Source organism: Argentina anserina, chromosome 2, assembly GCF_933775445.1.
Source record: "Argentina anserina chromosome 2, drPotAnse1.1, whole genome shotgun sequence".
Taxonomy (NCBI): domain Eukaryota; kingdom Viridiplantae; phylum Streptophyta; class Magnoliopsida; order Rosales; family Rosaceae; genus Argentina; species Argentina anserina.
Genome location: NC_065873.1, coordinates 14,459,259 through 14,526,751, shown reverse-complemented (window position 1 = coordinate 14,526,751; position 67,493 = coordinate 14,459,259). Strand labels below are relative to the sequence as shown.

The following is a 67,493-nucleotide window of genomic DNA, read 5'->3' as shown; positions in this document are numbered from 1 at the left end:
TTGTTATTTGGACGAATAAGCAAAATAAGGTGTAGAAATAGAAATATTCAATGGACTGTATAAACATAATGAGAATGCATGTGTCTTTTGTATAAGATGGTCTCAATCCTAATTTTCTTTAAGTGATAGGCTTTGAATTATTAGTTTTACATACATAATCACAATGGACATAAGAAGCTTAATATAGAGTTAGTGCATATACTTGTGCATCAAACATTTGACAGTTTAGCCTCAGGGGGCTATGAAATATGGGGTTGAAATCACATCTTCAAATCCTCCATAAAATTATGTTTTAAGGATTTTTATAGTTCTTTGTTTCTTTTGTTTTTGCTTCTATTTATCCAAAACATAAGTATTCGTATGTCATTCCTTAAGTATACATATACACATATCACGACTTAGGGTCTCAATGAATCGTAACAAAGCCAAAATATGACAAAATCTCGAACTGCACTTTCTTCTAACGTTGTAGGATTCAATATAGCAGTTGCATATATACTTGCTAACTGGACATATAAACTTCTCTGATACTCGATTACTTTCGTAGTCATTAGAGATACTGTAAAAGAATTCAACTGTAATCTCACTTATTCATTTCACATGAAAAAATCGTTGACATAAATATTTAAAACGTATAAGAGTTCGATTGTCTCTTGTGGGCTCTTGTTACATGAAGTGTCAATGAGGTATAAGACATAATTAAACATCATAAATAAACACAAATTCTTTAGAGTAATTTGATAGAATCGTAAAACGATATTTTCATCTCATAATGCATGTACATTGTGAATCCGAAAATATTATACATTAGCGATCGTTATTAATATTATTATTTATATCCACAGATATAATACTATTATTCTTCAGTAATATTGCCTTGAGGATCACATAATACATTTATTTTCATTTAGTTATACATGTCATACTAATCTTTATGAGCTACTTCAAAAAATCCATGTATACCTTGATTAATATTCGAATATTTTCATGCATTGAGAAAAATTCATAATCTTTGTTGTATGTCAACAATTGGATCAAGGTCTTGTCCAATCCAAACGTACATCAATACCGAAGTTTAATGAAATTTTAGGCGTAACAACTATTACAATAATAACTTGAAAAATTAAGGACAGACGACTATAATTAAAGTGTGGAACCTCATAGCTAGATTCTTATCGCTATTTTGAATTTGAATTATTTTTAAGTCGTGTTATTCGATATTAAATTTACTTTTTCAAATCTTCGTACTCTCATTATTCTATATTCCGTTTGTAATAAGACGCTTCATTGCTCATGTCATATCCTATATACCTTTTTTCACATGGTACATTGTTATCAATTATCATTGATCAGTTTGTATGAAACTACATGTTTGTAGTAATTGCCCTTTGCTTTGGGTTATTACTATCTTATTATGCAAAGTTCATTTTTGAGAAATTTTATTTATCCTCAAAGATCTTACATTGTCATTCAATATGTTGTAAGTATGCTTCCAAGCTACATGCAGGAAGCATGTTTTCATAATACAATCATGGTGGAGTCTTGGTTGGCTTGTAGGGGAGGTTGGTACTCAACTTCTTCGGAGTCCAATATTGTAATGGTTTAACCAACAGAAGATAGAGTACAAAACTTAATAATTTCGTAGTCTAAAATTCTAAATAGACATACACGAATTAAACATATATAACCAATATACATTATGATCACTTTGAGGTTTTGTGAAGTTACATCATCACAATAGAGATATACACATTAATTAATTTTCAAGAAATAAAAATTGGATTGCTGGAATGCGAATTGCAATAGTCATTGTTTTTCCATGCTTCGTGAAAATACTTTATCACATTAATACGTTTGTCCTTTTTCTACTTATAGAATGCTCATTTTCATACAACATGCTTAGTAAAATAATTATCTAAACATAACATAGGCATATCATGTATAACAAGTAAAGCATATTCTTTAGCGCGGGTAAATGGTTTTACAAGGTTAAGCAATATTCACAAAATAATTTGCTCACATAAAACGATATATAAATATAATGCCACAAGGTAGCATTACAAATCATTTATACGCCAAGCAACATATTTATTTAATTAAAACGGCATAACATATAGCATGTTCAAAAATTCAGATAATACTTTACCCACGTAACATGCATAATTTCATGTAATCTAAATGAAATTTGATGACAACGTCAACACTAATTTAGATTTTACTTGTAAGTTTGCCAAATAAACTGCATATTAAGCGATTCTTGATTTCACGATTCCATGTTGCTCGTCACGTTGATTATCACATACAAAAACACCGACACATATATGATTAGTAACTTTAATCATTATAAATTTAATTTAATTAACCATGAAAAAGTATATTATATTACTGTAAAATAGTAAATTATAAATATGTAAACTAAGATTAATTATCCGGTAATTTCGAGAATTACCTTTAATTTTCTTTTACCAGAATAGGTAAATTTCATTTTACCATGGGAGAAATCTATTTTCATGGGTCGGGTATAGCAGATCCGGGTTGGGGGTGGTGGGTCGAGGTCTGCCATTGTAGATCTATACAAGATGTCGTCGGCGCACCGGAAGATATGTCGGAAGAGAGCGATGACCAAGTCAGAACTGAAAATATGGATCGACAGTCAGTTGCTTTGTCAGGATCGTTCTCGAACGCCTGGGTTGCGGAGCGGGATCGATCACGATCTGGTCTCACGCCGGAACCAATTCGGTCGAAATGAAGCTGCACCGGTGATATACAGTGAATGAAGGCGACGACAAAGAAGGCTGGGGTCGCCAGATTTGTAGACGTCAACCGTGGTCGTCATCAAAAGGGAAAACATCAATTGGAGGATGTCGGATCGACGACGCTAGATCGGTGCAACATATCCTTGTCGGAGCATGAGGCTAGAGTAACCGCGTTGGGTTTTTTGATGCAGTCGGATTGGAAGAACGAGAGCTAGATTGGGAATTGTAACCCATTAGAGGCATGACAGACAACGATCAAGGCTGTGGTTGCGTCGATTGGGGTGGACAGCTACCAGAAAAGACAGCCCGATCAAGGCAAATCGGAGAACAATGCCCAGATCAATTATCTGGGTGTCCGGCAAGAAAATGATTTTCTGCTGCTTTTTTTTTTCTTCTGTGTTCTTCTGCAATTGTTTTCTATAGAATTTTCTAGGGTTTGCTCCTTTTTTTTTCTCTTTGCCTAAAAACATAAAGTTGAAGCATCGTGTTGATAACGTGTAAAGGTAAAATGAAATTGTCTACTCATTTCATTGATACTCCCTTTTATATAGGGGTCAAAATTAAAATAAATTGTAATTACAATGGTAATTAATGCTACATAATGGTGATAAGTTACGTCCGTTGACTATAAACGTCATTAACTCATTCCGTTATTTAATTTAACGAAAACAAACTAATAGTGTTTTTCCTTCAACAATATATATTATATTAATATTTAGTATATATATTAATTAAGCCAATAGTGCTTATGGAACTGCCAATCTTCTCTTACCGAAATTGCTCTTCTTAGATTAAATTGTTTTAACAGCAGAGCAAATAACAACATGGACGCTACAGTAAAACACACAAAAAAATTGTTGAAGAATGAAATAAAATAACCGAGAGCACAAAGAAAAAGGAAGTTGCCTGCAGTTGCTTCACTTTGAAACCGATCAACAACCGTCCACGCAGAGATGGATGAAGGTGGGTGATCATCAGGTTACACGTACATGTGGCTTTGTCAAGCTCTCTCAAATAGAAGTTTGAGAGAACAACAGAGAGCGAAGGCTTGGAACCAATATCATAGAATTATATTTGGGTATGTTCATAGGCTAAAAATGCTACTGTCTATTAATAATAATCCGATAAAAACAATGAACGGCGAATGTATAATATTGTGCCACCCCGTACTATTAAAACATTTGTTTTCATAGGCTAAACAAAAATTTAGTTTTGAATCGAGTACATGTACTAATAAAACTAAAGACTTTCATGAATTAAAAGAAATGTTTGATATATAACTTATTAACAGTAAAAAAACTGTAATTAATGGGTTGTTATTGTGATAAGGATGTAGTTAATGCCAACTACATACACTGAAAGATGCTCTTTTAGGATCTGAGAGAAGAAGACACCTTCCTCCTTCCCTTAATTAAAGGCTTATGTTCCATATATGTCATTATGAACTAAACCCTCTCTCTTTCTGGATGTGGATTTTTTTGCGTGGTGCCCCCAGGACCCTTAGGATGTGTTTGGGTAAGGGACTTGGAAGTTCCAAGGGATTTCAAAATGAAGGAATTCTAAAATGAATGGATGTTAAAGTGATGAGATATTGAAATGAAGGAACTTAGTGAGTGAATTATTAAAATGACTTGTTTGGGTAATTTTTTTATAAAAAAGATTTAATCATGGAATTTGTAAACATATTTATATTTTAACAAGTAATTATTTTCTTTTAACCAATTTATCATAGAGCATGAAAAATTTGTATCACCAAATAATTCCAAACATGCAATAATTGAAGTCTCAATCATAATTTAGATCGCATCGTACTTACATTCATAATACTAAAATGTCAAATAGTTCTAAGAAAGATTGATAATAAACCAAACACGGTAACAAAAACATATAAATTAAAAAAAATTATGGCATTGACTTCAATATAAATTCGCTTTTTTTCTCAATTGGAATCTTCTTCAATATCTGAAACTTTGTGGGATTATTGGCAAACACCTCTATTGCTCTCCATCGAAGGTATTCTTCTAAATTAGGTATTGTCATCAACTCTTCATAAACTTCATCAACCGTCACATTTGCATTCTTCTTCAATGTTGAAACCATACTAGATGTCATTTCTTTGATTGAAGAAGCCATTTCGGACACCGCCATAGCAATTGTTTCTTCCGCTTTCACTTTTTTCGGGTGTGGTGTAACTGTTGAAGTAGATGAGACAGTTTTTTTCTTCAAACTATCATCTTGGAAATTTCCTTCTATTCCATTGAGGCTAGCATTGTCCTCTTCAATGCTCATAGTCTCACTTGCATCCTCAGCATTTTCAGCCCCATAACCGGTTGATCCTTTGCACCCAACTCCACAATATCATCTCAATTGGCAATTGTCTTGAAGCGATATTTTAAAACCTCAGGATGTGTCTGTCATGAAAAACATGTGGCAACAAGATAACTCAAATTCAAAGTAAAAACATAAATTCTCAAAGTGATAATCAGTATAGTCACTACAAATAGTTGATTAAAGTAATTTGAAAAAAAAACAATAACACTATCATTTAAAATACAACACAGATCAAGCCACAAGATATATATTAGCAGGGATAAAACAACCCTCACTTTCCCACTGAGATCTGATACAAAAAGTAGTTAAGCACTCAAGTCAACAAAATAGGAAGTTGATGTTTGTCTACACTCAATTCCTCTCCCATCTTTTTGTTGACACAATGATTAAGGAACCAGCAACAAAGTCAGCCAACCTAAGTTACATGCTTTAACCATGTCAAACATATTAAGATCATGAAGATTAATACAAGAATATTCAAGCATGAAGCATAGTGATCGACGTTTAAATACAAAACCTTGTGCTGAAGCAACACAGTGACAAAGCTTATACATCGATGCTTGTCTTTTCTAAATCAATCCTATATATCAAATATACTTCATAATTTTCAGTACGTCACTGGGAAACATGTAAAAATTGCTCTCACAATCAGCCATGCTCCTCCCAATTCTAAATAGGATTCTAGTAGAAATTTGGAAGGATGAAACAACATTATTAGAGGTTCAAGAGGATATAAAAGCATAAATTTCATGTCCACTAAACAAAACCAAAGAAAGTTGAATTTTGATGACATTAGATAATGATCATGTTCACAAACATATATATATATATATATATGGCCATAGCGTGCATCAGATCATTTAAAATGGGAAAATAGTGCAAAGTGTGATTCTAGCCTCAATTGATTTTCTATTCCATCAAAGATTTCATTATTCTAGTAACAAAAAAAAAGATGCAGACATGAGATGAAAGACCTTTGAGACCCATAAACCCCATAGCTAAAGTCTACACACACTGTAAATAGTAACTCTATTTTAAAAACAGTCCTTCCTATTTGCAGATAAAAGTCTTTGTCTTCATCAATTTGTTCACTTACTTAAAGAGCTATCATAGGTAATGACTTCTGGAAACACATTCGTACAATACTACTTAAATTCTTAAAGAGCTAATATAAATCAATCATTAGACAAAGTTGTATTACGCTAATCCATTTCCAATAGGCTTTGTCTAAAATTACATTTGAAACTAGATCATGATAACTATCAATACTTGCATTCAAGTAAAAGAAGTTCCTAAAGACAACATGAATGGAAACTCATGAACAAATTAAAATGAAAGAGAATATAAAGAATATCAAAAATGCAGTACTAATCTTGAACTTAAACTATAAGACCAAGCTTATTATTCCAGAAATCCAGTAGCCAAACCCAAACAAAAATGGGGCAATTGTAGCTAACCCAGTAGCATAAATCACATAAACATAATTCAAATGAAAGAAACACAAACCAGAAACCAATGAAATCAAATTGGATAATCGAACTGTAAGCAAAGATGAAATAGATCAAATTGGAGATGCAAAAAATACCCAACTCAACAATTTAACCCAAGAATGCAGAGAGAAACGAAAGCCCAAGGTGGAGATCAAACCTGAAGACGAGCAATGCAAAGAATAGAGAGAGCGAGAAATCGGAGACTAGCTCTGGCGAAATGGGATTTGAAGATTCCTCCTATCGAGAAGGAACTCGGGGGAGGATGTTTTCTTCGGGAAAATCCCTTCTAATATTCCTTATTTAAATCCCCGGTATTCAAAGTCCCTCCCGGTTTTTTTTGCCAAACAAGTGATTTCTCCATGTAGGATTTGAAATCCCTTCAAGATGTCATCTCTCTCTTCCAAATCCCTTACCCAAACACTGCCTAAGTGACTGAGGCTGTTGCCTCTTAGGTCTCACCTCATGTCCGGGTCTGGGTATGTTGGTACAAAAATCGTAGAATGCGGATTCTATTATGTTCTTCAATTTTGATTTTTAATCATACTTGCTCTTTCTAAAATTTGGGTATATACTGAATTGAATTTAGTTAAACGATCTTAAATTCCTTTTGTATATTAAATTTGCTCATACTTTTCTTCTTTGTACAGAGCAGATAGGAGAAAGAAAAAGAAAGAATTTCGGTGCGCACGAGATATCTGGATGTTAGGAAAACTGCCGCAAGCCCATAACGCATTTTGATTTAAAGTTTTCAACTGCTGGTAGTTCACACTTCACACGGTATAATTAATACTGATAGGATACCATTTAGTCTCAGCTTGGATTAGTTACATCTTTTACTCTTTTAATTAAGGTCATAAGCAGAAGGTATCTAAACCTAAACTCTATGTTTTCATTTTGTTCCAAGATTTTGCTTTGTAGGTTCTATAACGTTTTTGGTATGGATGTAAGTTGTAACCTGATTCACTAACAGTTTCTAATATTAGTGTCTGAGGAAGTAAATTTCTTTCTCTGTATGTACATGAGCAATTGCATCCCTGGTATATTCATGTAATCTGATCAACCCCATACCTTCTTATTCTCTTGGCAGAGATTTAGCTTCTAGATGCGATGCTTCGTCTATTATAGTAAGAGGGACTTGACTAACAACATCCATGCTAAATATCTATACCTTTCCTGTTATTTTATGTGAGATGGATTACATTTACTAGCCATCATTGTTGTAATGGTTGTACTATTTAATTACCAACAATTTGATTGTAATTTGTTGGATCGTTGATGTCTACTTTAACATAAATATATAGTGATTACGAAATTGATACGTATTTTAGAAGAACATGAGACGCATAGGGCGTGCATAAATGCTAATATATAATTATGCACGTAAGTGTGTGTATATACATTTAGTAGTTATCATGCATGCATTTATCACTTTTTCGTAAACATGTTGTAATTATTAGTTACAACTAGTAGTGGAGCTAGCCCATGCAAATAGAAGAATCGAAGAGTGTGGGCGATAAAGCAGTTGCTATCGCCAAAAAAGCCACGAATTACACCTTTTTTTTTCCGTGATCGACTAATCGTTGATATAAATTAACATGTATAATTGGGTACGTGTAGGAACTAATGAATGTAGGATCCATAATCATTCGATTCATATATAATATGTGTACCATACATGCTAACCAATAACTTGTCCCAGGCGAGAATGCTAGGGCATTCTTGCTTCATGGATATACTTATATAAAGAATTTTAAATTGACATACAATGAAAAAGGGCGAACGTGGCCAGCAAAATAGAAACAGATGGTTAGAAGAAGAAACACATGCTCACGGTTGAAAGTTTAACACATTGACCAAAAAACAAAAGTTTAACACTTGGGACAAAAACTGTCAAAATTGTTCACATAACGTCACCGTAAAGCTAATCCATAGTGGAATAGAAATCCGGGGTATTTTTGACCAAAAAAAGAAGAAGAAATCCGGGAGATTCCGGCCTATTCCCATTTAGTTTGTTAGCAATAATCCTATTCCCTAACAAAGTAGGAGATTAATTCTACTATATAGGACCTTCAATTAAGCATCTTCTGAGATAGATGTTACAAATTACGAGTTACAACAATGCATTCAGATTGGGCAGGACTACAAAAGGATTTGCTCGGTCAAGTTTTGACGAGACTAGAATCACCGAAAGATTATTTGCGATTTAGCGTTGTTTGTAAGTCATGGTTTTGTTTGGCAAAGAAGAATCAAAGGGAACTCATGTCAAGACGCAGTCAACCTCCAATGCTCTTGATCACTGATGAAGAAAATTCATGGAGATTATACAACATCATAGATGATAAGGTTCTCGACATGCAATTAAGGGCGCCTAACCGACGATTTTGTGGCTCTTCAAAAGGATGGTTGATATTCGTCGATGAAACGTTTGCAATAACCCTACTAAATCCGTTCTCTGTGAAGCTCAGAGAGAAGAAAAAGAAAGCAAATGCAACCATCATTCGTCTTCCCCCTCTGCATGGTGAAAAATGGTGGATTAGAAAATGCGATTATTATGTCTGTAGAGCCTCATTGTCATCAGACCCAATATTGGATCCAGAGGATTCTGTTCTTACGGTAATATATGGTGAAAAGTATCAATTAGCTTTTATCAGATGCAGTAAGGATAAGCGTTGGACATATGCTGACAATAATTTCTGTCCAGTTGAAGATGTGGTTTATTCTCAAGGTGTAATTTATGCAGTTGATAATGACAGCCGACTTTTCTCTTACAATATCAGTACATTGTCCAAGTTGGAGCTTTCACAAGGTAATTCCTCATATGCTAATAAGATATATCTTGTATTCGATTCCGATGAGAAAGAGATTTGGATGGTTAAGAGGTATATTAAGTACAAAAACATTAAAAAATGGCTACGACGCGAAACCACAGAATTCAAAATCTTCAAGATGAATATTGATGATGAACATGAGTGGATTGAAAAAGAAACCCTAGGTAATGTTGCTTTCTTTGTCGGTGATAATTCCTCTGTGTCTGTGGTGGCTTCAGATTTTCCAGGTTGTCGATCTAATTGCATATACTTTAGCCATGATGATGATTTTATAAGTAGTAGTCTTGAACCATATGGACCTAATGATTGCGGAGTATATGACATAGCGAGTCGTCGTGTCTTAAATCCATATGCAGAGGATGCTGAAAAGTTGTTGAGGCAGACAAGCGGGCGACCTCCCATCTGGTTTGTGCCGCACTTTCAACTTTAACAATTTTCTCTGGTCATCCCGTGGCCAATCTCTTTGTGACATTTTTCTTCTTCTTTTTGTACAACAATTGGACTCTATATGAACTCTCTACTTTATATATTCATCCACAAGGAAAGGATAATATACACCTTCGGGCACGTCCATTAAAATATTCACATCAACCATTCGCATAACTCCAACGTGTCAGTCAAATATTTACAATGACGGTCAACGTTAACGCTATTAAAGATACTACTTCCGACAAACGAAACCAGAGCCTCTTGCCCCAAATCCTCATCCATATCATCCTATGAAGCACGGACACGCGGACAAGGGTCCGTATTGCGTGTCCGACACGTACACGGACACGGACACGCTCGGACACGAGAACTCAATTTGGACACTGCCCGGACACGCAAGTGTCGGAATCGGACACGCGAGTGTCCGAATTGGACACTCGAGTATCCAAATTGGACACGCGGACACGCACCAACTCATAATAAAAGTGAAAGTACTTATGGTGAGAATCGAACCTTGGTCATCCAAGGCACCCAACAACTCCTCAACCATTCCAACAGATTCAATTTTTGTTATATTTATGCACACTTTAATATATATAAGGAGATAAACTCATGATAAAAATAAAAATGCTTGTAGTGGGATTCGAACCTTGGTCATCCAAATGATCCAACAAATCCTCAACCATTCCAACAGATTCAGTTTTTGTTATATTTATGCACACTTTAATATATATACATCTAAATACTTTCAAATTTTTAAATTAATTTTTTAATAAATATATATATATATTAAAATAATTTTAATTTCCGTGTCCACCACGTGTCCATGTCCAAAAAAATTTATATATGCCGTGTCTACGTATCGAATCGTGTCCGTGTCCGTGCTACATAGATATCATCTCTCTTCATATATTGAGCGTTGAGAATCGAAAAAGTTTAGAGGGACGAGAGTTTGAAGACAAAGAAGATGAACATAACCAGAAAGAGAAATAAAGGGGTTGCATCACTTACATGCTTTTGGTAACTTGAGCTTGTTTCTGGGTAAACCTCCTCGTATCTGAATCCCAACAAAGAGACTAGAAATTTCTCTCAATTCCAGGATTCACCAACACAAAATCGTACCAATTTTAATAGTTCTTTATATTTTTAATGGGTTTTTTGTATTAATGATGGTTTGCCCCATTGGAAAGAAATTGGGTAAGTGAACGGGTGGGAGAGAAGCCCTCTTGTTCTATACCTTTGCGCCTTCAAGAGCTTATGAGCTGTGGATTTAAATTGGGGTTTTTAGGAATCAGAATATATAATAAAAATAGATAATAATAATCTCATAGAATAAATAATAGATTATGAATATGGATTGAGTAGGTGGAACCATGGAAGTATGATAATCAAATTGTTTGTTTGATGATGTGAGAAGAATATGAATTCAAAGGTTGTAATTTGTAAAGAAAGTTGGTGAACTTCTCTGGTTCTCCATGTCCAGATTTATAGAAGTTGCAGCTAACGTCTGTGTTTTAAACTAACAATGCACGTGACCACGTGCTGCTGGTGCTGGTGCTCGATGGTGTGCTGAATAGGCTCTCTTCATCCACATAGTTTACTTGGGTATATCAGCATTGAAAGTTAACTTATTAACCAGTTTTGGATCCATTTCAAAGTTTAATACAAAGTCTTAAATTATTTAATGTTGATCCCAAAAGATGAATCAAGTCGTGAATCAGTAGTTTACTCGCATGGTAAGCATCTCCAATGACATAGTCAAATCCTACATGAATCTTTAACAACTATAATTGATTATTAAAATGCAAATCCAACAATGAATTTATTTGACATGTGTATAACTCTTTCAAACTACGATATCAAATTTGACAAAAGGAAAAAATCTAACCATTCAATTTCTTATTGCTTTCTCTCTTCTTCTCTTTCATTCTCACTTACATTCACACCCACAATTTTCATATCAACTTATAATCTCTCTTATTGTTATTAATAAAATATATATTTATAAAAATAAAATATATATTTATTTTGACAGTTTTATTGAAGTGCAAATTTCTCAAAATAGTCATAATTCACCTCACATCTCAAATTCAATTGACAAAATTTATCTTTCATTGGAGATGGTCATCCCCTAGTTTCTACCATCTCTTTTCCCTCCATGCCAATCAAGTCGTGAACATTACCACCCCGCAACATCCAGCAACGTTACTCTTCCCATCGTTCAAGGCACATGGATACGTAATTTTATATGTTGAGTTACTGAAATTGTGTACAAGTGCTTCAGTGGCATTGTATCAGAGTTTTGTAATTTCATAAGGTAATATTGCATCAATCGTTTCCAGACATTGTATAGTGATGGGCACAAGGCAACACAAATAATGTCATTTCAACCCATAAGGCTATTTGTAACTCTTGAGCTACATCGTTACACACTAAACAATACTATTTATCGGTGTAACATTAACTATCTCTAAGCCAAATGTACTATAATGTAGTCCTTTAATATATTTTTAACGTGTTAGTATATTTTAATTTATATATTATCATTTAATTACAACTTTACTATTATAAATGATAAATTTAATAAATGTATTATGAAAAATATTAAAACTTAAAATTTTATTTCATAAAAATTAAATTACATGAAATTTAACTAACATAAATAATAGCTCCATAATATTAGTAATCATGATCATTTGGTGTATGAGTCGGCATTTCCGGATAATAGACAACATCATATATCAGATAGCGGGAATAACTCACGTTGCCTATATTTTTGCATAGTCAGAAACTAAATGTTTTATTTTAAATTATTGATATATTTTTCACTTTTATTTGTAATTTAATTAAAAATTATTAGTTTTAATAAGTAATTATTGTTTGTTCATTCATTAAAAATTATTAGTAATATATCGGTAGTACTGTTGTATATTTAAGGAGTTATTACACTATAGAAAATACAAATTTAATTCAAGTTTAATGTTGTAGTATATTATTTCAATAAACAAAAATACAATTTTATTTTTCACATAATGAAATATATATATATTCACTAAACAATGTTGTTATGTATTTATGAAATTATTCATCAAAATAACAATAAAAAATAATTTTTGAGACGAGACACACATGTGCTAATGTGTCGTAAAAGTGTGCTAAAAATAGCCTAAAATGACTATTTCTGGCCCTTTCGAGCTACTTCTAGGCTTCTAGCACACTTTTTTGGTACACTAACCCATCGGTTGGAGACGAGATGTGTTACAATTTGAGAAATTGTGGCACAATAACCCATGGGTTAAAGATGGCCTAAGAGTTACATATTAAATAAAGCGGTGATTTAAGGTGAGGGCATCCAATAAATAACACTCCCTCAGTTCCTCTTATGCTGTGATTCATATGAGTATCATTTCTCCCACAGTGAAACTCTATGGCAAAATGGAACAAAGCCTAAAGAAACTACTTTGAATGTTAAATGGTATCAATATTCAATACACGGTGAGCCAGTGACCTACACGACAGTAAAGTTGCTGTAGAAGAATGCCGCCTGCTACTGTCGACACAGCAACCTAAAACCACTGACTCAGTCCATTAATTAGAGAAAGCAAAATCAATCCATCTGCTCCGGGATTACCTATAAATGGACAAAGGATGAAATGAGCATTAGAAAACTGCCTTTCTTATTTGTTCAGTGGCAAATCCTACCATTTAGAACAAGGTTTGACGACAAGATCTTAAGCCATGGATTCTTCTTCTCTTCCTCCAACTGTTGCAGCTCAGCTAGTCTCTGAGCCCACACTTGCAAGACACAGCAGCCATTTTATTCTCGATTCTCTTGATGTTTTCTTTCTTCTGGCCAGAGCTTTCCTCTTCTTTTTCTCTGACTGCATCTCAAAACATAATCCACATCAGAGATAGATCCTACACAGATAGGACTAACAACAAGGTTTGTGCCCCATGTATATGGAGACGACTGAAATTCCATTGATACGTAAGAACCGTCTATGGACAAGTAGCAGAAAATTACTAACAGAGAGAAAAGTAAAAGAGGCTATTTAATTTAGTCTTTTCTTATTTTATTTTAAAAAAAAACAGCTGCAGAGAAAAGCTTAGCTCAGTTAACAACAGATCCCTACTGGCATAGTGTGTCAATGGTGCGGTACTGAATTCTAAAGCATCAATCTGCAAGTCCATTTTATTGAAAGAAAGCTACCTCACCCACCTAGTCCATCTAAAATCCCCCAAAGCCTATAAATGCTAAAAACACAATTATCCATGCAGAAATTAAACAGGAGCAAGTGCAAATGTTATCTAGAAAATGAAGTCCCTCGTTAGAGATCAGAAAGATTTAACCACTTTCCTGGTAAGACATCAAAATTTCAGCACACCATGAAGGTTCCTAGAACCAAGCACTAGTTACTATCATTAGATTTCAGGTATTGATCAAGGCATCAAGCTTTGATGAGTTTAAGAACCCAATCTGAAACCAAAATAACCCTATTGTAAAATAAAGATTGAAGCAAAAACAGGAGAACAGCCAAAATAAATCACATAATCAAACAAAAATATATATCATCAGCGCGCAGACTAGATGTAGAGACTGTGACCAACACATTGAAACAAATAATAAAATAAATAAATTTTAGTCCTGATTACAAACCCTGTATTTCATTTACCAAATACCATATTATGACCCATACAGGCACGACAATATTCTTGAATGAAGAAAAGGGAACTTTCATCTAATTAAGCGCAACTGTCAGGACTGAAATGACAATATTCCAACTTTAACAATCCACTTAGATTTCAAATTATGATATTTTGAATATCTAAAAACAGAAACCAAGCTACACTATGCTTTTGATAAGCTTCCTCAACGTCGGATATATATTATCTTTTAATCTTAACTACTATATTCATAGTACATACGCCAAATCAGTTATGCAGTTAGACTCGACTGCACATACAATCAACTGTAAGATATGAGTGTAGGGGGGTGGATGAAGCTCAACAAAACCAAACAGACAGATGGACGTTATCCTGCATTTATGCTATCAAAAAACAAATTCTGTAATTATCTCTGGACTATCATTTCAAACCACTGGTCCTGCTACACCAGTGCTAAAGTTCAGCTCAAGCATCACTTGACAATTTTTTTTTTCTGAATTTCAACTAACGGCCACCGTACTGTTACAGTAGCCTACTTGACTATGGACAGTGGATACAACTGTTTCATTGATCATATTTACCCATCCCATGGAAAACGAATTTGAATAGTACATATATTATTTCTCTAATATTGATCCAATGGCATTCTACTAACACATCACCAACAACTCTACCTACCATTTAACACTAGTAATTTTCTTTCAGTTATCTGATTTGGAGACCCAGGGCCACATGCAAGCCCTACAATCTCTACAGGGAAGGAAACTACAGCACAAAGCTAGCTCGGTAGTTCAAGGGGGTTTTATTATATATATTTTTAATATCTTTTATGGAAAAAATCAACATTAACTGCATTCATCAACCGTAAGAAAAATTTGTTCAATAGATTACAGTTCTCCAACTAAAGTGAAGTCTGAACGGAGATAAAACGGATCCATGAATATAAAATTAAAAAACTCAGTGTTTGGAACACTAAACCTGGCCTCAGGCCCTAGACATAAAGCAAAGAGTTCAAGACCATAATACATACCACTATCTAACAGTGATTAAACCCACTAGACATGTACTACAGCTTAGGGTCTCTTCCCTGCGCTGCAACCTGCAAGTTTTGCCTCTACTTATTCTTCGGATAACCTACCTATCCAAGGGGTTGCTAGAGTTTTTCCACGGACATCATCCAAAGTGACAATCGGGGGATTAACTTTCTCCAACAGAGGAGGTCGGGAGGAAGAGAGAGCCGCTCTCCTCCTGAAGGAAGGCCTAGACAGGAGTGGTGGAGGGGAGAGAAGGGGGAGGTGGAAGCTGCAGCAAGAAAAAATAGAAGAGACACGACCATTGGCCATTCGTTGTCTTCTACCTAAAGAACCCATAACCATTCAACAATTTGCAACCAACCCTCAACTAAATATTTCAACCATCCAAGATAAAATCCTCCAAACAAGGAAAATTAAAGAATTAGCACAAAAGCCCTGTAGTTCAAAATTGTATTATGAACAAACATAAGACTATAAGAGGTCGCACTTGGGTTTTCCACCAAAAGCAAACAAATTCCAAAATGTCATTAATGCTTGTGTTGCAAGACATTGTTTAGACAAGAGTATCTAATAGCTACATTGAAATTGACCCATTAGAGGCTTGACCAGATACAACTCAAGCCAAGCCAATTAGCTTTTTTGGTTCATTTTTCCCTATCTGATAAGTGATAACTTTCTCCAAGCAGTAAATGTTCGAGTCACACAACCTGCCCTTCCCCATTTAAATGTATAAAATTACTTATAAAAACATCACAAGAGGTAATAAGCACAATGTACAGCAAACATAGCCAGAAATCATATTCCTCTGGACCAAAAGCTTATAGTTCAGACCAAACCATGTATAGATTAACAAAAACTTTCAAAAATCAAAATTGGCAAAACAAATGATAGTTCTGAACAAGGCTAATATGACTATCTTAATCTATTGTTCGTTCCACCCTTCACCCACACACTCCGAATCTCCATCATCATCTTCCCCACCCAGACCCTCCCCTTGTGCAAGTTCAGCAAACTATAGCACTTTTACAGCCAACACTTGCCTTCCACCACCCTCTGCCTTCAATTCCACCGCGCCACCACATACTTCAACTGTTCAACACCCAAACCCATTCTTCTACGCCCCATTTCCTCCACCCCTCGAAACCCAACACCACATTTTCCACCCTCATCCATCACAACCCCAAAAACACCCAAACCCAGCACAGAAAATTCATTTTTTCACACACAACCAGAAAATTTCATTGCTTTAACAACATAACAAAACAGACATCGACCAAACAGACCTGGAAATACGTTTTGCCGATGCTGTTCGCCGGCTATAGATCCCCCGCCGATCCCAACGTACACTTGAGATGACCCTCACCCTAAATGACTGACTGACTGACTGACCGCTCCATTTTAGATTTCTTTTAAAGAGTAAAAACACCATAATAAGAAAGAACGTTTCACCGAGGTGGTGTACCAGTAACCACTCTAACCGCGTGGGTTTCACGCGTTTGGTGTCACTTGACGTTAATTAAGGTAATTACTATATATATATATAGAGAGAAAGAGAGAGAGAGAGAGAGAGAGAGAGAGAGAGAGAGAGAGACGATGCAATTCGCCTTTCCATCAAGAATTAAAATGAACTAATTACAGTCTCCAAGTATTAAATAATATTGAAATCCAAGTACAAATTATTACAAACCCTCATATCAATTCATCAAAAATATATCCAAACACAACACAACAAAAAGCACATTTCAAAAAAAAAATCACACAGCTTTTAATACTCCATCGTTCTTGGACTTCAATTGATCAGCATCTGTCCTCCAATTAACATAGAAAAATAGAAAATTAGTAATTAATTAAAGAACCCTAATCAAGATTGGGTTTAATTAATCAACTAATTAGCTAAGTACCTTACGTACATCATCTTTGAGACTCTCTGACTCTGACTTCAATGCATCTTTTCAGCATGTTGAAGAAGAATGGACTTGGTCACAAACTTTCTAGGGCAAGACCTAATTAACCATTAAAGATGAAGAATTAGCAAATCGAATTGAGACATAATTCAACCTTCTTGACATGTATGAATGATGGATTACAGTATTCACCAACCTGCATTGAAAGAAGCTTCCCTTGTGTGATTTCTGATGCGCCATCATGACCTTTTCACTTGAGAATAGTACTTCACAAACCCCACATCTTCTTGCATTCATCTTCTTCATGTGTTTTTCAAGAAGGTGCCCCATTATTTCACTCTCTTCAAACTCCTTCTTGCAATATTCGCATTGGGTCTTCTTTTCTTCTTCCATGGTTTTCTTGAAGAAACAAGATCAAGCTAGGGCTAGGCTATGGGTTAATTAGGAGCAAAGCTTAGCTAGCAGACTTTGGCTGGGTTATTAACAAATGAAACGATCGGTGGTCACTAATAGGGAAAAAAATGGGGATTTTATACATATCTTGTTATAGGGTTTTAAGTGTAGTACCGGAGATAACAAATGGAATATTGATGTGTATATACAATGCGCTACGTACTTCACTAATTAGGGGTATCATCTAAGAAATGAAAATTTTAATTATTTTTTTCTTTGCAAGATGAAATGTTAATGTTCTTAATTAGTCCCAATAGAGTTTAGGATGAGCTGAATAATGAAATGTTGATGTTTTTCTCTTCCTTTGAAAGATGGCATGTTAAATGGGCAAGGCGCGTGAGGCGCGTGTGACTCTCTGTTTGGCTGTTTCCACCCATTTACTTCACTTTTCCGTACATCTCTCTACCGTTAAGATGATTCAAAAATTGAGGTAGTACGTGAAGTCTAGAGTTTTCCAGTCCAGTGTGTGTATTATATATCGACTTCACCATCTTCATCGTAGAGCTAATCCTCTGTGCAATAGGAATCCTTTTCCGTTTTTGTTAGTTATTAGTTAATTGGCAATATTCCTATTCCCTTACAAAGTAGAAGATCGATTGAACTATATATTAAATAAGCCCAGCAGCAATATGATTAAAGTATTTTCTTGTCTGAGATCTTACAAATTGCGGGAGGATAATAATGCATTCAAACTGGGCAGGACTACAAAAGGACTTGCTGGGTCAAGTTTTGTTAAGACTAGTATCATCGGAGGATTATGTGCGATTTAGTGTTGTAAGCAAGTCATGGTTTTGTTTGGCAAAGGAGAATCAAAGGCAACACATATCAAGATGTAGTCAACCTCCAAAGCTCTTGATTACTGATGAAGAGAATTCATGGAAACTATATGACATCATGAATGATAAGGTCCTCAACATGCATCTAAGGGTGCCAAACCGACGATTTTGTGGTTCTTCAAAAGGATGGTTGATATTCATGGATGAAATGTTTGCATTAAACTTAGTAAATCCGTTCTCTGTGAAGCTTAGAAAGAATAAAAGGGCAGATGCAACCATTATTCGTCTTCCCTCAGTGACTGGTAAAAAGGAATGGATTACAAAATGCGATTATTATGTCTTTAAGGCTTCACTATCAGCTGACCCGATATCAGATCCAGAAAATTCTGTTCTTACGGTGATATATGGTGAGTATGATCGATTAGCTTTTATCAGACCCAGTAGTAAGGACAAGCGTTGGACATATGTTGATAAGAGGTGGGGAACAATTGAAGAAGTGGTTTATTCTCGAGGTATAATATATGCAGTTGATAACCGCAGCAAACTTTTTTCTTACAATATTAATAGCTTCTCCAAGTTGGAGCTTGCACCAGATCTTCCTTGGGATGGTTTTAGCAAGAGATATCTTGCATTGGATTCAAATAAGAAAGAGTTATGGATGGTTAAGAGGTACATTAAATACATAAAAGATAAACCCGATTTCAAACGACGCGAGACCATAAAATTCAAAATCTTCAAGATCAATCTTGACGAACATGAGTGGACTGAAAAAGAAACCCTAGGTGATGTTGCTCTCTTTGTCGGTGACAATTCCTCGGTTGCTGTGGTGGCTACAGATTTTCCGGGTTGTCGGTCTGATTGCATATACTTTACCCATGATTATGATGCTATAGAAAGCCGTCTTGAACCTTATGGACCTAATGATTGCGGAGTATATGACATAACGAGTCGTCGTGTATTAAAACCTTATGCAGAGGATGTTGAGAAGTTGTTGAAGCTGACAAGTGGGCGACCTCCCATCTGGTTTGTGCCACACTTTCAACTTTAACAATTTTATGCGGTCATCCTGCAGTGACAAGGGGCTTTGTTTTCTCACGAAGTATGTGTATATTATTACATTGTATTATTGATTCGATCATATAACGTGCATGTTTCTTTTCTGAGAAGACGCATGATCGGCTTGCTGTGTTTAAGAAAATTTCTGAATTCCAAGGACAGGGAAAGCAGTCTATGTGTTAGATCTCTTGTCAAACTGTACATCGTGCTTGTATTAATATATTGTCCATGAAAACACCTAGAGTTAAATTAAGTGAAATTAATAAACATATATTAGTCAAAACGCGTGCAAGGCATCAGCGCCATGCATATTGAGATTGTTGGCGGCGCTCAGGTATATTTGGGTGCAAATCCAATTTGAGGGTATATTTGCTTCCAAAGCTTGCTATAGCATCTATCCAAAAATAATATATATATATATATATATATATATATACATCTTGCAATAACAAGCTTGCAAGGGATTACATCAATCTCTCAGTCATCTCCTCTCGATCAATCGCATTTGCTATATAGTGTATTATATATGTACGTATATATAAAACTATATATGTATATATGTACGTGTACGTGTTTGTGTGAGTGTTTTTATTATTAATTTTTCATAATATGACAAATTACCCATAATTTATTGAAAATTAAACTAACATGGAGGGGACAAAAGACCTTACCTTTTATGTCTTACAAACTTAATTCATAGAAAATAAACAAAAGCTCAATCCGGCATGTTGTGTACACACACCCGTGCAAAACCATAGACATAAATTTTTCTAGTAAATAATAAACCCTCAGCCAAGAAACCCTTAAGAATTAAAGGAATGAATGAAGCTGGTAACATTTGCACATAGTTGTGAGATACCAAGAATAAAGAAAATAGAAATATCGTCAATTCGTCAATTCTTTTCGTAAGGATGAAAAGAATGCAGAGCAAGTTCTTTAAACAATTCCAAAAGATGACGTTGGGCCTCCAACACATTAATATATAATCGTACTTTCGAAACACATCAGATTTCTAGTGATATAAATAAACCAAATTAGAATACAGAAGACTAGAAGTCAAAATTGACGTTTAGGTTTGGGGAATGAATGAGAATGTTTGTGTGCGTATATATGCTTCATTAAATTGAATTATTGAATCGATCATCTAACGTTTTTTTTAGAAGACGCATGATCGATTGACTTGCTGTGTTTAAGAAAAAGTCTGAATTCCAAGGACAAGAGGCTAATCTGTGTTTAGAGTATAATCTTTAGATCACATATATAAAATTTTAGCCAAGATGGAGCTCTTTAAGACATTAAAAACTGTGATTTAAACATATAAGCATGAACGGTTCATGTTTGACAGATTTGATGTGTCAATTGCTTTCGCCAATTTTGATACCTTAGCGATCAACATTTTGGTTGAAATTTTATAGGAGTGATCTACACATTAGACCCTAAAAGTTGAACGATGAAGATGTTGAAATGTAGTCGAAAAGTTGGTTAATGAACTATCTCTTTAAAAGACAAAAAAATGGATCCCTTAGGAAGGGCCATACACACATATATATGGGGAGGGTGTTTAATTAATTTTCCGATGAAATCCAAAATGAGGGTTTATGTGCTTCGAAACCGCAATATACTTTCATGTCATATGTGTACCTAGTTAGTTTATATCTGGGCTGCAGCCCTAATAGACTGATACATGTATCCGCCTCTGCTCCTACCAGATTGATAAACGCGCGCCAAGTTTGTGAAGGCAGTGATTTTAACTTATAGCTAGCTGCTACTGTGAAAAGGCTATATATATATATATATATGAATAGATCTCTGATCGTTTTGTTGCGTCTCCCCACAATTTCGAGCAATATATATATATATATATATCACAAATCTTTCATTTCAATAAGGTTGAATCCTCTGCTAGTTACATATTAATGATTTAACAGGTATAAATTGAAAATTAAGAATATGATGCAGAGCCATCAACACAATTATGAATAAGGACTAGAAACAAGGTAAGTATTTTCCTTAATCACAATATGAATATATACAACATCAAACTAACCTATATATAAGCTAACTACAAGTGCTTCCTCCATGAATCACTCCCGTGATTTATGAAGTTAATGGAGTTAATCATGCTGCACTAACACGCACTCACTAACACGCACTAACACTCCCTCTCAAGTTGGCGCATATACATCAACCATGCCCAACTTGCTAAATGCGTCATAAAAAGTATTTTTAGACACTTCTTTTGTGAGCATATCGGCAAGTTGCTCTTCTGTAGGAACAAAAGGAAAACTAATGATCTTCGCGTCTAGCTTCTCCTTTATAAAGTGACGATCAACCTCCACATGTTTTGTACGATCATGTTGCACCGGATTCTGTGAAATATCAATGGCTGCCTTGTTATCACAGTACAGCTGCATAGCATATTCATGCTTAATACCCAAATCTTGTAGCAAATTTTTAAGCCATAATAATTCACACACTCCCTAAGCCATACCTCTGTATTCTGCTTCAGCACTAGATCGAGCTACCACTTTTTGTTTTTTACTCTTCCATGTAACAAGATTACTCCCAACAAAGGTAAAGTACCCTGATGTGGATCTCCGATCTGTAATATTTCCAGCCCAGTCTGCATATGTGAAGCCACAAACCTCAAGGGTATTACTGTGATTGGAGAACATTACTCCTCTTCCAGGTGCTGACTTCAAGTATCTCAAAATCCTCACAACAACATCCATGTGGTCTACACTGGGATTATGCATGAACTGACTACACTTACTGCATATGCAACATCTGGTCTCGTATGTGATAAATAAATCAAGCGTCCAACTAGCCTCTGATAACGAGGTTTTTCAGTAGGCACTTGATCCGGATATTCTGCTAACCGATGGTTCTGCTCAATAGGAGTATCAATGGGAGTGCAATCCAGCATACCGGTCTCTGTTAGTAGATCAAGGATGTACTTTCTCTGACACAGATAGATACCATCACTTCCTCTGGCAACCTCAATGCCTAAGAAGTACTTGAGTGTACCTAGGTCTTTCATCTCAAATTCTGTGGCTAGCTGTTTCTGTAATCTATCCACCTCAACAGTATCATTCCTAGTAACTACCATATCATCAACATATATAATTAGGGCTGTTACCTTTCCTTGTTGATGTCTGAGAAATAATGTGTGGTCTGAGTTACTCTGTCTATAGCCAATTTTCCTCATGAATTGTGAGAATCTTCCAAACCAAGCACGAGGTGACTGTTTAAGACCATACAAAGACTTTCTCAATCTGCATACAAATTTACTTGGAGAAGCGGACGCATATCCAGGTGGAAGATCCATGTACACTTCTTCTGTAAGTTCTCCATGGAGGAATGCATTCTTAATATCAAACTGTCTAAGTGGCCAGTTTAAGTTAGCAGCACAAGAAAGTAATACCCGAATAGTGTTTATCTTTGCAACAGGTGCAAATGTCTCATCATAGTCTATGTCATATGTCTGGGTGAACCCCTTTGCTACTAGGCGTGCTTTATACCGGCTCACTGACCCATATGGATTATGCTTCACTGTAAACACCCAACAACATCCTACAGTCTTCTTGCCATGTGGTGGAGATACAAGCTCCCAAGTATTGTTCTTTTGTAATGCTTCCATTTCTTCCTCCATTGCTTTCCTCCATTTTGGATCTCCCAATGCATCATGTACTATGTTAGGCACTGATACAGTAGATATTTTATTCACAAATGATTCATATGACTTAGACAATCTTTTGGTAGACATAAAATTTGCCACAAGATACTTAGCTTTAGCCTGAAGGGTAGGTTCATATTTTTTTGTTGGCTGACCCCGAGTAGACCTATTTGGTAAGACATATTCTCGACTATTAGCCTCACTAGTAGAATGACTAACCTCAGATGAGTGATCTTCCGTACCAGAAGAGCATTGGTCAGGTGTAATAGTAGTATCGGAGACATGAGGGGCAGTTGTGTTATCATCTTCTGGTTCCTGAATTTCTGGAGTAATGACACCAGAATTATCGGATGGTGCTTGTGTAGCTGATATTTTGATAATCTCAATTGAGCCTGAACCGGTCACCATACCTACTGGCGTATTTGTCTTCCCCTTCCCATGATACAACTCTTCAAAATACGAATTCGCCCCCTGAAGAGCAGTATCGGAAGAGGAAAAATAGCTCATGTCCTCAAAGAAAGTAACATCCATAGAGACATAGTACTTCCTAGTAGGTGGATGGTAGCACCGGTATCCTTTCTGATGTCCTCCATACCCAACAAAGACACATTTAATGGCCCGGGCATCCAACTTAGACCGCTGGTGTTTTGGAAGATGAACAAAAGCAATACAACCGAAAACACGAGCAGGAAGATTATGAAAAGAGGGTAAGGAGACATGAGATGCAAGCACCTCATATGGAACCTTTCCCTGAAGGACACGAGAGGGAAGACGATTAATGAGGTGGGCAGAAGTTATGACAGCATCACCCCAAAGGGACAGAGGCATATGGGCACTAAAAAGAAGACACCGAGCCATATCAAGTAAATGACGGTTTTTTCTTTCAGAAACTCCATTTTGCTCAGGTGTGTAAGGACACGTGGTTTGATGAACAATTCCATGTGTGGTAAAAAACTCCTGAAACACATGATTCACATATTCCCCCCCCCCATTATCAGAACGAAGAATTTTAACTGTGGTATTATATTGTGTTTGGACATTGTTATAGAAGGCCTGAAAAGTTGGAAAACCCTCATTTTTAGTTTTGAGGAGAACAATCCATGAAAGACGGGTGCAATTATCAATAAATGAGACATAATACCGCATCTCGGACACAGTAGACTCTTTGGAAGGACTCCAAACATCAGAATGAATTAATTCAAAAGGGTAAGTACTTTTATTAGAAGTACTAGGAGAATAAGTAGACCGATGACTCTTTCCCAAAACACATGTCTCACAACGTAAAGAAGACTCATCCACACTAAAAAACAAAGTAGGCATGAATTTTTTCATAATACTAAAAGATGGATGCCCTAAGCGACGATGTCATAACCAAACTTCACTTAGCTTGTCAGAAGTGGAGATTAAAGCGGTCTGAGACTGTGCCCCTGGTTTCTCCCCCGCATATGTCTGATCCAGATGAAACAACCTGCCCCTCAGATACTCCCGACCAATGAACTCCCCGGTGAGAAGATCCTGAAATATCACATACATAGGAAAAAATGTCACAGAACACTTAGCATCAGCGTTCAATTGTGGGACAGATATCAAATGATGAGATAAAGCAGGTACTTATAGCACATTGTGAAGCTCTATGGTGGGAGTAATACGAACTGACCCTTTCCCTAATACGGGGAATGCCTCACCATTAGCATTAGTAACATAGGGTACTGGTAGAGGAGACAATACGGTAAAATAAGATTTGTCATAAGTCATATGATCAGATGCACCCGAATCAATAATCCAAGTATCAAAACCAACAAAGGTAGAAATATTTAAAGCCATACCAATTTTGCCACAACCATCTATGGATGCGGTAGGTACTGCCCCTCCTGCGGTATGATGATCATGTCCAACCACACCATAGAGATCGGGATCCTGGACGATTTGAATAGCTGTTTTTGCTCTGATACCATGTTAAACATCGACAAGCGTGGCCCGTGGACTAACTGTACCGATATTGTCCCAACTTAACCACCTTACAAGTGTTGGGTTTTAATCACAAAAGGCCTCGGTGATGCAGGAGCGATCGTCGGCGATGCAGGACTTTGCAGCGGCGGTGGAGCTTTGCAGTGGCCGGCTCGGTGAGGCAGGAGCGCGTCGAGGAGTACGTCGAGGCGAGGGCGTATGGTGGGACAACGGCGGCGAGGCAGGAGAGCTTTGTAGTGGCCGGTGTGTGGGCTTGAGTGAGAGTCGGGTATTCCGACTTAGTGCAGCGGTATGTTGAGGGAGAAGAGAAGATGGCAAGCTTGCACACAAAAAAAAGAAAAGGAAAGGAGCAGAGCAATGCTCTGATACCAACTAGAAACAAGGTAAATATTTTCCTTAATCACAATATGAATGTATACAACATCAAACTAACCTATATATAAGCTAACTACAAGTGCTTCCTCCATGAATCACTCCCGTGATTTATGGAGTTAATGGAGTTAATCATGCTGCACTAACACGCACTAACACGCACTCACTAACACACACTAACATGAGGATCATTTCACAGGATCATTTCACAGGATAACATTCATATACATGCACATATAAACAAAGCATTAACATGAACAGCTATTCCTTATTGTATTAGGATTCATTCATATGAAGAACTTACACCATTACGTTTGACAAAGTATTAATAATGGCCAGATGGACACTTTTATTTGACTTCCAGATGAAAGCTTGGCCGGATCCATGTCTCATATATAGAGGCTCCATGTTTTAGTTAAATTACCTGAAATTTTCACAAGCAGTTGGGTGGAAATATCTCTGTGCATATAAACAAACTATTGAAGGAAAACATTGACACCCAAGTTATTACAAGTTTACAACTATTTTTCTTTCTGACTCTACAACTGGTATCGATCAATAAGCAACTACCTAGTTTCGAAAAAAGAACAGCAACGTATTTTTTCTCTCCGATTAAATGAAGTAAAGTGAAAATTACAAAACAAAACCCTGAGCAACACCCGCTCGTTGCTGATCCAAAAGATACCATTATATTCATGCATGGAATCAAATATAATGGACCATTTATACTTCTTTTCAGGCATAACTAGGACGGAAAACGATGCATTCATGATAAATTTTTCGGAGGAGACAACAGAGAAAGAGATCAAATCAAATCAGAGTGTTTTGTATTCAAAAGGAACTGTGTTTCCTTTATCGAAGGAGAAACGGACACCAACACAGTTTCCTAATAGAAAATCATGTTGCATGATTCATGAATAGGCTAAAGCAATATATTTAAATTAACTAGAGGGTGAAACTGCCAGAACCAAAAAGATACGTAGGAACCTGAAGCACCCACCAAAATTCCATCTGCGATAAGCCAATTCTGACTCATGACACCCACTTACCATTACCAATAGCACCGGCCACTCATCTAGTTTTCTTTGTTTTTTAAAAGCTGAAGTGAAAGGAGATAAGAAGGTGATCTTATTTGTTGAATGCTGATATCAAACAATATACATATCTTGATGACCTGATCGTTTTGTCGCGTCCTCAACCATTTTCGAGCAATCACATATCTTTCATTTCGATAAGGTTAATTCCTCTGCTAGCTAGCTAGTTACATTTTGTGCAAAGCCAATCAATACTAGCTACTGGTTTCCGAATTGGTAGCCAACTGCAGATCGATCCTTCATTTTCTCCAATGGAGCGCTGATGCAATTCTCACCATCATTTTCTTCACGGTGGTAATGAGTAATGACTAAAGAAGTTTGCAGAGACCCGTAACCTTACATAACGCTGGCTATTCCTATATAGGGGTGGACAAACTGACCCGAAAACCGAAAAAAACCGGACCCGAACTCAAACCGAATCCGAACAAACCGAAACCCGAATCAAACCAAACCGAAAATTAAAAAACCGAACCGAACCGATTCTATTTGGGTTGGGTTTTGGGTTCAGTCCCTTAGAAACCGAACCGACCCAAACAACCCGAAGTCAATGGTCAACGATACAAAGCGACATCATTTTGTCATATTTATAATTTTACATTATTATTATTTTTTTAATAAAAAAAATAGTGTGGTCGGTCTCACAGCCGCACATAATTTCTAACCTAATTGGCCTAATGTATAAGAGGCGCATTATTTAGCCGTCTTGCTTCCTTCATAATGCGATAGTTTTATTTTAAACCTAATATAAATGTTATGATACATTAGTTGACACTTAGGAAATCGCTAACTCTAATTCGAAATATGATCGATCGACACCAGCAGATGTGATTGGTATATATATTTAGGGACCCCGTAAAAATTTCGTCCGTTTTGGACATGGTTTGACCGTTCGTACCTACGGTTAACTAAAAAAGAGGCGTTTTCACATATTGAAACCCTATTGACCGGGACTTTGCCAAATATATTTCTTTAGTGCGACCGCGCATGATAGATAACAAAAATTATGTGATTTCAGATATGCAAACGGCTTTCGGCGTTCGCATATTTGTAATAGGTCCTCCCTTATGGCATAATAGTGGTGTTTTCGATTTACCAAAAATTCCAACGGTTAAATAAGGTCCGAATTGGATGAAATTTTTATAGGGTCACTAAATATATATAACGATCACATCGGCTGGTGTCGATCGATCCCTAGAAGTTTCCTTCATATAGTCGCTTCATAATGCGATAGTTTTATTTTAAACCTAATATAAAGGTTATGATACATTAGTTGACACTTAGGTGATCGTCAACTCTAATTCGAAATATGGTCGATCGACACCAGCAGATGTGATTGGTATATATATTTAGGGACCCCGTAAAAATTTCGTCCATTTTGGACATGGTTTGACCGTTCGTACCTACGGTCAACCAAAAAAGAGGCGTTTTCACATAATAAAACCTCATTGACCGGGGCTTTGCCAAATAGATTTCTTCAGTGCGACCCTGCATGATAAGTAACAAAAATTAGGTGACTTCAGATATGCAAACGGCTTTCGACGCTCACATCTTTGTAATAGATTCTCCTTTAGGACAAATTAGTGGTGTTTTCAGTTTACCGGAAATTCTGACGGTCAAACTAGGTCCGAATTGGATGAAATTTTTACATGGTCACTAAATATATATACTGATAACATCGGATGGTGTCGATCGATCCCTAAAAGTTTACTTCATATAGTCGCTTCATAATGCGATAGTTTTATTATAAATCTAATATAAAGGTATGATACATTAGTGGACACTTCAGCAATCGATAACTCCAGTTCGAAATATGGTCGATCGACACCAGTAGATGTGATCAGTATATATATTTAGGGAACCCTTAAAAATTTCGTCCGATTTGGATATTGATTGATCGTCCATACTTATGGTCAAGAAAAAAGGCGTTTTGACATTAAAATCCTCATTGACCGGGACTTTGCCAAATGGAATTTTTTGGTGCGACCGCACACAATCGGTGACAAAAATTAGGTGATTTCATATATGCAAACGACTTTTAGTGTTCGCATATTGGTAATGGGTCTTCCCTTATGACATAATAGTGTTGTTTTCGGGTAAAAACTCATCGGGCTTGCGGGCCTCGGCGAGCTTTTCAGATCCACGGGCTAAATGATGAGGCATAAGTCAATTAGGTATGAAATAATCATTAGACTATTAGTTTTTCATCTTTATGTTAAATTTTATACTTTTAAAATTAATATATAATATTACGTATTTTACATATGGGTAAAACCGAAAAAAAAACCGAACCGAACCGAACCGTACGGGTTGGGTTGGGTTGTGGGTCACAGTCTCTAAAATAGAAAAACCGAACCGAACCGAACCGAATTTAAAATTTGGGTTGGGTTATGGGTTTTGTCCAAAACCGAACCGAATTGACCCGTGTCCACCCCTATTCCTATATAAGTAAATAACAATTGATACATACGGAAGCAAGACAAATAAGCTAGCAGTCAATATATGAGCATACTGTATATGTAAATATTTGAGGACCCTCGATATAAATTTTGGAGGACATATATATTGGAATTATTTCGTCAAGCCGTTCGATGATAATGAGTAATAGGCATCAAACTTAAGTATCAAACGAGATTTTATTTAGCCAAGTAGGTCTTAAGGCGTACGTGTAAACAAATCTGCTAAAACGTTAATATCATCCCAAGTGGACGGCTTTATAACTTGTTAATTGTTATGGTTGCCTTCGTAACAAATTAAACAGATAGTATGGGTGATATACTTGAAGTCAACATATACATCACATTCATTCACAATGTTAAATCCCTTTCACGTTACTTGGTTTGATATATATTCAAACCAAAAAAGGGCACGGACCTTGTGCCTTCATGATCTGCCAAAATGCCAAATGCATGATGAAAACCCTATTTTTGTTATTATTGTCCAGGATGTTTGTAATAACCCTATTTTTTCGAAACAATATTTGGTTTTGATTTGAATTCTATAAAGTTGTGAAATTCAATTAAAATGAATTTGGTTGTTTGCGACTTTACGAAACAAGAACGGAAACGTTTTCGGAACGTTTATTTAGAAAAACGTTACATTTCTGAGACGTGAATATCGACTTTTATTCCATTGCTCGTTTGCGAAAACTTCCTTCATGGAAGTTGTAGAGCTCGTCAATACGAGTTCGTGGACGCATCACGCGTTCGAATCGGACGTCGTACGAAAAAGTTATTAACGATGAAAGTAGTGCCTGATTTATGAAACGGGTATATATAGAAAATTATTGGAGTCTGGAAACCCTCACCCCGCGCCGCTCTCTCTCATTTTCCCTCTTTCTCTCTCTTCTCTCTCGCCTCTCCCCGATTCCCCTCCCTCTCTCTCTAGCTTCACCGGCGATTTCGCCGACCGGCCCTCCGTAAGCCACACCGCCTAGCCCAAAAGGATCGCGCGACCCTCCTCACCAAACCCCGACCTTGCGACGCTCCGTCTCGCCGTCGAGAGCCTTCTCTCTCTCCCCGAGCCTCCCTTTGCATTACGCCGCGATCTCCGCCTCCAAGCCGCAGTGTCCCTCACCGCCGTTCCCTGGAGCATCGCGTGACCCTCCGCTGCCACCCTCTAGCTCGCCGTGCCTCGCCTCGCCGCCAATGAGCTGCATCGACGAGTGGAGTTCCTGCGAGAAGCTCACCGACGATTCAATCACTTCCGACGCATTTCGGGCTCCGATCTAGGTAAGGATGCATTCAATTCATGGTTGTGATGATTGTGTGATGTTTTTGGATGGATTGGGAGGATTTTGGAGGAGGATCGGAGGTGTAGGTGGAGAGTTGAGCACCGCCGCCTTAGGCGGCGCGTGTGAGTGTGTGAGGTGGTCTAGAGGCGGCCTTGGGCCTTGCAAGGGTAAAGGAGAAGGAGAGGGGGAGAAATGGGGCGGCGATGGCGTGCTACGCGCTGGCTTTAGGCTCGACGCGTGTGCCCCACGCGCTGCCACAGTGAGTGGCGCGTGAGCGCCACGCGCGGTCTGCCGGAGGTGGCGCGTGTACCCCACGCGCCAACACGTGCGGCGGCGTGTGAACAGTGATTCAACACAGTAAATTTGTAAATTTTATTTTTACGACGGTGAATGTAAAAATGTGATTTACGTACGGTAAATTTAAATTTTATTTTATGTACGCTAAATATAAATGTAAATTACTTTCAGTAAATGTAAAAAGTAAATGAAATGTAAATTACTTTCAATAAATGTAAAAAGTAATTTTAGAAGGGTAAATCAGTGATTAATATTTACTGAGACAGTATTTACATTTGAATGGTATTCATACGTATATAAATACGTAAACAGAATGTATACGTATAGGGATACGCAATTGATGTGTATTTGTACAGAAATACGTGAATAGTAAATACGTGAACAGTAATATCGTAAAACCATAAATTGCTGAACAGTAACTTATTATTACTGTTTCGGCATTTAAGGTTTACGAAACGATTCTAAATTGTTTTCTTATCTTTTCAAGGTGATCGATAAATCAAGGAAAAGAATTACCTTCGGAAATTGTGGAATTACGCTCGAGTTGATAAGGTGAGTAAAATCTCACATATTTACGAATCTACCATTGCGTTGATTCAAGAGTTTGCATAATTTTTAAGAATGGAATATGACATGTATATGATATAGTGGATTATATATATATAGATTGTATAAATGGTAAATAGGTACATATATATATATATAGTTTGCTATATAACATACTGTTATAATTTTATCGTGATTATGTCATTTTGATGACGAGATTTATATATCGAGCATGTGATTTGATTTGTACAATATGAGGTGATGATTATTGTATGTGGTTTTAACATGGAGTTTGTTAAAACGTTTTGTCTTCGGACGAGTTTTTGTCTTCGGACGTGTTTATGTCTTCGGACCAGTCTTCGGACGTGTTTGGCATGTCGAAACCTAGCCTTTGGCCGGGCGAAAGTTACGATACAGTTAGAGCTCTAGTCTGTCTGCCGGAGTACTGCATGTGAGGTAACAGATGGGTTATCGGCTCATGAGTACTCATATTTTTGGATGTTGGGTAGCAGGAGGTTACCCAATATCGGCGGTGTACTACGTGAGGGGTAACATAGGTGTACAAGCGTTCATTAGTACCCGTATTATAAATGTATTTGGGTAAACAGATGGATTGCCCAATTTCTCACGAGCACTTTTATTTTCATATTTTTTTGGGACAACCAGATGGGCCGTGCATTGACTCATGAGTGCATTTATATTTGTTGATTTGTAGATTTTTGTATATATTGATATGCGAGTTATATTTTCATTTTACTCATACGAGCTGTAAAGCTTACCGGGTTTGTATTTACAATCCCTGTGCACCAATTCAATGGTGTAGGGGATAATTCCGCAGGTGTTGATTAGTAGAAATCGAAGGACAACTCTGAAGACTCGAAGTCGTTCATTATCCTGCTTGTGGTGAGGTTTTTATTGTGGATTTGTGTGAGAACTTGTGAGGATTTATTTGTGGGATTTTTGTGAGAGATTGTGAGGATTATTACATTTCTATTTTTATGTAATGTTGAACTATAAATTTGGTTTGTAATAATTGGTTTGTCTGAGTTGTATTGTGAACTCAGTAATGATCCGTTGTGGCATTTAAAATGATTTCGATTCATTGAAATTATTTTGGTGTTTCACGATTTCGAAATTTGAGTTTTTATACTTGAAATTTTGAAGTCGTTACAATGTTGTTGCAAAGTTGCTTTTATTTTCTGTGTTATCATAAATAACCTCATAAAAAATGAAGAGTACAAAGGATTTCAGAATTTAAGTAATCCAAAATGGACTACAAAGTTTCAATAGATCGAAAAACCAAACCATTCGGACACAAAGATAAGAAAAATAAAGAAAACACTAAATGACTATAGCTAGGAAGAGCTACCTATCAAGGATCTATTGCAAGCCAGCAATTGTCAGACTTTTTGATTAATCAAAGTTGATCTTTTGCGTTGTGGATACACATTTGCACCTCTAGCCAAGTTCTGCAAACTCGAAACAAACCCATAACTAGCCAAAATACAACAGAATCCTACCCAACGCAAAAACAAAAGCAAAGCCAAGGAATCGCAGGAAGAGCCATACACATCGGCAGAAGTTGCAACTGCCAGGAAAGAGATCGAAGCAAATTTCTTAGCTGATCCTATTGCTAAAGTCTGTCATCATGGTCCTGCTCAATGCTGGAAGCAGTCCTTACCTTTCGCTTTTGATAATCATGAGATTTTTTTTGGTTGTATTACAGGTTTTGTTTAGTACGTAGTTTTTCTTTGAATTGTTGGGAAAAAAAAAACTATTGCGATTGCTCTTTCTCCTCACGAGAGAATAGCTTAATTAGCTTAATTTGTTTCCCTTTTCCGATGAATGTTTATTTGATTTTGATCTGATCTCCTGGTCAGTTCATAATATAAACGGTTGTTTTCACTACTCCCGTTCTTCAATATTGCCGTGATTGTTATTTGTATAATATTACTATAGACATAGAGATCGAATTATTAATTATATAAACATTTCAGTTCAGGAACTACCATCTTACAACAGCTAGTGAAATCATAGTCAAAATAAACAAACTCATGGCACTAATCGATACTTGTCTTGTAGCTTTAGATTGGCCATTAATAATTGCACTTAGTCTAGCCTTTACACACTAAACTGTTAAACTTTAGGAAAACATTCCTTTCCCTCATCAAATATTTTTATTCGTTTGATAAATAAAAAATTAAAATTTATCCGTTTATGAAAAGGGTAATTAGAATGGAGCTTAGGTATATAAAAAACAGTAACAATAAACAAGGGGGTAAATAACAAAGTACCATTTCTAATTGTCACGCGTGTAAGATAACTTTTGGAAGCGGCTTCGGTTCTAAACACACCTAGTTCTCTTCTCCACTTCTCTCTAGTTTTTCTGGAATCCTCCATCGAAAATTTTCCTCACATATTCTCTTCCTTTTTTCTTTTTTTCCTTTTTTCTTTCTTTGTCACATAAAAGCCCCAAGGATATAACCAAATTTTCAGTACAAAGTTTTCCCCTTCACTATTTTCTTCTTTTGTATCCTTCCCTAAAGAAACCTGAATCAAATCACAGCCACTCAACTTTGGTCCCATGCCGGACCCTACCATCAAATCAAATCAGCAGCCACGTGATGCTGGCACGTGGGACCATAGGCGTCGCTAATTGTGTTCACTATTTGTCTTTGTCTTGGAAAATCCATAAAGAACTCTTGCTTGCTTCTTCTTCCTTCCATTTCTCGTCTTCTCTGCTTACACGAGACATCAACATTCACAGAAGACCGAATCAAAGCCAGCAAAGGAGACAACCTACGAGCTGTCTTTTGATCAAGAACACTTCTCCCTGGTAATGGTCAAACCATTGATTTTCTTCTTGTGATGAGTCACTGTGCTGGCTTTGTTTGTTCTAGAAATTTTGTTTGTGATCATTGGATATATGTATGTCAATTTTGAGAGATGTTTTTTTCTTTCTTTTTTTGCCTCTCAAAGTTTCAACCTTTTATAGTTCTGAATTCAAAGTTTCAACCTTTCAGTTCTGAGGTTTAGTTCTCTGGTGTTGAAGATCTTTTTTTTTTTTTGAATTCTAGTTTGAATTTGAGCCTGTTTGAGCTGTAATATGTAGAAGGGTATTCTTTGATTGTTAAAAGTTTTCATCTTTCTAATATATGATGAATTATTTGGATTATGATTTGGTCTCTTGAGAAGTAATAATAGGTTTTGTTTGTTTGTTTGTTTATGAGATTTTGATTGTGATTCACTATTGCTAGCTTTGATGCATCTCTGCAAGTGTCATGAGGTGTTGACACATGTTTTCTGTGTTAGAATTCCAAGTTCCTTGTGGTTTTTGACACCTCTGGCTCTAAACATAAAGTTGTACAACTGTTATTGGTATTTGTAATGGTTTATCCATTCTTTTTCTCTCTTTAAATTTGGTGGCAGAAACAAGGGCTTCTCTGTTGGTTTGTGAAGGCGGTGGGGTTGAGGGTGTGTGTGTGTGTTTGAAATGGTTGGGAAAGAAAACCTCAAGACCGAGGACTTGAACTTGTGCTTTGAGAAGCTGATGATGATCGGCGGTGGGGAAGTGAAAATTGACGGGAGGGTTATAACTGATTGGAAGGATATTCCGATGGAGCTCCTGCTGCAGATTCTGACACTTGTGGATGATCGGACGGTGATCATAGCTTCTGGTGTCTGTCGCGGTTGGAGAGATGCTATTTGCTTGGGACTCACTCGGCTCTCCCTCTCATGGTTTGTATATTGCCTTGCTCTCTCCTTTTGTTTTTGATTTTGTTATCGATGTCTTGTTGCTACTTTATTTGCTCTTCTTGTTTGCTACTTGTGTATGCTGATTTTTTCCTATACAGCAAGAAGAATGTATCAATATCTGTGAAAAATTGTGTTTGATGATCCATATAAAGACTTCACTTTATTTGGTTCACATGTTGAAATTTACTTTCTCTTTATTCATTGCCTGTTGCTATTACGTGCCATAGTTTCTTTTGGAGAGATGGACTTCAGGTTTGCAGAATCTGTATTTATCTTGCTCTGTGCAACTTCCGTTGTCAATTCTTTTCTTATTAGTGATCATTCTGTATTGCTGTGTATTCCATTTTGACAGTTTAATTACTGTTGGGAACCCAGCATGGATTCTTTCAATGGGTATGTATGATTTTAGCCCTGCCCTGTCCTGTATTTTCAATTTTTTTTGGGAGCCAATCTCTGTTGTTGTGTAATGTCTTTGACTGTTTTGTTCTTCTGTGTTACACAATATGGATGCACTCATTGTGTTTTACTCATTAATCTAGATCTGAATGAGCGTCTTTATTCTGTTTTGTAATAAACAGTCACATTACAAGAGTGTATAGGGATTAAGCTAAAATGCATCTTTAAGGTGTGAAGAACAGACTCATTTTGTTCCTTGATCGTGCTGTTTTGTTGTTACATCAGAGCTTATTTCATTTCTTTGAGTTGGTACACACCTCTATTAGCTTCCTTGCCTAAGGCCTTTTTCATCCTGGCTAGGTTATTGAAGTGTTACTTGGATTTCATTATTTTCCCAAACACAATTATGTTCTATCTTTAAGTTTGCCTTGACGATGGAGTTACATTTGCATGCCTAAATGTTTGTAGTCAGTTCTCTCTCTTTGTTTCTTGCCTGCCTTGAAGTCAGAGTTCGCATTCTTGGTTTATTAAACCCGTGATATTGACGGATGATATTTTTGGAAGAATAGGAGGATAATTTCTTGATATTCTTTTCCCATAAGCATCAATTTAGCATAATGCTGTGTCTAGTTAGTATTGGACATGGAATTTTGAGGTTGAAGTTGTTGGAAACTGTACGAAGTTGGTAGTTGACACTTAAGATTCTTTGGGTCTAAATTTCCAGCTTCCTCTGCCCTTTAAAATCAAACAGGAAAAAGGAAAGATATGTAAGTACGCTGATGATGGTCAACTGACAAAGTTTTAATCTTGTTAAGGTTCAAATAGCCTCAATTCCCTCAAACATGAAAAGCTCAACACTTTATTAGATGGCAGGAGGTGAAGGAAAAATATCCGAGTCAAACGGTTCAAAGAGATATTAAATAATAGGTTTCAGAGGTCATAAATTTACGCCTGAGGACTGGAAGCTGTAGGCTTAATTCCGTTAGATGCTAATTCTAATACTCTGATCAAGATTGGAAACAAATGATGTTCGTATAAATTGATGGAAGCTTTGTGCACTGGTTTAAATAAAAACATGATGCGTAGACGCGTAGTTAATTGTTATCAATTGTTTCTTCAGGTGTAACAAGAACTTGAACAACTTGGTCTTATCTCTTGCTCCGAAGTTTACAAGGTTGCAAACTCTAATACTACGTCAGGATAAACCTCAACTTGAAGATAATGCTGTTCAGAGCATAGCAAACTTCTTTCGTGATCTGCAGGTCTTGGACCTTAGCAAAAGCTTCAAGCTCACTGACCGCTCCCTGTATGCCTTAGCTCATGGCTGTCCTAATCTTACAAGACTCAACATCAGCGGTTGTTCTGCATTCAGTGACATTGCTCTTGAATATCTGGTTGGCTTTTGCCCAAAAATGAAAGTTCTGAACCTCTGTGGATGTTCCAGGGCTGCATCAGATAGGGCATTGCAGGTACTTAAAAAACAATTTGTTGCTATTTTATATTTTTGGAAAGGAATTTGTTGCTTATATTGTATCTGAAAAAAATATGGTTCTATCAATATTTAAAATTTATGTGCAGGCTATCGGCCGTAACTGCAGTGAATTGCAGTGTCTGAATCTTGGTTGGTGTGAGGAAGTCGGTGATGTAGGAGTTATGAGTTTGGCATATGGATGCCCTGACCTCAGAATTGTTGACTTGTGTGGCTGTGTCCAAATAACAGGTATTTTGCGTAGAGTATTGATAGGAAAAACTCTCAGTACTGTCTGTTGTGTACTCATTTTTTGCAACTTTAACTTTGCATACACACATCGATCCATCAGTTGCCAAAGAATAGATGCTGATATTGTGACTAAATGCTTAGTGTTAAGTCTCTGCCATTCTGTCTCCGAGTTATCTATCACTATGAGACTATTTATTGTCGATCAGTCCTATGCTAGTCATTTCATATTGGGTCGACCGAGTCTAATGCCTTGATCACGAGTTTTATTATACCACTCTGGTAAATCTTTTATGTTCCTTAGACGGAGCTTGTATTTTAAAAAGGAAAAAGGTCACTAGTGTAGGATAATTCATCTGAACACATATTTGTGTGTATATCTGATAAATGTGCCAGGACTGTTCTCTAGCACGAGTTGTCCTTATATAGTTATAGACAGTAGGAGATATTGAAGTGTTATAGTGTAAAACTTCCTGCACTTATACGAGTACTTCAATGAAGACCTTTTCTTTTTCCTGGCTTCTGAGTAGCTATCGTGTAGATGTAAATATACGTTCCTGATTAAATTGTGGTGTACTTTGGAAATTAATATATTTAGGCCTTTTTTTATTATTATTACAGATGACAGTGTGGTTGCTTTGGCAAACAGATGTCCTCGTCTGAGATCCCTCGGCCTTTACTATTGTCAAAACATTACAGACAAGGCAATGTATTCTTTAGCCCAGAGTCTAGTGAAAAACAAGCCTGCAGCAATGTGGGAATCCAGGAAAAGCAGGAGTGATGAAGAAGGGCTTAAGACTCTCAATATCAGCCAGTGCACAGCCCTTACCCCTTCTGCTGTTCAGGCAGTTTGTGACTCCTTTCCATCACTTCATACCTGCTCTGGGAGGCACTCCCTCATCATGAGTGGCTGTTTGAACTTGACATCCGTGCATTGTGCGTGTGCTGTTCAGGCTCACCGCACTGCTACTGCCTTTGCTCATTCAGCTCATTGAATTGAGTGAGGACAGGAGAAAAACTCTGAGTGTTCTCGAGAGGCTGAAACTCTTGAGTCGCGGTACATAAGCTGTTTATATTGAGATGTAAAAGATTGGCTGCAAATGGGCAGCAGCCGTTTAAACCGCTTTTGACTATGCATTGTAACTTGGTAAGGCAGGTCAGTTTCTAACTGTTGCTAGTGTCCAAATGAAACAGGCCGGTGAATCTAGGTACATGTTCAGCTATCTTTCAATCCATCCTGAACTGTTCATTCATCCATAGCTGAATTTCCCTGTACTCCAGCCTCCTTTAATAGGTGAACAGTTGAATACAACTAATCATGCGAGGTTGGATAGTTGGAATCTCCTCAAATTTGATATGGAACTCAGAGATTAAACAAGGCAGGTAGATTGAAGATAGAAACCTAATACAAAGGAAGAAAAAAGATTAAGCGAAAACCTAAAAAAATTGTACTCGAGGATTGGGGTTCTAAAAGATGGTGCTTTATTAAGAAATGGTGCTTTGTAAGGAAATGATGCGTTGTCTATAGTCTAAGCCACCATCATCATAAAAGGCCAAAATGATATTCTGCTTTCTCCAATACGAAGAAAGTATTTGGGGTGTGGTAAATCCCCATTCTGGATGATATGTCATCTCAAAATAATGGTTTCATCTCCATACTACAGAGAAATATCACTGAAGTTGATATTGACAAATGACAATCTTGTAATACTGTCCATTTGAAGTTGTGGATACCATTAAGGTTACGATAGCATGCTCTAGCCTTATTCCACCGAGCCTGCACACACTTGTTACACCATCCAGAATTCACAAGTCAGTTACTTGGTCACTTAATCACCTCGTCTTTACTGAAACCAAGCGAAATACTCGTCGATGATCAAGACATTCAATAAGGTATCGAATATTTGCAGAAATTTATAGGTTGATATAACTGTAGAATGTAACTGAACTTCAGCCAAGAGTAATATGATGTTGTATGCATGCTGAAGAAACAGCCAGTAGTATTACAATTCTTTTACATTCCCACTACCTTTTTTAGGGGAATCAGCAAACCAAAGAGCAAATTGCAACATAATGTTTTTGATATAACTGTGTATTATACACAAAACTCATACATCATTTGCCTTTGTACACAATCTCTTCATCATCGACATCAAATGCTGGATTGCATAGGCATCTGAAGAGTCTCCCGATCCCCTAAGCAAGCATAGAACAGAAAAAGAACACATGAGTTACGTGTGTAGAGACATGAAATAAACATTTAAGTTTTACTACATAGAATCCTAGAGCATGCCTGAGTGAGAAAAGGAGTTCTATATGAGAGCCGTCGCGGCGAATCCTCTCCGCTACTACTATCAGAACTACTTCCATCATCATCGTCTGTGTCAGCATCACCTTTCCGTTTTGAAGCTGAACCATTCTTTTCCTCCTATTACCACATAGAACACCAACCAGCATCCCACTGATTAGTTAAGAAACATTTCTACAACTTTTCACCTCAAGTTAGTTATCGATATTTCATCAAGCACTTAACACCCTCCTATAACTTGGTATCTCAATATCATTAGACTACTCACTAGTCAGTACCAAACATATAATATAAGACAAGAATTCTATCTTATCAACTAAAACTGGAGAAGGTTCTACAGGAATGCAGCAAGCATGAGCTTTGGAGCTCAAGCTTTTCCAAGGTATTTAATTGATCAGACTGAAGAACGCCATATAAGACTTGAACAGAATGTGATACATTACAAACCTGAAATATATTTCCGAGAAGCTTTAGTGCCAAAGCACGAGCTCTAAGTTCATCCTTTCGAACGCTAGTTTCTCGTAGCACCTGAAATCATAAGAAGGTTCTCAGTTGACAAGTGGCAGAGTTCTTCAAAGCAAATCATAAGGCAGTCATTCCCAAAGACAATGAGAAAGAAATGGAAAATCTGTTTGATCTTTTACTTGATGAAAGGAAATAAGTTCTTGCAAATTGAAAGAAACCACTGACCATTTGACAAACATGTACAAGAGTTACTTCAATGTCAACCACATTCAATTTCCACAATGAGTTCAACAATGTGTCTTTGTTTAAGCGTATCTGTGATTCAACATCATGCTCAGGGCCGCTACCATCCACTTTAAACTGCCGACGGATCTCTTCTTGAAGTTGCATCAGATGAAATGCACCTGATTCACAATTTTTCTTTTCAAATAATTAGGTGCAGGAAAAAGGAACCAAAATTCTTATTTGAACCGTGAGAAAATATGACATTTACCTTTAGCAGCAGTCATCTGTGACTTCCAGAAATGTCCCTTATTTCGTACCCACTCAGCCAAAAAAGGTACACCTAGGTATATGGTTTTCTTTCCAAGCTCTTGCGCTGCTTGTCTTGAATATACATAGCCAATAGTGTGTAGTATATCAACTCCAAAGGCTGCAAATTCATGAACGTTAGAAATTGTAGAGTGCGCAAGTAAAGCAGGCTGATGCAGTAGTATTATTCATCAGAAGCCAAAAATAAGATGGGGCGCCAAATGAACAAACAAAAAGAATCCCTCCAAAATCTATTGCATTTGACAAATCAAATTGCAATCCCATTATCATTAGGATACCCACAGGTGTAGATACTAGTAGCCAAGTATATATGCCCATAGATTTAGCTCATTTCTGAATATGACTTTACCACTACCCACCTTGAACTGAAGACATAAATGCTAGCATGTCATACTTTATAAAAACAGAATAAAAAAATAAGAATGCAGGAACAAATGAATTACTATGAACTCGATCACATCTAAGAATGAAATATGGAGCACTTTTCTCTCAATTATTTGAGATATGAGTTCAAAAGAACGGACACTGAAATTGAAGGGGTCTAAAGCTCTCTGGCATGCAGAATTCAATAACAAACAACTTACAAAGCTCTTTGGAATTTAAGTATTATATATAGGTAGTATGCACTACCTGCGTCAGAAAGTCTTCTAGCTTCAGATTCAGCATGATGTAAGAAGCCCTCTTTATCACCTCGCACGTACTGATTAAGACGATCTTTGAGTGCTTTAGCTAGCTTTTCTTCTCTTTCTTTCTGAATAGCCTGTGATAGAGTTATAGTAAGACAGCTGTTTTAATTAAGGAAAACGACCAAGTGAAGGTTAAGTATATACAGAAACAATTGCATAAACAGTTGAGAACTTGAGGAATATCTAATGTGAAGTTTAATTTACACCTCGCACAACCATTATGGCTACTCTGAAGAAAATGCAGGTCTTGAGTCACGCACTAGTCATGCCAGGACACAAAAACATGTACCACCGGTACCTTAGAGTAATAAGAACTAGTTTATTTACCTGGAGTAACTTATGGATCAGAACTTCAGAAGCTCTGCATCCTACTACCCTATATAATACTGTGTAATTGAGTGTCTCTAACTCTCTATGTGCATTTATGATTGTTTAAGTTGCTAGACATGTACTGGAGTTGATTTAGATAAGTTAGCATAATGAACAAAAATTCTTGCCTTCAATTTATCGTGTACTTTGTCAGGGTTGTCACCTTCACCGGCTAATTGAGAAGAAGCCATTGATGCTACAGCTAGATGTCCTATGTAATCCTCAAATAGTTCGCTTCCAAAAAGAAAAGCAAAGACAGCTGTTGGGTCAAGCATGGTTTCCCTGGAAGGATACTTGACTTATTAGATAGTCAGAAAAACGCATTGACATCGAAGTAATAAAATTATTGCACAGAAAGTTGAGAATTCATAACAATACAACAGATGATAATTTTCTCAATCTATTGCAAGTAGGACAAATTAATAGCATGAGACCAAGTGCTTCTGGTTAAGTACATTCAGAGCTATGGATGATACATACTTTTAAATTATTAGAATAAAGAAATGTATGTTGGTCTAAACGGAGCCAAAATTTATGTCAGGACTACTAAAGATGACTGAAGGCGTTGAAGTCTGCATAGAACAATCGCATGATTCATGGAAACTCCAACTAGCAGAACAGCTGGAGTGCTGGACAATTGTATTTGTGTATGTACATCTGCATACAACTATACAAGCACTAGAGTATATATGTATATCATGTACCGAGATATGCAAAGTTTTCCATTTCGATCATAAGCTTCTCTTTGCAGTGGGTCACTCAAAACTTGGTAGGCTTCCCCGAGTACCTGGTAACATTCATATTTCCATAAATCATGATAAGGTAACAGAAAAAACCATACAAATGTAATACAAATATTCTTCCGATGTCATGGGCTAAATCCAGGTCTGAGCATGCTCCTAAGCATTTATATAATACTGACTGGGAGTATAAATGATATAACTATGTGCACACCATTTTATGACGGTATCTGCTGAAAGAGAGCGAGTGAATCTTGGGTGAGGTGCGCGAATGGGGCTTCAATAGGTATAAGAAAGTCATATTATATTGGCTGTTCCGTTGCCTCTTCAGAAACTTACAAGTACCGATCCATTTTCAATACAATACAATGACAGAGCAACTGAGCAAAGCTATTTAGTGTTGATCTTGTTCCTTAACATGAAGAAATAAATGGTACCCTTATAATGCTTCAGTGCAAAAGTGTGAGGGGGAGAGAAGGAGAAATGTGCGAATCAATGCATAAGGCTCCGTCTGATTCATAATATGGTTTAAGTTCATTCACCTCAAATATACTTGAAAGAATCTATACTTGGTAGAATTACAAGCAGTGGACTTGCCTGAAATCTTTCAGCAGCTTGAGGATCGTTTGGATTTTTGTCTGGATGTACTTGCCTTGCCTGCAGCAATATAACACAGAATATATCAAAGTTACATAATTTTTGCATGATTGAGGCCCGTTAATCTAAACAGTAGATATCCATATACTTCAGTATCTGATCTAATTCACATCTAACTGGACTACCAATCCTTGATGCTTCAAATTAGCAAAAGAAAGGCAAACCCATTTATGTGTTCAATTATTGTATATAAATCAACCAGTGAATATCATCAACATCCAAGATTCCAAGAGGATTCATAAGTACTAATACAGAACTAGTATCAAATAAACAACACAGTGGATATATCAAGCTCAGAAAAAAGGAATGCATCACAACGAAAGAAACCTTGAGATAATAAGCCTTGCGGATTTCCTCTTCCGAAGCCGAGGGACTGACATTGAGTGCATCATAGTACTCAGTTTCCTTTACCATTCTTGCTTCAACCCAACAACAAGTCCCACAGTCACAGAGCTCAGAATGCGAAAAGCTTCACAAAAAAGAGAGAACAAGAGCAAGAAAGAAAGGAAGCAAAGTAAAGTGGAAAAGTGAGATGGTCGGAGTGACCAAAGACTTGCCTTTCCAGTTGCTCACGGAAATAAACAAAGGCTTTTTTAGCGGGAGGCAACAGTTTTTTAACTGTCCCAGTGGTGGCGCTTATGATAGGGCCATTACGTTTCTCTAATATCTTCCATCTGCTTGTCAAGGTGTCCCAAAAGCTATCGCTGAAACCATGTATTTGGACAATGGCAATGCATCTACTTCTACTACCACTATACTGTGACTACAAAAATACTGATCGGAAAGTTACCGACAGTCTGAAGTCCGGGGAATTCGGCGGCTAGATTGCTTAGAAAATCTAGTAAAGTTGTCGTGTATCATAAAACATCTCTGTTATCTTCAACACTTCACATAGAAACTGACAAAATAGAAACTGCTAGTATTGACGATTGAGTAGTCTGATTTACTGAAAATTTGAAAAGTAAAACCAACGGAGTATCCAAAATTCACTACAGCACCTGTCTTTTAAAAAGTACAAAATTGGTTGAACTACCAAATACAGCTATTTGATAACAGCAAATACTCCTCTGTTTTTCTCTCTTTCCTGGCGGTACGATGGTAACGTCCATCCCTCCATTTGGTGTTTTTACAAGAGTTGTACTAGGCAATTGTTTACCTCTTTGCCTTCCCTCTTTTGCCATTTTTACCAAAAATTTTACCCCCCTTTGTAGATTTGCTTTTCAAATAAGAGGTTCTATCAGCCTTTTTCTGTCTCTCCTTCCGAACTTGATCCAAGTCTTTGATTTCAGAACGGACATGTGCATTAGGAATAGACTGTTGCTTCCTGCCCCCACGAGGGTTCCTCCTGTTGTTCCCCTGCCATCTCCGGTTGCCTGCAAACAGATGGATGTCATTTTCAGATGAAACAAATTAATTGAAACAAACCACTATAAGCAAATCAATGGCTAATGCATAAACAAATGATAGAAAAATTTGAATGAGGATGTTACTCCACACCCGAAAGTGAGAATTATTTTATATTGATTATAAAATTCTATTTGGTAGGTGAGATGAGTCCAACAATAATGAATCAGGTAATCCAAAAAAAATATCTTCAGCCGTTGAATCCTTGCATCTGGGCACCACCCAAGGATAGATGATATTACACCCGGCAAAATTAATTTATAATGGAGAAGAAAAACAAAATGCACTAATAGACCATTACCTGTGGCTTCCTCATCATTCCCTTCGCCAGTGCCTTTGAAAGATACTTTATTGTGTGTACGTGCTATCCACTTCTTGTACATTCCAGTTTTCTCAAGTTTTCCTTTTGCACCACTCTCTGTCTTTACCTGTACAACATGAAAACTTAGCACATACCACTCTGAATAACCGCTTAAAGCACAATACTTTTATGTAATTATAGGATTCTCATGTAATGAAACAGAACGTTAAATGATAATAAAAAAACCCAGATTTAGAATAAATTCAAGTCACTTAGGTATGTCAGGAAATAACAGAAACATCAACCAATGCTGACTACTCCGTATGCCCTGGTTAGCCATTAGCTTTCAAGTAACCTCAACGGCCAACCTTGTTCTTGATGCTAATTAAGCTCCTTACCATCCTTTGTACATTTGGGTTGATATTGTAATTTGGGTAGTGGTTTATTTAACCTAAAATTATTGGGTTTGATTAATTTACCCAGACATCCAGCTAAAGCAATAAGTTATCCCCGTTTAAGTTTTTTATTTTTTGTCAATGATCCCCATATAACTTGATTATTATTAATGACAAGATTGATGAAATTAAAAAAAAAAAAAAGACATTGCAAATTATATATATATTACGAGTACACTATTATTCAGTGACAATTATGTATAGCTATCTAAATGGTAACCGAAAACCAGGCCTCAACCATACATGTATTTTCCTTTGTGTGAAAGAAAACCAACTATAGTAATAACCTCTATATCTTATCTGCATATAAGTCTTTTTTGTTAAATGTGATATATATGGCATGAGCTTTTGAACAGTTAAATTCCACCGCAATTTGGATCTTTCTCAGAATAGCATGTACCGTATTCAGAACACACCATGGAAATAAAAAAGAGGACACATGCAACATCATTTTTATAAAAGAAAAGTCTTATGAAAGATTACCTTGCCACTAGCAGTCACACGGTCATTAGAATTTAGCTTTATGTACTTTTTTCCCCTCTGCCATCCACCAGCTCCACGACGTTAGAAAAGGATGGTTAAACCAACACTAACAAAAGGAAAATAATATCAGTATCCAATTACCTTATCCCAATGAAAAACAGATTTCTGTTTCTTCATGCCCACATTATCATCTGCAACTAGATCTAGAACAGCAGCGTCCAACCTACAAAGATAAACAGGGTCAGCTGAGGGCCAAACCAATTGGTTCATTTAATCTTTGATAAAACCAATTACCTCATTGAACCACTTTAATCATAAATTTGAGTTGTTTGGAAGAGATTACAGTTGAATTAATTATTACCTATTAGAGTCAAAGTTCTCATTCCCTCTCACTGAGAGTCCTGCTTCAGTATGCTGGACAACAATAGCGGGAATAATAAAAAAGGTCAGCCAGGTTTCACTATTTGTGATCCGAAAAACGACAGAACTTAAAAAGCACACAATTATTTGGCACAATTATTTGTGATGGATATCCTATTACAATGTTTATATTGTTAAAAGTTAGATCACCTACATGATTTGTGGGTATGGAACTTATAAAGTACTCCTCATCCTTGAAGCTTGTTGCTTTCCTTGTAGAACCCGAACATTCTAGCATCCAAGAGATGACAACAACAGAATTAATAAGCTAAATAAGTACGCATTAAAGGTGTAGAAAATCTGATAATTCAAATAAAAAAGTCGATCACTCCCTAACAAGTATAAAGAAAGAGGGTAACAAGTGTTGTTATAAGCGCCTTTAGATCTTAATAGTTATTCGCGATATAAGCAAAGAAGAGTAAACAGAAACACACCAAAGTTATAGTGGTTCAGCTGAAGCCTACTTCCACTGTGATCTCTCTTGAGAGATTTACTAGTACTGAAGAATTTAGGTACAAGTACTTATTGTAGACCTTAACCCCTCCCTGTCTAGCTCCTATCTCTCTATCACCCTTAGCTCTCCCTTTAGGATTTCTGTCTCTGTGTCTAAAAACCTCCCTGCAGCCCTATTTATATCAATAGGGGCTGCTTGATACAATATGGACTAGGATTACTAAACCTAACACAAATCCTAATAGAATATTGGAAGATATACTCTCCTAAAACATATAGAAAAGCTGTGCTAACTTATTTCATTTCTAAACCTGGATTTGATTACTGAATCCTAACTCCAACATGCATCAACGAGCCAAAAACACAACAACAAGCCCATTAATTAAGGCAGCAGATTTCTTTCCGATATCATGTTTTACTTGAGATGGATGCCTCTTTTGTTTCCCAGTGATCCATTTTCCTTTAAATTTCTCAAAGTAAATATACAAACACATAATTACTTTGAAAGGCACACATATATCTTATAGACTGACAGAGACAAAAAACATTGAAGTAACTGGCGGCATATACCAAATACCAAGTTCAGCACCATTCAATATTATAAATATATCAAGGAGCACAAATGAAGAAAAACTCGACAGCGATACAAGTCCATGTTATATTATCACAGCAGAATACTTTGCAACTTCAACTAAAATGAGAATAAACTAAACCGAGAATAAATGTGAAAAAGGTCAAAAAATTGTTCAAGGACTCAAAATCTGCACACGTGCAGTGTCTTAGTTTTTAACTTCATGGCAGAAAGCAAGCATAACATAAGAAAAAGAAATATATTTTGCATACAAAATACACACATAGTGTGTGTGTGTGTGTGTGTGTGTGAGAGAGAGAGAGAGAGAGAGAGAGAGAGAGAGGTGCAACTCAATGACAATACTGGCTTAGGGAATACCTTTCTTTCTCTTTTTCTTTGAGGGAATAATCTCAGGTTCATCTTCCTGCAAGTACGCAAATTTCAATTTAGTGCACTAGCTAATCAGCATGGGAGTAGACCAGAGAATACTAAAAGTAAAACCCATCACTTATACATCTAAGGAAAAGAGAACCCACTTAAGATACAACAGTCCTTTTTAACATTAACCCTAACTTAAGATATGATCCACAGTAGTAAAACTCCCTATCTTATCACCTCAAGTTACCAAACGAAAACAATAACTCAAGACCAACATGTGGCTTCCATATAAATTCGCATTAGATAAGACCGACAGTTGCAGCAATCAAATCGACACAACTTGTCACCATCGTAATAAAGAAGCAGAACGAAAACTCTTCTACGCATGCACAATAATTATTAGATGATGGCATCAACAAAAGTTGTTTGAAACAAAATGGTTTGAGTGGTTACTTTAAAATCTATATTCAATGTAGCCATCGGAAACATCACTCTTCTGAATAATTTACCTCTTCCACACGATTTTTGGAACGTTCCTGATTCTGCTGATGAACTAGATTAATTATCCCTTCATGAATAGCTCTTTTTCTCTTCATGACATCAACCCACTGACTAGAAGGACCCTGCGAAATGCCACAGACCTTTATCACTATAAACCTTTTAAGATCACATCTGAAGGACAAGATAAAAAGAAACATATAACCAAATATATCTTCTACAGTACAAAAAGTTATCTCAAGCAAACTGAAGACATTAACATAGATCTAGCGGAAGAAGAAATGTCACTGAGTATGATAGTACAATAAGGTTCAGGGAAGAAAACACATTGACAATACTTATAGTGAAGTTCCAAATAGTAATGTGATATAATAAGATATAATTACAAAAGAACGGAAAAGATATTCCAACTGTGAATGCCTCGTATAGAGTGAAATACTGCAAATACAGGCGAAACAAAATGCCATAGGCTGCTTTCAACGTTTAACAAATAATTGTCCAGATATCACACCCCTAATCCTACACATAATTTTGATTAAAAAAAATCCTACATGAAATGTTATCTCTCCTTAAAACCTAGACTGCTTCCAACGTTTAACCAATTAATTGTTCAAATTATACCCCTAATCCTACACATAAGCTTATCTCTCCTTAAAACATTTCCCTACCCCATGTCTGCTTTCCCTATGACTGCAACTACCCTATACCTTCTAAATTCCCTATTCACTGAAGCCCCCTGGCTTAGATCCTACATTCTCCTGCTCACTTACAGGTCTTCTCTTCTTTTAACAGAATAAGTAGAAATTGATCTCTAGAAAAACAGCCCACCCAGCTATGAGCAGTAAATGTTCATTTTACATGCATATAACATTTATTTCCTAGGTTTGAGTTGTTAAGTCAAAAGAGCAGAAAATAGCTCTAGAATAAAAATAATATCATACCGAAACAAATTGAAACCCAACAGCTCTAGTGAGAACTATAATCAGAAAAGTTTACGGCCAACTGATATTGTTGATTGACAGATGAAATACTAAGTGCTTAGATCAAGAGAAAATACAGTTGCCAATCAATGCAATCCGCTAATGAAGTCATAAACGGACATTTACCTTCACATTCTTTGATTTAGCAGCTTTCCCTTCAGCTTCCAGAATGGTCTGCTCAGGTCTGGCATAAATCATCCACATGACAATAATTAGCAACTTCATACTTGAAACAGTATCTCAGAGTATCTGAACTTGTACAAAAAAATTGGCAGCGATCAAATATTTGTGCAAACCTGAATGTCTTCAACCGCTCAGAAAATGCCAATGCCTTCAAATCTCCACCCTCTAGTGTGCTTTTAAATATTGGATGCAGCCCTTCCCGAGGTAAATCTTTTGCTCTTTTAATAGACTCCCTTGAAGGGGCAGGCTTTGTCTTTGAATACAGGCGGTATGCGTTTGCGCAAGTTTTCAGCAAAAGGCTGAGTTCTGAGGAAGAAACAATTATCTCTCTAACCCGGTCTGAAACAAGATCAATAGCTGTTTGGGGGAAACGCCCATAAATACTTTCTCCATTTGCAACTGCTTGATCAATCTTGGACATCACCCCATCCATATCCTGTAAGACCTCCTCCTCAGTAGGTGCTGGCCTAATCGGTTTTGAAAGAAATAGATGAAGATCTAAAAGGTTAGGTATGTCTTCAGATGTCACAAGAGAAAATGCAGTGCCTGTCCGACCTGCCCTTGCAGCTCGACCTACTCTATGGACGAAAAGTTTAGGCTTCGGGGGGAAGTCCCAATTGATAACATTGTCAAGCAGCGGAATGTCAATTCCTCTAGCTGCAACATCAGTGACAATCAACAGCATGGTCTTTCTGTTCCTAAACTTTGATATATGAATTTTTCGAGCATCGTGATCCATGTCACCATAACACACAGACGGCTCAATGCCCTCTTCTCTAAACAAGATATTCAGAAACTCCACATGATGCTTAGTGGACACGAATAGCAACGTCTGCTCATCCGAACGAATATGCTCCCTCACCAAATACAGTATTGCCGCATGCTTCTCCTCCTGCCGCAACGTGAAAAACATGAGCTTCAAGTCGGGGCTAATCTTAGTATCCAAATCAAGCCGCACAAGCCGAGGATCCTGCAAACCGGCCTTGGCAAACTCCGCAAGCGCACTAGGCAATGTCGCACTAAACAGCAGAGTCTGCCGGTTATCACTCAGCTGCGCAAGAATCTTATGCAGCTGCTCAGCAAACCCCATGCCAAAGAGACAATCGGCCTCATCAAACACAACATACTCCACAGACCGGAGCGACATCTCGTCAATCTCAGCCAAATGGTGAATCAGCCTCCCTGGAGTTGCGATTATGATATCCGGATTCTGCGCCAGCTCCTCAAACTGACTCTCCATGCTATCACCACCTACTAGTAAACTAATCCGAACATCTACAAATAAACATCATAAAAACTCGATCATGATTTATCGAAATCAAACTTCTATAAAGTTTAAACATAAATGAAATGTGATCAGTAAATCATCGAAATTGAAATCGATTTCATACCCATAAACCGGGCGAGTTCTTCGGCAAATTTGAGGGTCTGAAGAGCCAGGTCACGAGTGGGAGAGAGAATCAAAGCCCTAACGCCGCCTTGGGGGACGTGCTCCTTCAACCGCTCAAGCATAGGGACCAGAAACGCGGCCGTTTTGCCGGAACCGGTGCGGGCCATGGCGACGACGTCGTTACCGGCGAGAATAAGCGGCATGGTCTTGCGCTGGATGGGAGTGGGGACCTTGTAGCCCTTGCGCTTGATTGCGTTGAAGACATTGGGGCTCAGGTTGAGGGACTCGAAGCCTCCGGACTTGGCTTTCTTCTTCTGTAACTCGCGGCGCTTCAGATCGCCGACCGAGCTAACGTACTTGGGCGGCGGCGCTACCATTTATTGTATGCAGTGTTTGTTTAAGGAGACGACCTAAACGGCTAAAACCCTCCTTGCTGAAAGGGAAGAGAGTTTAAACCCTTCTAGCTCCACTCTCTGTTTTTTCTTTTGATTTTCTTTTATTCATCTTTAAATTCAATTATTCTTGCTTCCTCTATTCCTAAATCCAATTACATTTCGCTAATCAATGATACCACGATCTTGTTTTGATATACAAGCTTTGCTATTTTCATTTTTTTTTTTAGAAAATCTGATGTACCAATTAGAAGCCACACACAGCTGGTTAGAAATGGATGAGCACGCCGGGGAGATATAAGTTATGAAAGAGGGCAAATGTTATTGATCGAGTTCATATAATATGTTTCTCGTTATTGAGGCGATTCAGAAAAGGAATAATTAACATTGTTAATGGAATTTTTCGAAACGCATAGGTCCAATATAATTATTGAGGCGATTTAAAAAACGAATAATTAACATTGTTATTAGAAGCTATGCACGCCCAACGGATTTTGACTGACGTACATGTTCATTGTTTTCCATTCAATTTAACTCGATCTAGTGATGTCTTGAAGAAATTATAAAATTTATAGCAGTGTATTTGAATACTGTCATTTAAGATTTTATAGAAATTATGGGAATTAAAATTCAATAAATTTGAATTCTATTAATTAAGAATATTATTGTTTGGATTACATAATTTAGAATTTTCAAAAATTAAGGTCACTTGGAAGAAATGTGTATTGTTGATTGAATTCAAGTGGGGAAATCTCCATCTTAAATTCTCTGATTATTTTCCACATTACAATTTCCACATAATTTTAAGCCAAATAGAAAACTTTAAGAAAATGAATTTTGAAATACCAACTTTTATTAAAATTTCAGGGAATTTGAGAGTTGAGACTATCCAAACACATCGTAGGAGTTTATAAATGATGGTGTCTTACAATCCATCAATCTGAAATTTGTTAATTGCAAATTCTACTGTTTGATTATATTTATGTGGAATTTGAAGTTTGTGATAGATTAAGAAAATTTGAAATAAATTAAAGAGATGAAATATAAAAATAATATTTTTTGGAAAAATAATTCAACACTGGAAATTAATTTGTAATTGACACATATTTTGTGGGGAATTCAAGTAGGGAATTTAAGCAACGAATTCCTTCATTTTATTTTCCACATAAATCTATAATTTCCAATATATAGTTGCCAAATAAGGGAATTGTCATTTGGAATTATAAAATATGAGAAATTTTTATATACTACCGTAGTACCACGTGATAATATCTGGTGGTCCTCCTTACCTGTTATATTTCGACACATGGATTTATTACACAAAAATTATAATTTAACATATTTTTATTATTTGTGAAATGACATTCATGAGTGTTAATGATTTTGAACTAAGATTTCGGATTTAGAGTTTAGAGTTTAGAGTTTAGAGTTTAAGATTTAGGGTGTAGGGTGTAGAGTGTAAGGTGTAGAGTTTTAGGGTTTATGGTATTACCGTATTAGAGTGTAGGGTATAAGATTTTAGAAAGAAACTCAAAATAATCTGACAAAATAGCTTAAATATAATTTTTTTCTAATTAAATCTTACATGTTAAATTGTGATTGAAATAGTAAACCACTAGACATTGTCACGTGGTATTACGGTATCACTTAAAAATTCCTCATAAAATCCTCACTTTTAATTAAATTTCCTCTTTCTATCTTTCTTTCTTCCAAACACACCATTATGATTTCATGGCAAATAATACAAGCATGATGTACAATTTTACAAATTATCAAGCATAGAGCCGGCGAACATCCCTATCATCCTTGGAATTCAAAATTATCCTTTAGGAACAACAAGTCATGTGACTTCGCATAAAACAAGCTTGTTACATGATCCATACAATAATGATGCAACACACACACATATACGTGTGTGGGCGGACGTCCGCGAAAAAAGTAAAATGTGGACGAACACGCGTCGATTACTTAATCAACCTCACTTCTATGTGGGTCACACGACTCCCACACCTAATTCCTCATTTTTATATTTTCTGTTCTTGTGACACTTTCTTCTCTCCTCTCTCTTTCAACCCAAAAGCTTTGCAACTTTCATCTAAAATTGGCAAAGATATATTATGAATGGAAGCATTTACTTTCAAGATGATCTGATTTTCTAGTTCACAAACTAAGAGTTGCTAGTAGCATCCTATACACGCGGTTGTAAACATAAACCCATGCCATGGCCATCAATCCCCTTTGAAGCTCTGTTTTACCATTATTCTTCTTTACTCTTTCTTCAATTCTTCCTCTCCCATATTAATTAAGAGCTCAAAATTGACGTCAATCCTAGCCCATCTTTAAAAAAATGCTATCATTCCTCCCAAGTATCAATTTCTTTCTCTCCCATTTGCGGACCTTTGCGGCAATCATTTGACATCCTTGACGATGAGAGGGTCAAAGGAGATTGATGAGATTTTGAGAATTCTGGGGTGTATGAATATTGAGGCATTGCCCATTTCAAAGTTTTAAAATTTTAATTCCTAATTGATTTGTTTATGGAATCAGGGATTGAAAATATGAAAGAGATCCGAAGAAGTGGAAATAGTATATACGAGTTGTTGGAGTCAATTTTGACTTTTCCAAGAGGATAAGTTAACCTCATGAATTGGTTGTTAATTAGGTAGCTGACACCTGTACATCTACATTTTTCCTCCTTTAATTACGGACATCCTCTTAGGATCGTTCCTGTATATCTGTGAAATATTTTAAAGTGCGAATGAATGATATTAGTTGTAGATCTGTTTAAATTAAAATGGACAGGTGTTACAACCTTAGAGCCTGATAGGCTGGGCATGGCATGAGCCTTGAGCCGTGCCTCAGCGAGGCTCACACATGTAAGGAAATGCATGCAAGAAGCAAGGCAGATCAGTAGCGGAGGTATTAGCCTCGCTAGCACAGTGATTGGTTGAGCATTAGCCTCACTAGCAGGAGCCTTACAAGCACGGAGTCAGGTGCCAAGCAATGCAAAGGATGCAGAGTTATTAGCCTCGACAGATGCAGGCATATTAGCCTCGCCAGCATGCAAGGCAGATGCAGAGACAAGTGCAAGGGCTGGGCTGGATATTAGCCTCGCCAGTAAGGAAGTGGGCAGATCTGACACGGCAAGGAGATTAGCCTCGCCAGTAGACCTCGACAAGCACTAGGCAGGCAGTTGGCTGGATATTAGCCTCGCTAGCACGGAGCAGGCAGACCTATAGGATAGAGATTAGCCTCGCTAGCACTGATCATAGGCGTAGATGCAAGACAGCAGCACACATGGAAGGGTACGGTGGCAGGCAAGCACGGGCAGCAAGCAAGCAAGCATGTACGCGCGCAGCGTGCATGCAGGTCGACGGCAGAGGCTGCGACACTTGGCGTACAAGGGCATGCATGAATCATACACGGCAGTTACTGAGCAGTTATCAAAGCAATGGGCAGTTATCCAAGTTAGTGGGTGGTTACTCATGCAAGGTGTTGACTCAAGCTTGATGATAGGAGCAGCAATTACTCATGCAAGGTAGGGAAGTTAGTGGGCTGTGTCATGGGAGTTATATGCTTACTTGGCAAGCATGCAGACTGCCACATCACCCTAGGGCGGTTGGGGGTGTCAACCGCCATACACATTTGCAGTGCAACATAACCTAGACCAATGGGGTTGTCATTGGTAATGTCGAGAGATGTAATCACGATCGAGAGACTGTGAGAACACAAGTAAGGAGAGAACAATTGTAAGGATGAGGGAAACACAATAGAGAGCTAGGCAGATAGGGCATGTCGGAATTGCGAAGGCTGTAAGACTCATTGTATCCTCATTGTACTCTTAGGTTGAGTGATTAGTGTAGGCGCACTAAGTGAGTGGCTAGGCAGATTGGGTTTGGGTAGATCAAGGCTGAAAACACTATTTGTACTCGTTGTAATCTTCTTGATCCTTTAAATGAGTTAAAGGTTGGGAGCAGACTCCCGTAAACACTTGTGTTGTGTGTGTACATGTGGCTTGTATGCTCATTGTCGCTTATTAGATAGTTTCCACTGTGCAATAGACAACTGAATGAGAGAAGTGGGTAGGTTAGTTAGGTAGTGTAGGCTGCTTAACGCCATCACATAGGAAAAAAAATTTAATATCGACTATACCCGTATGACAACAGGTAAGATGGATTCTCCATGGTAGAAAACACATGTCGGGTTATTTTCCTCAAACCCGGCTCCTCATTAGTCTCCACATGTGATATGAAAACCTAGCTCTTCCGCCCAAAATCTCTTCTTCCCCTACAATCCATTCGTGTCTTCCCTCTAACTCGCCTTAGTCCTCAGGTCGCACAACTATTCCAACCCAAACTTAATTTTTCTCCTTTCTCTCACATATATTGAAGTTCTCCTGTGTTGGAGATTGCCCTTGAGCTTTGGCGCCAAAAGTTGGAGACTTTGAGAGCATATAAACAAATATAGAGTATGTGGCTTTGGCTCTCACAATATCATACTTCTCTGATACGTTTGAATTTTAATTAAATGTTTTAGGGTTTTACCATATTTTTTGGGGCTTTTCTTCTTACTGTTTCAAAGTCTCTCTATTCTTAATTGTTGAAGATATTCACTGATGTCATATATATATATATATATATATATATATATATAGTCCATATCCAGAGTAAAGCTTAACTCTGAAATTACAGAGTGAAGTTCCAATTTTGGCATACTTTTCGGTAAAAAAAATTCACCATAAGCGATTCAATATTTAGGTATGCTATTCAAGATCATTTATACAAAATTTCATCTAATTCAGATATCGTTAAGGTATTGAAATTAGATTAAATCAATGAATGAATTAAAACTGTTCAACGTGAACCGTTCGTCTAAATCTCAATTTTGAAAGCTCAAACTATTGTCAAACAATTGAGAACCTTCACTAAATTCTGTTATCAACTTTTATTTTTCCTTTTCTTTTTATCAGTATTGGCCACTGACAAATGTATGTTGGGTGTATTTGTTGTTATCAGCTTCAATTAAATGGAGTCACATGATGATGTTTAGGTCTATACTCCTCAGGTAAAGGCTGAGTTTGTTCCTCAATTAAAACAAGAGTTTGAAACAATAGATGAAGTTGTTGTTTTCTATAATAGATATGTGAAAGAAGCAGGTTTTAGTATTAGAAGTCATACTGCTTTGGCCAAGGATAATATCACACTTCTGAGAAATGAGTATGTTATAAGCAAGGAAATTCCAAGGTTCAGGGAGAAAAACATAAGAGAGGATCACCGAAAGTGGGTTGTTAAGCAAGGATTGCAGTTGTGAGAAAGAAGTCTGGAAGATATGCAATCTCTGTATTTGTCGAAGGTCACAACCACCCATTAACAAGCCTAGCCAGAGTTCATTTGTTGAAGTCTCATCGTTGTGTTTCAAAAGTTAACACAGTTTTATTTGAGCAACTTAACTTGGTAAATGTGAAGACTCAGAAACAATTTGAATTTATTGGTATTCAAGCAGGTGGCATCCAAAATGTTGGTTGCACAAAACGTGATCTTTATAATTATGGAAGAACATGTCGTGAAGAAGAACGTACATGATGGAGATCTATTGTACATGCATTTCCATAATGAAAAAGACAAAGATTCTTCTTTTGTTTATACAATGGAGTCAGATGAGAAAAAAAAGTAAAACGGTGTTTTTGGGCCGAGTCAATCTCAAGATAAGCTTACAGTTTTTATGGAGATGTAGTTATCTTTGACACTACACAACACAAATCGGTTTGGGATGACTTTTTGCTCCATTTACTGGTGTTAATAATCATGGGCAGACTATTATCTTTGCTTGTGCATTCTTGAGTGACGAGAAGGCGGATTCTTTTGGTTGGTTATTCAAAGAATTTCTAAATGCTATGCCTGAAAATGTTAGAAAAATGTCCCAAAAATGATTATTACTGACCAAGATCCTGCTATGACTAAAGCCATTACAGAAGCACTCCCACACACATTTCATAGATTTTGTAGTTGGCACATTCTTAATAAGTTCTCGAAGAAGCTAGATGGGCTTAAATATCAGAAGTACTACCAAATATTTCATAGTTGCATATGTAATTCGAATAGTGCAGAAGAGTTTGACTCAAGATGGACTGAAATTATTGAGAATAATGGACTGAGTGATAACACATGGTTGGAGTCGATATACAAAATTCGTTCGTCATGGATACCAACACTTGTAAATCATTGTTTCTCAGCTAGAATGTCAACTAGTCAAAGAGTTGATAGTCAACATTCTTTCTTCAAGAATTATGTATTTGAGTTGAACTTGTTGGTGGACTTTGTGGTTCATTTTAAGAGGGAGCTTCTTCACCAACGCCACAATGAACTAGAGGAGGATGATGATCATATTAATATTGAAGAGAAGCCAAAAACTGCCATGTCCCTTGATATTGAAGATCATATGGCCAAGGTTTATACACGCAAGTTCTTTTATGAAGTTCAAGAACAATTGAAAGAAAGCTTCAAATATAAACTTGAACTTGTTAGAGAAAATGTCACTCATTGTGTGTTTAAGGTCATACGAAAGAACATTGATACTTGTAAGTTTCGTGAACTAACTTCTGAAAAAGAGTCTGATTTTGCTTCATGCAGATGTAGAAAGTGGGAGAGTGAAAGGGTGCCGTATCGACATGTTCTTTCATATTTGATTAAAATTCAAGATGTTGATAAATTGCCTATTCAGTACATCATAAAGAGATGGACTAAAGCTGCAAGACAAAAGTTTGTGTTTGATTCTGATGGATTAGAGATAAAAGATCACATATTCCATTTCAACCCTTTTGACTTTAAGATTTCCGATTTGAATCGGATTAAGGGGATTTTAGTATTTTCCGCTAAAGCATTTTTTTAGTTTTTCAGTTAAACGTTAAATTCGATTTCTGATCCGGATCGGAAATCAAGAAACTCTTTAGTGTGAGAGATTTGTGTGTTAAATCTAAGATACAAATATCTATAAAATAAATTCACACTCACCTTTAGAAAAATCAACCGATCATCCCGAGACCTCAACTTGGATGGTCAAACTGGTCAAACCATCGATAATTTGTTAAATCGACTAAAAGCATAGTAAACCTTACTCCCCTTTTATGTTCTTTGTTTAGCAACGAGATGAACTCGAGAGACGCGATTCTACGCAGAGCACGAGGAGCGAAATCTGGAGCGCGGACTTCGGCACTGCTATCTCAAGTAGGGTGAGTCACCCGCTAGGGTGAGCTGATACCTTTCATGTTAGTGGGTTTCTATATATCAAATGTATATGCTATATGTCTTTATCTTGCATGCATACATTCGCACCTTACTTTGGTCACTACGTCTCGAAACTGACCCTTTTATTTTATTTTATGCATTACTGTAAGTCGGTGATTTTTGTTGTCCCGATTGTCCGGCACTGTAGTTTATGATTTTTTTGAGCTGATTTCGCATATTTCACATCTGCTTGATTTTACTAACTTGCCCTAAATCTTACGAGACACGTTATTGTCTCAATTTAACTTTTATTACATATTCTACATTAACGGTCTATATATATATATATATAGTTATATGTATATATATATATATGTGTGTGCTTTTCAAACCTAACTACGGTTGGGTCTCTCACCCAAATCGCGTTAGCGAAGACGAGTGCTCACCCCCACTTTTCAGGTACCTGGCAGCCGATTTGTGAGGACTTGAACTAGGTGCTAGTGGTGTTGCATCGCTCGTGGCCTACTTCCGACACCGAGGAGCCAGCTTCTGGTGTGACTTCTTATTTACCCAATCTCTGTTTCTACTTCAACAATCGCACAACGCGTACTCTGTTACTTTGCATTTCAATCGTGCAGTTGTTTCTTGGGCCTGTATTTATTGTGATGTCGTACTTTCTCATGTTATACTTGAATTTTCATTTTATAGGCTACTTCCGCTTATTTGTGAGAATTAGAATTTGAACCTCATTTGCTTCTAATTTGGGACTACGACGATTACTGTTGCATTTTTGGACCGGAATTAGTCCCGGGGTGTGACAGAAGTTGGAAAGTTTGGTAGTTGTAGAGACCAACATTGCTACTATAGAACATACTTTTAATGAACTTAGTTTGGTCAGAGAAAAAGGGTGCGGAAGAAGGGAAAAGAGAAGAGGAAAGTTAAGGCAAAGGAGAGTCAAGGGAGAAAATGTCATGGATGTGGACAATATGGTCAGCCCGGTTAGTCACATGCCAAAAAAAATTGTCAAAGACTTCATGGAGAGTAAGAACTATAGTTCACTGTGTTTGATATTATTGTTTTATGTCAATTGACTTTATAATTGATATTAATCATATTATGTTTGCTAATTTATGTAGACCTACATCAAGTAAAGATGAGGATTCAAGTTCTACCAGTATGGATGAGGATAGTTGTTTATCTACAGGTGGATGTATAAATGAAAATACCCTATTTTGTGCAATTGTTTGTTGTTTCATTGTTGGAATTGATCGATTAGACTATTTATTGTTGTATCTTGCAGATTAATGGTTAGGAATTTAGGATAATGGTTAGCACTTTGTGAATGAGTTTCCCTCTGCATAAAGTAGATTTTGCAGCAATGTACACAATTTTTCTTGGTCTTATTGATAAGTCTGTACTTAATTTAGTTGTCATTTGTTATTATTTGATGGCTCAGTTACAGAGTATTAGATTTTGGTACAACAACAAGCTCTTGATCTTTTACGGTGTAAAAAAAATTACGTTGATCCAAGACCAGCTATCTATTTAGACCTTTTGGTACCCACTTTGTACACAAGAATTCCTTGCATTTATTTGGTACCACTTTGTTCACAGCTTGAATTATTTGGTACCACTTTGTTCACATCAATTCCTATACATTTCAGATTACTACTACCAAGATATATAAACATTGTGAAGGATTCAAACATTTTAACCAATGTACATGTTTGCTGGCACCATACTCCTAAGGATCCATTACAACATTCATATAATGACTTCTAGCCTATCTGATTCAAATTCCTTTGCAGACAATAAAATATATCAATGTAATGTGTATTTTCTCAGAACATAGAGCTTTGCTCCTCACACTATTATATCTAACAATGACTTTGTAGCAGCTGGTAGGATTTTGCTGGTCATACTTGAGGAATATAAAAATCATTGGGGACATTATAAACCTCAAGATTATAAATACCCAATCTGAATTCATCATAGTATGACATCCAAACTTTGAACAATCAAGCACGTACACCACAAAATTCATAACTTGAAAACCCACAATTATCAAATTTGAAAAACAAACCCAGAACTTCAAACTTAGCGCGCTTCGAGGTTTATCATATACGGCCATCGAAAACTTCTTTGGGATCTTGATCGGCGCTAGAAAGCTTGAACCTTTTGTGAGGGAAACAAAGAAAAGAAAGTTTGGGTTGGAATAGTCGTGTGACTTAAGGGCTGAGGCTAGTTGGAGGGAAGACACAAATGGATTGTAGGGGAGGAAGAGATTTTGGGCGGAAGAGCTAGGTTTTCAGATCTCATGTGGAGACTGATGAAGAGTCAGGTTTGAGGGAAATAACTCGACCCTTGTTTTCTACCATGAAGAATCCATCTAAACTCTCCCTTTTAATTTAAACATGATCTACGCCTAATATCATTCATCTGCACTTTAAACTCTTACACGGAAGTCCTCTTAGATCATTCTTGTGTATATATATACACACACACACAATACACTACGTGTAATAATTAATATATACACAGGCACAGTGGCGGATCCAGGATAAAAATGTCACCTGGTCTAATTTTAGGGACATACTTAGAATTTTATGGGGCGGACTACAACTTTGGTCGAAGGTTAATTTTTTTTTTCAGGTTTACAATATACAGTGTATAAAGTTCATATAATTAAAAGTAAATTAAACCTAAATATTCATACCATTCCCTATAATCTTAAGTTCTTAACTAATCCACATAGACAAATACTCAATCTCTCGTTCGACTATTTTCTAACATACCACCAAATTTCCAATCATTTCAAATCGATGACACTAATTCCATACAATCTTACCAAACTCAAATAGGCAAATAAAATACTCAATCTTTGATTATAATATATTCAGCTATTCAGTAAGACAGTAGCAAGACTAACACATTAACACCCAATTTCATATAATCATATTCCAAATTTCCAATAAGATATGTTTAACCAACAAATTGAACAAACCCATATACCCACCAAATTTCAGAATCTAATAATTCCATAATTAGTATCTAATTATTCTAATCAGTATTTGATTCAATTTTAAAAGAACTTAGAAGAGAACTGGAGAAGAACTAAATTTGTGGGCTATACAGTAGAACGGTAAAAGTATAGATGAGAGCAGAGAAACCCCGTACAATCGATTAGTTTAATTTTTTTAATAAATTTTTTTTTTCTAGACATAAATCTCACCTGGGCTCCAGCCCAATCAAGCCTGGGCTGGATCCGCCCGCATGCAGAAAACAAATGCCATGAAAGGAACAAAACCCTGGCCAGTGGATGACTGAAGAAAGCTATTTGAGTTAAAAATGTGACATAAACCAAATGCGAGGTCGCCTTATCAGCTTCAACAACTTCTCACCATCATCTGCATGAGGCTTTTATGTACAATGACTCGTTATATCATATACTATGCAAATATCATATACTTCGCAATCATTAGCTCCATAAGATTCGAGAGCTTTTTATAGCATCATAGTCATTGCTAAAGTATATACAATTAGACCGGCAACTCGGAAAAATCTGAAGCCACCACAACCATCGAGGAATTGTTGTTATAAAAACAGTGATATAATGTATATATAATTTAATAGGCTGAATTATAAATAATTACAAATCAGAAACGAAGAACACGAAAAAAAATTCAATTAAAATACCGAACGATTGATAATGAAAGAACTAGTCGAGACGTGTGTGATACCACACTGTCCTTAAGACGTTTACGCCTCCTCTACCGGTGCAAGGATGCTTGGCGCTTGTCTCCCAGGATATAACGACTAAACGATTCTAGGAAGTTGCACTACTAACTAGAACCCTCAACGAACTCGAAAGGTACCTCTTTCTATCACCAGAGAAAAGCTAATAATTTTGAGAGTGTGAGAGGATTGTGTTTCGAATATGTTGATTTTACAATGAAAGGATGGTGACTATTTATACTGTGAGGATTTGCAATCAGCAATTAATAAGATGGCTGTTATAGAAATCAAAAGATCATAACATATATGAGTTACATATGTTACAAATATTGATTTCAATTCTGTTATAATTCTCCATAACACACAATAACTCAGTTGTTACAAAGGAAGAATTTGAACAGTCAAGAGAATTTGAAAAGTCAAAACCAAATTTTCAAAAATGCAAAAAGAATCTGCGTTCCGACCCTCAATTCGGTGTTGCATTCGTGTACGCAGGTCGCACGGGCATACACGAGTTTCCCTTGTGACATAGGATTTGCACCCCCCCTGCGCGTGCGCGAGAGGGTATAAGGGGGCTTACACACTTTACAATCCATACACAATAGATTATATATAAAGTCTTTTCAACACTTCTCTTTTCCAATGTGGGACAAATACATTTCCCTCATTCTAAGTAGCCATCTTTGAGTGATAATTTCTTATTTACCCACAAACCAAATTACACAAACAAACATATGATCTTGTAGCCCTCATTATGGAGAACTCATATTTCCAACCATTTTCCAACAATTCCCCACATGAATGAAATTGGCCACCAAAGACTCGATAGAATTTGGTGATAGATTTCTACGGTTGAAACCTGCATAGGATAGGTAGGTTTGACCCTTTAAACCTTTCCTTATAAAAGTATGCTTACTTTACTAACTAAATAGTAGACGCGATGTCTTTGAACTATTCGTCATTTAGGTAAATGATGACATACTTTACACAGGAGTCTCCCTGGTACACTTCGGTTCTCATTTTTGTGCCCATTTTGGCCATGGAACACACGCCTGGTTCTGCAAGTAGTTTGATGAGAGTTATGCCCTCATTAACTCTCCTAGAAGCGGCCCAACTTCTCTCTTGCAGAGGTGATCTCTTAATTAAGAGTAACCCACATTACTCTGCTCGATTTCTCGATGCATAAGAATTATTAAAAGTTTTAACTTAACCTCATCCATACGGGTATCACTGTTTTTTTTATCATAGGAATGGACTTGGGGAACTCCCCACAGTGATCCGAACTAATCTCTACAATTTGGTTTTCCCTTTTGAACCTAGATCTTGGGATCTCCAGTCAGCTAGGTTGGGTATCCACTGTAGTGATTTTTAATTTCCAATGGGCTTTAGTCCCATTCCCTTCGATGATTTTTCAACTACCTCTTTGTTTAACCCTTTGGTTTAAAGGATCAGCAATATTATCCTTAGACTTTACATAGTCTATAGAGATAACTCCAGTTGAGAGTAGTTGTCTAATGGTATTATGTATTTGACGAATATGTCTAGACTTTACCATTATACATCTTGCTCTGTGCCCTACTAATTGCAGATTGACTGTCACAATGTATACCAATCACAGACACATGTTTTGTCCATCTAGGAATGTCCTCTATGAACTGGTGTAACCATTCTGCTTCCTCCCCACATTTGTCTAGTGCTACAAACTCAAACTCCATTGTGGATCTAGTTATAACTGTTTGTTTTGAGGACTTCCAAGACACGGCTGCACCCCCTAGCGTGAATACATATCCGCTAGTAGACTTTGAGTCTTTCATGTCAGATATCCAGTTTGCATCAGTGAACCCTTCTATAACAGCTGTGTATGATGTGTAGTGCAACCCATAGGTACAAGTATACCTTAGGTATTTGACTACTCTTCCAATAGCTTGCTAATGCATAGCTCCAGGATTACTCGTGTACCTACTTAGCTTATGAACCGCATAAGCTAGATCTGGTCTTGTACAACTTGTTAAGTACATTAGACTCCTAATTATTCTTGAATACTCTAATTGAGAAACACTTTCACCTTTATTCTTGGACAAATGTAGATTCATATCTACAGGAGTTCTGACAATTCCAGAACCTTCCTTGTCAAATTTCCCAAGAATATTGTCCACATAGTGTGTTTGACTCAACACTAGCCCTTCTGATGTTCTCGTAATTTTAATTCCTAAAATGACATCAGCAAGTCCCAAGTCTTTCATGTCAAACTTAGAATTCAACATGTCTTTAGTAGACTTGATCATCTTATCATTGCTCCCAACGATAAGCATATCATCCACATACAGACATAGAATGATATATCCATTTTCAGTGTCTTTGACATATACACACTTATCACCTTTATTTATTCTAAATCCACTAGTGATCATGGCATTATCAAATTTCTCATGCCATTGTTTTGGTGCTTGTTTTAAGCCATATAATGACTTAACCAATCTGCACACCTTCTTACTCTGAGAAGGAGCAGAAAAACCTTCTGGCTGTTCCATGTAGATTTCTTCTTCTACATCTCTATTTAGGAAAGTCGTCTTTACATCCATTTGGTGTACTTCAAATTTACGCAACGCTGTAATTGCAAGTACCATCTGTATGGAGGTTATTCTCGTCACAGGAGAATAAGTGTCAAAATAATCCAAACCCTCCTTTTGCCTATAGCTTTTAATAACAAGTCTAGCCTTGTACTTGTCTATTGACCCATGAGCTTTTAATTTCTTTTTGAAAATCCACTTGGAAGTTAAAGGCTTACACCCAGGTGGCAAATCCACTAATTCCCAAGTGTGATTTTGCATGATGGAGTCAACCTCACTTTTGATTGTTTCTTTCCACAGAGGACCATCAGTAGAACTAACTGCCTCTTTGAAGGTACGGGGATCACCTTCAACCATATATGACAGGAAGTCAGGTCCATAGGACTTTGCGGTCCTTGCCCTTTTACTTCGTCTAGGTTCAACCTCAGACTCAGATTCGGACTCCGACTCAGATTCTTGATCCTGAACATCATCAGTTTCGGCTCGGTTGTCTTCACGTGTCCGTTTAGAAGAATTACATTCCTCTCTAGACTTCTGTGGAAATACATTTTCAAAGAAAGATGCATTTCTCAATTCCATTATCATATCCTTATGGATTTCAGGAATATTCAAATCGTGGACTAGGAATCGATAAGCCGAACTGTTATGTGCATATCCAATAAAGATGCAATCAACCGTTTTAGGTCCATTCTTCACCTTTTTAGGTTTAGGAATTTCCACTTTTGCCAAACATCCCCAAACTTTTAAGTATTTGTAGGATGGTTTTCTCCCTTTCCATAACTCATATGGAGTTTTCTCTTTTTTCTTTTTGGGCACCTTATTTAAAAGGTAATTTGCCGTGAGAATCGCGTCTCCCCATATGTTGGGTGGTATCCCAGAACTGAGTAGCATAGCATTCATCATATCCTTTAGAGTACGATTTTTGCGTTCTGCTACACCATTGGATTGTGGTGAGTATGGAGCAGTCCTTTAATGTATAATCCCATTCTGAGCACAAATCTCAGCAAATGGCTATTCATACTCACCCCCTCGGTCACTTCTTAGTGTCTTAATTTTTTTGTTGAGTTGTTTCTCAACCTCATTTTTATAGAGAATAAATTTCTCTATGGCCTCACTTTTGCATTTTAGCAAATACACATAGCAATATTTTGTGCTATCATCTATGAAGGTAATAAAGTATTTATTATTCCCTCTAGATACCGTTGATTTTAAATCACACACATCTGTATGAATTAAATCAAGGGGTTCATTGTTTCTTTCAACACTTTGGAAGATGATCTAGTCAGTTTTGTCTCTACACAAGTTCATACTTGTGCATGTTAATTGACATATATTATATTCTTCACTACCATAAATTAGGAAGACTCATATAGGTGTAATAACTAGTTTTTGACAATAAACAATCCACCACCCATGGCTCTATGTCAATTTCAGACAAAACACATTTGTTAACACTGAGTTTTATACTCATAAAACCCTTAAGAACATACATCAATTTATTCGATAATTTCAGTTCAGTTCTACAGATCAATCCAAAAACTTGGCTTGGTCATACCATAGCTCTAAGTCATTTAGTCCCCAGTCATAATCACTGACTTTTTCCATGCTATCATCCGATATCATACAACAGAGGTTCATGTCAACAACCTCCTGAGTGACGGCTTCAATTAGGTTTTCCTCCTTCCTTTTGTTCCTCTTCGGTTTGTTGCAGTCGACAGACTTGTGACCAGTCTTGTCACAGTTGTAACACTTGCCTTCAAACCTTGGCTTCTTGGAGATGCCTCCTTTCGGCCCCAGCTTGGACCCATGATACTTGCCTTTCTTGTTTTTGGAACCTTGACCAAGTTCCATCATGTTTGCCTTGGCAGAGACATCATTGATCCATGCTTTCTTTTCGGATCCTCGGTTGTCTTCCTCAATGCGAAGTCTAACCTCTAGATCCTCCATGGTCATTTCCTTTCGCTTGTGCTTCAAATAATTCTTCAAGTCCTTCCAAGCAGGTGGTAACTTTTCAATAGCACATGCCACTTGAAAACTTTCACTTAGTTGTATTCCTTCAGCGTGAATCTCATGCAGGATTAGCTGAATCTCAGAGAATTGACTCATCACAGTTTTGGAATCCACCATTTTATAATCAAGGAAGCGGCCCACGATAAACTTCTTGGCGCCGTCATCCTTAGTTTTATATTTTTTCTCCAAGGATTCTCATATCTCCTTTGCCGTTCCCATGCTAATGTACACATTGTATAATGAGTCGGCTAGACCATTCATGATATAATTCCTACATAAGTAGTCAGAATTATTCCATGCATTCACAGCAACAATCTTTGCTTGATCGCCATGGTCATCTTCCTTGAACTCAGGAGCATTCTCCGTCAAAAATCTTGCAAGATTCAGAGTGGTCAGATAAAACATCATGTTTTGTTGCCACCTCTTGAAATGCAAACCGTTGAACTTCTCAGGTTTTTCCCCATGGGATACTTAGACAAGTACAACGGGAGCAGTAGGCACAGTTGGCACCAAAGGTCCCTTGCCATTTCCAGAATTTTCTCTGTTAGTCATTTTTAGAAACGAAACACACACAGAAGGTGTAAGTTTACTTGAAAAATTGTAGATAAATACCGAATTCAAATTATATAAGCAATATCAAAAGTAAACGTCTTAAGATTGTTATAAAAACAGTGATATAATGCATATATAATTTAATAAGCTGAATTATAAATAATTATAAATCAGAAACGAAGAACACGAAAAGAAATTCAACTAAAATACCGAACGATTGATGATGGAAGAACTAGTCGAGACGTGTGTGATACCACACTGTCCTTAAGACGTTTACGCCTCCTCTACCGGTGCAAGGATGCTTGGCGCTTGTCTCCCAGGATATAACGACTAAACGATTCTAGGAAGTTGCACTACTAACTAGAACCCTCAACGAACTCGAAAGGTATCTCTTTCTATCACCAGAGAAAAGCTAATAATTTTGAGAGTGTGAGAGGATTGTGT

The 67,493-nt window shown here is 36.9% G+C and overlaps 6 protein-coding genes and 1 long non-coding RNA gene across 8 annotated transcripts; 4 read left to right on the top strand and 3 right to left on the bottom strand.

The window, feature by feature from the left end:
• The first annotated feature begins 8,695 nt into the window (after positions 1-8,695).
• LOC126784006 (putative F-box protein At5g55150) lies at positions 8,696-9,835 on the top strand. Its single transcript, XM_050509519.1, has one exon. The coding sequence runs from the start codon at positions 8,696-8,698 to the stop codon at positions 9,833-9,835; it is 1,140 nt and encodes a 379-aa protein (XP_050365476.1).
• Positions 9,836-13,109: 3,274 nt separating this feature from the next.
• Positions 13,110-16,929, bottom strand: LOC126782919 (uncharacterized). Its single transcript, XR_007670818.1, has 3 exons — positions 16,817-16,929; positions 13,537-13,715; positions 13,110-13,465 (listed from the first exon to the last, which is right to left on the bottom strand). It is a non-coding gene; the product is annotated as an uncharacterized LOC126782919 (long non-coding RNA).
• Positions 16,930-18,571: 1,642 nt separating this feature from the next.
• On the top strand, positions 18,572-25,623 carry LOC126784005 (F-box protein At2g26160-like). The gene is made up of 2 exons (XM_050509518.1): positions 18,572-19,689; positions 25,461-25,623. Exons 1-2 carry the CDS (start codon positions 18,572-18,574, stop codon positions 25,621-25,623), a joined length of 1,281 nt encoding a protein of 426 aa, XP_050365475.1.
• Positions 25,624-34,110: 8,487 nt separating this feature from the next.
• On the top strand, positions 34,111-38,620 carry LOC126782911 (F-box protein SKP2B). 2 transcript variants are annotated; one of them, XM_050508267.1, is made up of 5 exons: positions 34,111-34,241; positions 34,835-35,143; positions 36,678-37,026; positions 37,136-37,277; positions 37,896-38,618. In XM_050508267.1, the coding sequence occupies exons 2-5, from the start codon at positions 34,899-34,901 to the stop codon at positions 38,267-38,269; spliced, it is 1,110 nt and encodes a 369-aa protein (XP_050364224.1). In that variant the 5' UTR covers positions 34,111-34,241; positions 34,835-34,898; the 3' UTR covers positions 38,270-38,618. The 2 variants fall into 2 exon arrangements, with proteins under 2 accessions (XP_050364224.1, XP_050364225.1); XM_050508268.1 differs by lacking the exon at positions 34,111-34,241 and adding an exon at positions 35,514-35,554 and having other exon boundaries at positions 35,012-35,143; positions 37,896-38,620.
• Positions 38,621-39,163: 543 nt separating this feature from the next.
• Positions 39,164-43,758, bottom strand: LOC126782909 (chaperone protein dnaJ 10). Its single transcript, XM_050508264.1, has 10 exons — positions 43,379-43,758; positions 42,992-43,051; positions 42,359-42,441; positions 41,783-41,936; positions 41,230-41,359; positions 40,541-40,699; positions 40,273-40,451; positions 40,030-40,110; positions 39,568-39,702; positions 39,164-39,470 (listed from the first exon to the last, which is right to left on the bottom strand). Exons 1-10 carry the CDS (start codon positions 43,463-43,465, stop codon positions 39,390-39,392), a joined length of 1,149 nt encoding a protein of 382 aa, XP_050364221.1. The 5' UTR covers positions 43,466-43,758; the 3' UTR covers positions 39,164-39,389.
• A 215-nt stretch (positions 43,759-43,973) lies between these two features.
• Positions 43,974-51,023, bottom strand: LOC126782903 (putative DEAD-box ATP-dependent RNA helicase 29). Its single transcript, XM_050508257.1, has 11 exons — positions 50,569-51,023; positions 49,291-50,452; positions 49,121-49,178; positions 48,026-48,139; positions 47,517-47,562; positions 46,269-46,345; positions 46,056-46,108; positions 45,836-45,917; positions 45,695-45,751; positions 44,757-44,883; positions 43,974-44,424 (listed from the first exon to the last, which is right to left on the bottom strand). The coding sequence occupies exons 1-11, from the start codon at positions 50,942-50,944 to the stop codon at positions 44,204-44,206; spliced, it is 2,373 nt and encodes a 790-aa protein (XP_050364214.1). The 5' UTR covers positions 50,945-51,023; the 3' UTR covers positions 43,974-44,203.
• A 5,861-nt stretch (positions 51,024-56,884) lies between these two features.
• Positions 56,885-57,847, top strand: LOC126784004 (protein FAR1-RELATED SEQUENCE 5-like). The gene has a single exon (XM_050509517.1). It carries the CDS (start codon positions 56,885-56,887, stop codon positions 57,845-57,847), a length of 963 nt encoding a protein of 320 aa, XP_050365474.1.
• Positions 57,848-67,493: the final 9,646 nt, after the last annotated feature.

Excerpts from the sequence above, each read along its gene's own strand:
- LOC126784006 (XM_050509519.1), top strand. The coding sequence starts at position 8,696 with ATGCATTCAGATTGGGCAGGACTACAAAAGGATTTGCTCGGTCAAGTT.
- LOC126784005 (XM_050509518.1), top strand. The coding sequence starts at position 18,572 with ATGCATTCAAACTGGGCAGGACTACAAAAGGACTTGCTGGGTCAAGTT. Across the intron at positions 19,690-25,460 it reads AGTGGGCGACCTCCCATCTG|GAGCGATCGTCGGCGATGCA; the intron begins GTTTGTGCCACA and ends TCGGTGATGCAG.
- LOC126782911 (XM_050508267.1), top strand. The coding sequence starts at position 34,899 with ATGGTTGGGAAAGAAAACCTCAAGACCGAGGACTTGAACTTGTGCTTT. Across the intron at positions 35,144-36,677 it reads ACTCGGCTCTCCCTCTCATG|GTGTAACAAGAACTTGAACA; the intron begins GTTTGTATATTG and ends TTGTTTCTTCAG. Across the intron at positions 37,027-37,135 it reads CATCAGATAGGGCATTGCAG|GCTATCGGCCGTAACTGCAG; the intron begins GTACTTAAAAAA and ends ATTTATGTGCAG.
- LOC126782909 (XM_050508264.1), bottom strand. The coding sequence starts at position 43,465 with ATGGTAAAGGAAACTGAGTACTATGATGCACTCAATGTCAGTCCCTCG. Across the intron at positions 40,452-40,540 it reads ACAGATGACTGCTGCTAAAG|GTGCATTTCATCTGATGCAA; the intron begins GTAAATGTCATA and ends ATTGTGAATCAG. Across the intron at positions 39,703-40,029 it reads TTCTCGGAAATATATTTCAG|GAGGAAAAGAATGGTTCAGC; the intron begins GTTTGTAATGTA and ends ATGTGGTAATAG.
- LOC126782903 (XM_050508257.1), bottom strand. The coding sequence starts at position 50,944 with ATGGTAGCGCCGCCGCCCAAGTACGTTAGCTCGGTCGGCGATCTGAAG. Across the intron at positions 48,140-49,120 it reads CTAAATCAAAGAATGTGAAG|GGTCCTTCTAGTCAGTGGGT; the intron begins GTAAATGTCCGT and ends GGCATTTCGCAG. Across the intron at positions 46,346-47,516 it reads AAAGAAAAAGAGAAAGAAAG|AATGTTCGGGTTCTACAAGG; the intron begins GTATTCCCTAAG and ends CTTGGATGCTAG.
- LOC126784004 (XM_050509517.1), top strand. The coding sequence starts at position 56,885 with ATGATTATTACTGACCAAGATCCTGCTATGACTAAAGCCATTACAGAA.